Here is a 59,612-nt window from a genome sequence, read left to right as displayed (position 1 = left end):
CCCGTCCCCCAAAAAAAAAAAAAAAAAAAAAAAAAAAAAAAAAAGTCATTTCAAATTACTTTCTAATTTCTCTTTAGACTTGTTCTTTGACTTGTGAGTTATTTTGTTTCCAAATACTTGGGGATTTTCAAGGATCTTTCTGTTACTGATTTCTAATTTAATTCCATGTGGCCAAATAAATTATTTAGCTTTTGAGAATTCTTATTCTGCAGCTCATTGAAACATTTTAAAAAATGGTTCTTGATAGGTATTCCAGAAATTTAAGTAGTTTTCAGTTGGTCCTTAACAGCCATATTGCTGGGAGAAAAAAAATTCTTTCAACTTTTTTACTTTTATTTTTTGGCCACGCTGTGGCATGCGGGATCTTAGTTCCCCAACCAGGGATCGAACCCACGCCCCCCTGCGGTGGAAGCACGAGTTCTAACCACTATACCGCCAGGCAAGTCACTTTTTTCTTTTAATTGAAGTATAGTTGATTTATGATGTCATGTCAGTTTCAGGTGTACAGCACAGTGATTCGGTTTTGTTTTTTTTTAATTTATTTTAGGCTGTGTTGGGTCTTCGTTGCTGTGTGCGGGCTTTCTCCAGTTGTGGCGAGCGGGGGCTACTCTTTGTTGCAGTGCGCGGGCCTCTCATTGCAGTGGCTTCTCTCATTGCGGAGCACGGGCTCTAGGTGCGTGGGCTTCAGTAGTTGCGGCACACGAGCTCAGTAGTTGTGGCTCACGGGCTCTAGAGCACAGGGTCAGTAGTTGTGGCGCACGGGCTTAGTTGCTCCGTGGCATGTGGGATCTTCCCAGACCAGGGATCGAACCCATGTCCTCTGCATTGGCAGGCGGATTCTCAACCACCTGTGCCACCGGGGAAGCCCCAGTGATTCGGTTTTACATATATACACACACACACACACACATATATATGTTTTTCAGATTCTTTTCCCTTATAGGTTACTGCAAAATTCAACTTGTTCTTTATGAATATACAGTATCCAAATATCCCTCCTGACCCAGAAGCAGGAGAGTGAGCACACAGGAACCAGCTGATCTGAGATCAAGTCTTGAATCCACAAGCAGGTGACGTCAGTAGCTTATGTACACTCTGTTCCCTCACAGGACTGATGTGAGAATTAAATGAGGTAATTGATGAACAGCACTAATGCAGGAACTGGCTCTGGTAAGTACGTTAAGGATTTCTTGTTATTATGATGTGAGAAACTCACAATCACAGCACACATCTTGCCCAGTGGTCCCTGGCCATCGTGGCCCAAGTTACGACGCAGAAGCCCACACCCTGAGAAATCAACTATGAGCTTCCACCTGACGGCAAGCCTGTCACAGGATGGGCCCGAGTCCAGGGCAGATGCTAACACGCTGATCTGAGAAATGTCTTCATCACCCAAGTCTGAGTGAACGCACGGTCCTTATACTGCCGAGAAATACGGAAAACGAGCATAAACATAAACAAACATGACTTTAAACTCTGTGCTTGTCATGGTGGACAGTCATCATTTGCCCCAACAGCCAACTGAAGCCAGTAGTCCCGATTACTAAAAACCACGAAGTTGTATAAATGCTCTCCTCCTTTTCGAAAACCGTGTTCGTTTTCTCTCCAGGAAACAGGGCTGTCTGCAAAGCCTTGAACCGACAACGTCACCCACGGGGCCAACTTCGGTTCATCAAAGTAGCGACTGAAAAAGACAGACACTTATTTAACAAACAGGAAGAGTTAGGAACGGTCCCATTTATTTGTTTTTACTTATTCAGGACAAGCGGTATTTCTGATGCTCCCATGAAGCTTTGACCTGAGCTTTCATTTATAAAAATTAGGAGACAGAAATTAAATTCCTGGTGCTATATGTGAATTCAGCAAAGATTCACCAACATGCAGCGCACACAACAAACTTCAGCGGTTCCTACCCTTATCGTGGAAGAGCATATAAGATTTAAAGAACAAAAAATTCCCCACCAAGTGTGTAAGAATCCTTTCCCTCCCTTGAACAGTGCTGCTTTCGGAGACTCTGTAAACTGAAACACTGCAGAGTCATTTATCAATTTTTTAAAACTTCAACCTTCTTACTGAGGAAAATAAAAGTACAAAGCTAATAAATGTGAAAGAGGATGTTGGATTTAAAAAGGAAAACCCTCAACACTTAAATCTTAGACATTTTTCAAGTGAAGACTCAGAAGGCGTGATGCTCACTTTATATTCTTTTCAATACAGGATTTGAACCTCCTCACGTTTCATTTACAGAACACCTCCCAGAATGAAAATCCAGTACTACTTTATACAACCCGTGGCATGTTACCGGTGCCCAGTGATTCACGGATGTTAGAGCCAGGGCAGATTTTGGATATGATTTGGATTCAGAGGTGGTCAGCTCCTTTTCCCACCCATTTCAAAGTGAAGCATTTTGCAGAAATCCAGTATTTAAGACAGATCATAATGTGTTCCATAGAGTACTGCCGTTTTCTTAAGTGATACTGCAACTTCAACTGCACCGAAATGGTCTGGGGGAGCGGAACAAGAAAACGGGCAGTTTGTTCTCAAGCAGCACAGTAAAGCTCCACTCTCTTCTTTTCAAAGGACAAGGACCCGGCAATATCACCAGGGATAATTACATCATGTGAGATGATAACGTCACTGCATGTGAGCCCAAGCAAGGGAAAAGGGGGACACGCTGTGAGAGGACCCTGGAATCTGGGTCATTACTGCTGCCCCTAAAACGCTACAGAGGCGGAGACATGCAAGGCATAAATGGCAAAAAAGGCTGTTCTTTTTTCTCACCACAGCTGTTCCAACAGAAGATGTATCTTCTCTGGAAGGATGAAACCAGTGATCGTACACAAGTAAGCTTTCGCCACCACTGTGCTTGGCTGAGGACAGCAGTAGGTTGATATGAAATTATCAGGCTCGTTATTTCTGTAACCAAAAAAGAGAAAGAAAACGCATTTATATCCACCACACGATCACTTTCAAAGTACTAAACCCCTGTTGAAAATGAGAAGCCAGCCCAAGCCCTCCGGGACCCGGGAGCCCTCATACGCACAGCTCGGCGTTACTGAAGACGGCGCCCAGCCACTCGAAGAGCTCCTGGGCGCTGCAGGCCGCCTCCGGCTCGCCCCTGAGCTCGCCGCTCCGCAGCACGGGGCACGGCAGGTCTGTCACCGTGCTCAGCGCTATTTTTGGCTGACGCTCCTGAATCCGGTAATTGGAAAAGTATGACATCATCGTTGATCCTTCCGCACCTTCAAACACACCAAATAAGGCCACTTGAATAGTGTAAACAAGTTCAGTGAATCCCTGAATCCACCCCATTCCCACTTGAGGGTTTCAGGAAGCAGGCAGGATGAAGTAAGGCCAGAGGAGGTTGTACAAAGCTTTACTCAAATTAAAATCATTTAAGTTGCCTTCGCCTCCTTGTGCCAAAGTTCTGTCAACATTCATCTTCTGTCACACTTTTTCTGGAAAGTCATAAGGCTTTCAGTCAAGCCACACTAGTCTCAACATCTGCTCTACTAAGAAACTTTTGACTTAATCAAAGCATTACTTATGTTTAGATAAAATTAGTGAACTCTACAGAGAAAGCAGCATATTTGCACACTCTCGAAGAAGGAAACAGAAGAGGAGCTGAAGACAGAATCTCAGTCCAGCTTGTCTTTAAAGCCCAGTAAGATCCAGTGTATCCTGAAGGATTTTCCCTGGAAGACGGAAACAGTGGCCCTCTTGGAGCAGAGGGCAGGACTGCTTACTGCCCAGTGTATTAGAAATAATGTCTCCCTCCACCTCCTCCCTCCCTCCAGGGCAAGGGTCAGCAGGCTCACCACCCAATATAAAAGATCTGAATTCCTTAGGCTCCAGGCTCCCCTCCTGTAATGCAACCCCCTGCTTGCACCAGCATCACCTGCCCACCATGCATCACCCTGCAGGAACCAGGACTTGGTGAACTGGAGCAAACGCTGGTGCTCTGCCCACTGCTACTGCTGGGAATCATTAGGTTTTCTGTCTCTGACCCAGGGGTCTCGTGTCTCCTGCCAGAGCGCACGAGAATGTGCTGGCTAACTTCTTAGCTTGCTAAGCGGGTAAAAGCTCAGGTGCTTCACAGGTCTTGACAAGCCCTTAAAATACTTCGGAGTCTCCAGAACCCACTGCATAGGAGGCCCTCAGTAAAGACTTCCTACAACTGAGATGTCAGCCTCTCTGCCCTCTGTGTCTGCACCACACACAGAAGAAGCACCCAAGTATTACAGACCTAGGCCTCACCCAGGCAACCCTGTAGCACCCAGTGACCACGAACTTTCCAGGAGGAGCAGACAGATGGACCTATTTCCAAAACGGACCTAGGGGCTTCCCTCTTCTCCAAGAGAGAACTACACCATTGTAATTGTGAAGATTTGATTCATTTAATCTTGTTTTGGGCCAAAGATACACTTCTAAAAGGAGCGAGGTACATGGTAGTTGTAAGCCGATTAAAATGTTTGGTGAACATGAAACTCTGAACTAAATGTATTATTCTAATCAATTAAGAGGTACAACAAATTTAATGTGACATTTAATGATATGCTTGATTACTACCCTGCAATAACGAGTAAGCAGTTTGTGTCTAGCAGTATAACTGGTGTTATTTTAAAACACTCCAGCCAAGGCTGTTGGAGGGAAGCTGGAGGAGGGAAAGGGAGAAATGGACAAAGGTTAGTTGCCCGAGACCGCACCCTCAGGAGCTCCTGACCGACACACAACCCAAGGAGGTGGAGACAGACGGCTGCATGCCGAGATGACCCCGGACTATGGCTCTCAGGGATGCCAGAGGGGTCAAAGCAGTTTCCTTAACAACGTTTACAGGTTTCCCCCCAACCCAAAGTAGCGTTCCTACAAAACCTTTCATTAAGTCGAAATGGCATAAAGCGAAGAAGCAATTACCTTAAGACACATCTTGCTAACAGATGCATGAAATAAACGCTCAAAGACACAGTTCAAACCTCTGCCGGCCGGAGGCTAAGACACTGAGTGCAGTTCTGGGGGAGGGAGCTGGGGGTGCCACTCTCGCTGCTGGGGTGCACACTGCCTCTATAGCAGCTCACCGCAAAACACACGCTGAACACTGTTTTCACTTTTTGCTTTTGTAAAAAGTAAAGGAGCATAAAGTGAACTTTCGAAAAGTGGGGGACACCTGTATCCATCTACATGCACAACATCCCTGACCACTGGGGTGAATCACCATTCGCTCCTCACTACTCCCCTTTAATTAACCGTTAGATTTCAAAACCACTCCATCGCCACACATTTTATTTTTCATACCTGTTTGATGCCACGCCAAAAGAAAATCAAATTTCAATGGCTTCTTTTCTTTGAAAGCCCAAGATACTCTTTTATACTTCTTAGAGTCCAGTTTAGAGGACAAATCCATCAAATCAATGGAAACAACTTAAAAAAATGGAGAGGAATAAACAGTTCATTCACATACACACAGAATGCACTGTGCAAAACATGCTAGATTAAAACATCAGGAGTTTTAGAAGTTTTATGGATAAAAAAAGTTATTTTGTATTTCTTGCCCTCCCTTTGGGTTCCCAAACCAAAACTCTGCCTCTGATGGACATTTCTGGCATTGAGAGATAATTACAACAGGTGTTTTATTTATTTTTAAAATTTATTTATTTTTATTTACATTTTATTTTTCATACCTGTTTGATGCCACGCCAAAAGAAAATCAAATTTCAATGGCTTCTTTTCTTTGAAAGCCCAAGATACTCTTTTATACTTCTTAGAGTCCAGTTTAGAGGACAAATCCATCAAATCAATGGAAACAACTTAAAAAAATGGAGAGGAATAAACAGTTCATTCACATACACACAGAATGCACTGTGCAAAACATGCTAGATTAAAACATCAGGAGTTTTAGAAGTTTTATGGATAAAAAAAGTTATTTTGTATTTCTTGCCCTCCCTTTGGGTTCCCAAACCAAAACTCTGCCTCTGATGGACATTTCTGGCATTGAGAGATAATTACAACAGGTGTTTTATTTATTTAAAAATTTTTTTTATTTTTATTTTTATCTATTTTTGGCTGCGTTGGGTCCTGGTTGCTGCGCGTGGGCTTTCTCTAGTTGCGGTGAGCGGGGGCTACTCTTCGTTGTGGTGCACGGGCTTCTCATTGCGGTGGCTTCTCTTGTTGCAGAGCACGGGCTCTAGGCACGTGGGCTTCAGTAGTTGTGGCTCACGGGCTCTAGAGTGCAGGCTCAGTAGTCGTGGCACACGGGCTTAGTTGCTCTGCGGCATATGGGATCTTCCCGGACCAGGGCTCAAGCCTGTGTCCCCTGCACTGGCAGGCAGATTCTTAACCACTGGGCCACCAGGGGAGTCCCACAACAGGTGTTTTAAATTCACATTTTTCGTAGTCAAAGACCAAGGGCAGAGATCAACTCTAACCTAGCTGTGGAGGTGGCAGCCGTAACTACTGATGTTCAAGCCAGACCATCAACAGAACTACATCTCTTCACTCATGGGTGAATTTCTACTAGTCATCATAAAACTTGGGAAAATTAAAGGAAATTCTTTACTAAGAACAAGTTGGAACAGATGCAAACTGGTATATATAGGCTGGTTAAACAACAAGGTCCTACTGTATAGCACAAAGAACTATATTCAATACCCTGTGATAAACCATAATGGAAAAGAATATGGAAAAGAATGTACATATATGTATAACTGAATCATTTTGCTGTACAGCAGTAATTAACAGACTGTAAATCAACTATACTTCAATTAAAAAAAAAAAAGAACAAGTGGGTTCATCACTTTGAATCTGTGACCCAAAACATATGTATCTAATGGAACATGTCCAAGTCTGTGATCTTTTCAAGATGCAGCCGACAGCTGAAGACAAAGAGATGCACAGCAGTATCTATCTCATCCTATCTGATGCCCACCCGAGAGTCCCCGGAGTAAGGAGTCTTAAAGACAAGAAAAAGCCACACTTCTTCTGAACAAAGAGAACAGAGGCAATTCAAACATTTAAGTTCAAATTGTTACAGGAAGACTACTACTACCTTGTTAGAAACTGACGGAGTGAGCGTAATACTTACTAAACTTCATGGTCTTCCTGCCAGAATACTGAGATGGACGACCTTGAAGTCCCGTTTCTTCATACGTGTCTTTATCCAGTGATAAAATTAATTTCCCTATAAATCAAATAATAATTCCCATAAGAGATGTTAAAGATATAATGTGTTCTCTAAGAGAAAGCAAGACAAATTGGGCATTCCCATAAGAGATGTTAAAGATATAATGTGTTCTCTAAGAGAAAGCAAGACAAATTGGGCATTCCCATAAGAGATGTTAAAGATATAATGTGTTCTCTAAGAGAAAGCAAGACAAATTGGGCATTCCCATAAGAGATGTTAAAGATATAATGTGTTCTCTGACTAAGAGAAAGCAAGACAAATTGGGCAGTTAAATACCAGTGCACTCAAGGGCCTTATGTATAATACAAGGGTCTTATTTATAATTATTCGTACAAAGGCATCATTTATTAGAGTGGAACTAGAAACTATCGAAGTTTTTATTAAAGAAAGAGTCAACAAATTATGGTATACTCCTTCTTTGGAATATTTTCAAGACATTAAAAAGAGTAAATTAAAACTGTATGTACTAGGCTTCCCTGGTGGTGCAGTGGTTAAGAATCCACCTGCCAAAGCAGGGGACACAGGTTTGAGCCCTGATTCAAGAAGATCCCACATGCTGCAGAGCAACTGGGCCTGCATGCACCACAACTACTGAGCCTGCACTCTAGAGCCCGTGAGCCACAACTACTGAAGCCCGCGCGCCTAGAGTCCATGCTCTGCAACAAGAGAAGCCACTGCAATGAGAAGCCCGCACACCACAACGAAGAGTAGCCCCCGGCTCGCCGCAACTAGAGAAAGCCCGCGTGCAGCAACCAGGACCCAACACAGCCAAAAATAAATAAAATAAAAAAACAACACAAACCCCCAAAAAACTGTATGTACTAATAGGGGAAGATGTCTAGGATATACAGCCTGGGAAAAAAGCAAACTGAGAAACAATGGACTATGACATAATATATATATATTTTAAAAAAAGAACCTGTATGTGTTTATAAATTCATAGAAAATGTCTAGAAGAATGAACACCTACCTGCTAACAAGAGTGCCTGCTGAGAGGCTTCCCCGGTGGCGCAGGGGTTAAGAATCCACCGGCCAATGCAGGGGACACGGGTTCGAGCCCTGGTCCAGGAAGATCCCACGTGCTGCAGAGCAACTAAGCCCGTGTGCCACACCTACTGAGCCTGTGCTCTAGAGCCCGTTCACCACAACTACTGAGCCCGCAAGCCACAACTACTGAAGCCCGCATGCCTAGAGCCTGTGCTCCACAACAAGAGAAGCCACAGCAATGAGAAGCCCGCGCACCGCAATGAAGAGTAGCCCCCGCTCGCCGCAACTAGAGAAAACCGGCACGCAGCAACGAAGACCCAATGCAGCCAAAAATAAATAAATAAATAAAATTGATTCTTTAAAAAACAAAAAAGAACGCCTGCTGAGCTGAGAATGGCAGTGAGTTTGGAGGGACGGGGATGAAAGGGGGGACTTTCACTTTACACACATCCGAATGACTTGACTCTTTCTTTTTTACCGTCTGTTTCCTCCATAATTAAGAAAGAAGAAAAAACGAGTGTGGTTACCGTTTGGCAGCAGGGCCACAGTATTATCCTCGTCAATATTTGTGTTGTACGTTAGTGCATAGCACGCACCTGTAAGAGAAAACCCAGAGGAGGAATTAAGAAAAAAATCACACCTGCAAGAAGTTAGTGAATTATTTTCACAGGATAACAAATCTTCCGGGTCACTGCTCCAGCTCACTCAGCCAAGCTGGAGGACACGCAAGGCCAAGCACAGCTAGTTCACGCCCCTGCCTAGGGCCTATCTGTGCAAGCTGGCTACCAACGAGCAGAAGATGGACTCAGGATGGAGCACATACCTCCGGGGATGCTGGTAGAGGGGCACAAAGTGGAAAAGCGGGTGAGCGTACACACCTGGAAGGCAGAGTTCCAGATGAAGACTCAACATGTGCCACAAACTTGTGTGAAGTCAAGAAAGCTACTCCATCTCCCTGAGCCTCATTTTTCTCACCTGTACAATGGGCGCTGCAGGCTTATTTCATAGGATTGTTGCCAGGGTTAAGTTGGGTCAGCTTTGTAAAAGTCCCTGCCATGGCCAGTGTCCACACTGTTACCAAAATAGCCTCAGACTTTTTTTTTTTTTTTTTTTTTTTTTGACCACACCACACAGCTTGTGGGATCCTAGCTGCCCTGCTGAGCAGGGATCGAACCCGGGTCCTCAGCAGTGAAAGCAAGGAATCCTAACCACTGGACCGCCAGGGAATCCCCCAGCATCAAGCTTCAGAACCGAAGAAAGGAATCATGTCCGTGTGACCAAAGACAAGACGTCAGTGGCCCTTGTGCAGTGATGTATATAGTGAGGGTGGATCCCTAAAGACACGCTGAAACAGTTTCAAACAAGTGGCTCCTAGGATATAACTGGAACAAGCCAATCCACCCCGCTGACACAGATGGGAATGAGGTGCGCAGGCGGGGCTGAGAGCCACAACGTCTAAGCGGAAGACGCTGAACCCCCATCAGCACCTGACTCTGGGGCCAGCAGCTGTGGCTGCATCAGGAGACCACTCTCTCCAGACAGCTGTCACAGGGACTGCGGGGAGAACAGCGGTCTGTCTCTGCAGCCACACACCCAATGGCAGCGCATCTGAACACAGCGGTCGAAGATTTTCCTTTCCATTAACCCTCATACGACACACTCCCACACAACACCTGTGGACCAGCGCAATCAGAAACCACCACCTAATGAGGGCACACAGAGTCGGCTGAGCTACTGCGGGACGGAGGGAGGGATGCACACACCTGACCACACAGGCGATCTCCAGCAGTCCTGTTCAGAACAAGAGAAGGACCCTGGTATTGCTATGCGATCTCCCTGGACTTCCTCACCTCACCGCGTTCATAGACACTACACGGCTTTCCTTACCTTTCTTGACAAAAGTACTGATGAATTCGTGTGCGATTAACTCATGAAGAGGTAAATCCTTCACCAAGTAATAGGGTCCAGAGTCCATGACCAGGTCCTTCAGTTCTTTTGATAGTATCCCACATTCAGGAATCAGAAATGAAACCTATTGGAATGTGCCATATAAACAAGTCTTATTAATTGAAGCATTGCTGACTTACAATATTACATTAGTTTCATGCATACAGCATAGTGATTCAGTATTTTTGCAAATTATACTCCATTATAAGTTTAATCAAGTCTTATTTTCATGTAGATCAACACCCAGGTTTTTAGGGATGATACATCATGAAGGCTGCTAACCATTCCTCCACAGCTTTCAAAAAAACTCTGAAATTAACTTACCAATCTCAGGGTGGGAGATGGGGATCGACATATATACACTATTGATACTATGTATAAAATAGATGACTAATGAGAACCTACTGCATAGCACAGGGAACTCTGCTCTGCTCTGTGGTGACCTAAATGGGAAGGAAATCCAAAAAAGAGGGGCTATATGTATACGTATAGCTGACTCACTTTGCTGTACAGTAGAAACTAACACGATATTGTAAAGCAACTATGCTCCAATAAAAATTTTAAAAATAAAAATAGAAAAAACAAAACAAAAAAAACTTACTAATCTCAGGAAAAGAGAAATTTGACAACTCAAGTTTTCCATTTCTGTATTCAAGCTTACAGTACAGGAAAGGTGAATGAGCAAAACAATTTTTTTTTCCCCCCGGTACGCGGGCCTCTCACTGCTGTGGCCTCTCCCCCTGCGGAGCACAGGCTCCGGACGCGCAGGCTCAGCGGCCATGGCTCAAGGGCCCAGCCGCTCCGTGGCATGTGGGATCCTCCCGGACTGGGGCACGAACCCGTGTCCCCTGCATCGGCAGGCGGACTCTCAACCACTGCGCCACCAGGGAAGCCCGAGCAAAACAATTTTAATGGGAAGCTCTTGCTTGTGGTTTTTTTAAAATAGTTTTTTAAAATTAATTTTATTTATTTTTGGCTGCATTGGGTCTTCCTTGCTGCATGCGTGCTTTCCCTAGTTGCGGTAAGCGGGGGCTACTCTTTGTTGCCGTGTGTGGCTTCTCATGCAGTGACTTCTCTTGTTGCAAAGCACGGGCTCTAGGCGTGCAGGCTTCAGTAGTTGTAGCACATGGGCTCAGTAGTTGTGGCTCGCGGGCTCTAGAGCGCAGACTCAGTAGCTGTGGCGCACGGGCTTAGCTGCTCCGCGGCACGTGGGATCTTCCCGGACCAGGGCTTGAACCTGTGTCCCCTGCACTGGCAGGTGGATTCTTAACCACTGTGCCACCAGGGAAGCCCTTGCTTGTGTTTCATCTTTTACAAATAGCAATATATTTTATGTCCCGTTCCTATCACTACATTAATTAATTTTTAGGAAAATATAGTACAATTGAATATCCCTAGATCTGTGTATCCTAGTACCAGGCTGGAATCAAAGGAACTGTTCCTTAGGGCATAAGGAATTTAGGGACACCAATTATTAAGAGGTTACATGGAAGCAGAAGTCTGCTGGATGTTTACACTTTACAGAAAGAAAAACTCTACAGATGGGACGGGAGAGATAAGGTACACATCCCCGACTGCTGTCTGTGATGAGCTTTCCATCCAAAGCAGAGATAATCAACCTGACAGGTTTCAAACGTCGCCCAGGTGCTCCACACCTTGAAAAACCACTCTCCCAAAGCTGGGACACCAGTTTGTCCCTGAAGGACCAGGGTCACCAGTTGCGTCTGAGAAACTAGCCAGTCAGGCCTGAGTTGAGATTAGGCTGGTCTATTTAAAGTGGAAAAGGCTTAAAGCATTTTCATTGTAAGGTTTATTCTGAAGCCCTCTCCACTTAAATGGGTTGGTGAAACCCGCCCAGCATACACTACCTGGGAATTAGGAATGTTCTCTTCTACTCTCAGCAGATCCTGGATAAACTGATAATTAACCTCACCGATGCTTCAACCATCACATTCGCGAAAAAGGCGCCCGAGAGGAGCAACAGCGAAAATCGCTCTGAAGTTGCTCATGCGAGCAGGGAAGCGTCGGCGAATTTCTGCAAGAGCTGCCGAAATGGTGCACTCTGGCTGGACAACGCAGAAGGCAGCAGGCAAAGGGGGAGATTTCTCAGGTATCAAACTAGCGCCCATAAGCGGTTCAGAAGGGCAAGCAGCTTCCCGGACTCCGCACGAGGCTCTGCAAAGACCCTCCGGCGCGCGGCGGGGGAAGAAAGCCGGGATGGGGAAGGGGCGGGCCCGTCCCGGGCTGCGGGGCACACCCGCCAGAGCCTGGTCCCGGCCTCGCCCCTCCCCGGGACGCACCCCACCCGCAGCGGGGCGGGGAAGGAGTAAGTGGCCAGAGGCGCGGCGAACTCTGTCAGGCGCACGCCAACCTGCTTCTCCTTCCGAAGGCGGAACACCGCCCCGCGCCGGTGCATCTTCGGACTTGTAGTCCTGAGGAGGGGCAAACCACAGGCCTGGAGCGGCTAGAGACTACAGTTCCCAGCATGCCTGGCGAGGGCCCCCCGCCCCCTCCGCGCGCCGAGGGCGGGGGAGCAGAGCGCGGCTTTCGCCAAGCCTCCACCACCGGCGGGATGGTGTGCGGTCCGCGGGCCCGGGATGTGGACTCACCCTGTAGTTGTGATAGTGCGTCTCCACGAGGTGCCGGTGGCGCGACTTCTCGTGGCCGAAGTTGGACTTTTCGCAGACCAGCAAGTGCCGGGGCACCTCTCGCAGCCGGCACAGCATGGCCATGGTCTTCCGCACGCAGGTCCTGCCAGCGTTCGGCTCGCCCCGCCCCTTCCCCGCGGGCATGCGCAGTGCAGGCACGCCGCACGTGTTGAGGCGGTCCCGGGTAGGGGCGGGGCTCGTGCTGGGAGCGGGCCTAGGCTTCTGGGGGGCCTAGCAGAAGCTCGCTGATGGTTACCTGCAAGGTACCCTACCTGAAATTAGTTCTCTTGCCAGAATCCTTCCTCTAGGCCCCAGGTTGCTCCTTCCCAAATTGTTAAGGAAGTTTGTGTCTAAAGGTAATACATAATACCTTTAATAGGACTCCTTAAGACTCCTTCAGAACCACTTTCAAGATGCTTTTAAAAATATCTTTTGGAACCGATTTTAAGAATTTCTTGCTATTGGAGGTTATAGTGATAATGCGTTTTTCTATCTAAGTTTTCTGATCAACTCCAAGTGCTGTACTACTACGTGCTTCTCAAACTGGTGTTTGCACAGCCCCAATTCTATGCAGAGAGGACACAAAACAGCAGAATATTTGTAGTACAACCTTATGGAGCATCAGTTTTACTATAAGATTTGGAAGAATAGAACTTAAGTAGTTTGGAAGGTACTTACAAATCTAAAACTAAGACTGGAAAGTCCTCTGCCATTAATGTCAGTATCCTGTACCTTACATGTCAGATTATCTCTGTGAACACTCTAAGGAAAACCTGTTTCCATTATTTTAAAGAAAAATGATAAGGACTAGCAAGTGAATCGAAAAACTACCGATTTCCTAAATCACAATATGGCACCTAGATATACCTTATAAATATTGTATTAGAATGCAGAATGCTTAAAGCATTGCTTCTTTTTTTTTTTCTTTTGCGGTACGCGGGGCTCTCACTGTTGTGGCCTCTCCCGTTGCGGAGCAGAGGCTCCAGATGCGCAGGTTCTGCGGCCATGGCTCACCAGCCCAGCCGCTCTGCGGCATGTGGGATCTTCCCGGACCGGGGCACGAACCCGCGTCCCCTGCATCGGCAGGCGGACTCTCAACCACTGCGCCACCAGGGAAGCCCAAAGCATTGCTTCTTGGTCACCACACAATTCAACAGCAGTGGCCTCTCAGACCAGCAACATCAAATATGTACATCTCCTTGGTTGGTACTCCAAAGCTTTGCAAAGTGACTAGCGTGATTCTGACCGTCTACCAATTATGTGTGAAAGCAACATGAAGCTTTTCTAGCATGCCGTTTAGGTTAAAATATTGTATTAAGTTTTGTGGCCTCTCCCTTTGTGGCGCACAGCCTCCAGACGCGCAGTCTCAGTGGCCATGGCTCACGGGCCCAGCCGCTCCGCGGCATGTGGGATCTTCCCGGACCTGGGCACGAACCCGTGTCCCCTGCATCAGCAGGCGGACTGTCAACCACTGCGCCACCAGGGAAGCCCAAAATATTGTATTAAGTTTTGAAGGCTTGGTGTAAATTCTATACGTATGAACTTCAGCTGGAAAATGTATGGCGAGATAAGTAGCTGCTGTGCATTTTGAGTGTTGAGAACTCAGAGGTGTTCTTACAGGGAAGCGTGACGAGGATATGATCTGCGGGGTGTCCTGTGTTATGAAATAGAAGGCCAAAATCCTATTTATTTCAAAGGTGAAAGCTCAACTTCAAGTCAGTTTGGGGCTGAGGAGTCCTTTCTGCCTCCCTCCCCAGAGTTCTGCGTGGGTAATGTCCCTTGCCGATCACATTCCTCCCTCCCTCCCTCCCCACTGGGTGGTTTCTGTCAGCGGACAAACATGCCTTCGTGTCGTGCATTAAACAAGCAGGCCTCCTTTGACCACAGGTCGCTCTGCGTTGCCACTGTTTCTCTGCTCCATTAGGGCTGCTTCTCCTCACATTCTCTACGGAACCCATTTCATTCCAGCTTTTCTCCACAATGCTTCACTGAAATGGCTCTGCAGCCCCTCCCCACTGTCTCCACCCTACAACCACTGCCGGTAACCTTCCTCTCTTTCTAGTCCACCGCCAGTCACAGCCTCCCAGCTGTCTCATCCTCCTACAGTCCATCCTCCACTCAGCATCCAGACTGATCTCTGGAAAATGTCAACAACATGATATATGCAAACCCCGCCCCCACTTAAACCCTGTCACTGGCTTCTCCTTGCAGTTGAATAAAAGTTTAGTTAACCTGGCCCCTGCCAACCTCTGCGGCCTCACCTGCCCTTGCTTGTTCATACCATTGTGTCAGCTTTTCTGGTTTCTAGTGCTGAAAGCACTACCAACATCTCTCCTCAGACCCAGGGTGGGGAGAGACGGTGTCAAGTCCAGGGAGGGAGCAGAGGGGTGCAAGCAGAAAGCTTCCGAAGCTCAACCACTGCATCCCAGCTGCTTCTTGGTGTGGGCCCATTCCCCCTTTCCAGAGATCAGACAGCAAAGGAAGGAAGATGGGGCCCCCAGAGGGTGGAGCCCAATGTCTTCAAATCTGTCCACAACCTTGACCTCCAGAGTTTAGATTTGGAGGGAACAGATTAAAGACAAACTTCTTATTTTGCAATCTGGCCTTGGGCCCTAGTGGTCAGACTCTGGTTGCCTCTTTCCTCCTGTCAGGTGGGGCACTGAGTGCATTTAAGAACCAATCACAAGCATACATGATGACAAGAATTTCTGTATAACTCAGGAGATCCAACTTTAAACAAGGGGAAAGGGAAACCAGCCCCTATTGGGTGCCTACTGTTTGCCAAGTCACTTGTGATGAACATATCATTGAATCCTGGCATCCTGTCTGCAGTGGGCGTATGTGTTAGTTAGCTACTGCTGCATAACAAGCCACCCCAATACTCACCTAGCTCAGGCTGGGCTCAGCTAGACAATTCTTCTGGTCTCAGCTGGGCTCCTTCATGCATGTGTGGTCAGCTGCAGGTTGATTAGGGGGCTCTGCTGCTGGTGAGGAGCTGGCTGTTGACTGGGCACCTTGGTTCTACTCCCTGAAGTATCTCATCCTCCAACAGGCTAACATGGGCTTGTTGTCATGGAGACGGCAGGGTTCTGAAAGAAAAAGCAGAAGCATCTAAGACCTTTTAAGCCGAGGTCCCAAGCTGGCCCACTGGCATGCCCACTGCGTTCTACTGGCCAGCCCTGATGCAAAGTTTGGAGGAACAGATTCTACCTCTCAGTGGGAGCAGCTGTAAAATCACATTTCAAAGGGCTTGGATACAGGGAGGGATGAAGAATCACTGCCGTTTGTGCACTCAGTATAAGGATGCCTTTTCTCGAAAACGAGGTTTATATAGCTGTTCCAAGCCTAGTAACTTGTCCAAAGCCTCACAGCTACTGAGTGGCTGGGCTGAGACTGGGAATCAAGTCCACCTGTCTTCAGAGCCCACCCACTGCCACTGAACCCACTACTGATGCAGCCTCCCTAGTCATTCGAGGTTCTGTAGGTGGACACTTCTGCAGTAGGAACAGACTGTGCAGAGATTTCAGTGTCTAGTACTCTTCACCTTTGGGAATAATCCCCTTGAGAGAGTGGTGAAGTGTCTTGGAAAGACTTGGAATAACTTGGGGAAATGGCCAAGGGCTGAGTTGAGGAAATCAGGCCCCAGCAATATCGTTTTCATTACTAATCACAGGAGAAATTTGAAAAATACATAATGCACTCCACATGTTGGCAAATTCTTCTCATCTTTTTTTGGTACTTGTAGGCTATTTATGATTTTCAACACAGACTAAATCAAACTACCGTGTCTAAAACCACCTCTGACTCTGAAAGCAAGTGACACAGGAATAGATCTGCTAAGAAGACATTTCCTCCTGCTGCTGAGTAAGAAGTAGTCCTTTGCTTTTAACAGGGCAAAGCTGTTTCCGGAGACCCCGAAGCACACGCGGAAATCACGTGCAGCTAACGCATCGACAGCCCTGAGTCAGTGGTTCTCACCCCTGGCTGCACAGGACCATCACCTGGGAGGCTTTTAAAATTCCTTAAACCCGAGTGCAACAGACCAATTAAATCAGAATCCCTGGAGTGAGTCCTGGGCATTGGTATTTTTTATGGCTCTCCAGGTGATTACGGGGCCTGGTCAAGGCTGAAGACCGTCGCTTTAAACCCACATCTTTGGGTGAACTTGTTCCAAATGGTTCATCAAGTAAAAGCATTCACTGCTGGGTCGTGGTCTTTCAGCCTCACCTGCACAGCCTACTTACCACCCTCAGCATCCCTTCCACTAGTTTTATTCCTGATTCAACCCATTTCTGCAGGTTCTCAGTGCCCACTGTGCACGGGGTGCTGTGCTAAGAGTCGCGGTCCTGGTGAGCTGCTCTGGAAAAAGTATCGCATCATAAAAAAATAAAAATCACGCCACCTACCAAATGGAGGCAAAAACCGGAAGACTCTAAGGGGTCATCTGAGGGTTAGGACATGAATACTTTGGAATATTAAAATCCATCTGATGAGACCATCAGTGAACGTGTCCCGCTTCAAAACAAGACAAAACCCTGCTGTTATTCTGAGATACTGAGTTAGGATTTTTGTGTAAATATGCGGCATTTAAATTTTATTGGCATGTAACACGCATACAGAGATGTATGCAGGAAGCATTCACGGGCACCTCGATGGGTCATTACAGAGTGGACACGCTTGTGTGGCCAAAAGCAACATTAGTTTTGCTCCGGCCTCCCCGACACACCCCGCCATCACTTCTCCCTCCCTCCTCCACGAAGAAACCAACGCCTCACCGGCTAACACCGCAGACCAATTTCCGTTTTTGATAAAAGCAGTTTGTTACAGAAAATTGTAAGCATTTACAGAATAGCAAGATGCTGTAAGAGACCTGTCACCCAGCTTCAGTGACTCCTAATTATGTGCCATTTCTCTTTCATCAATACCTCAAGCTACTACCCACCCTTCACTTTTTTTTCAATTGTTTTTCTTTTTCATGAGGTAAGAGGTACATACATTGAAAGGCACAGACATTAACTGTGAGAAATAAATGCACCCATGTATACGTCACCCCTTTCAAGAACAGAATATTTTCATCACCTCCAGAAAATTCCCTCAAGTTCCTTCCCAGGCAATTTTTTTCTCCCCCCCACAAGCAAACGCTCTCGTGATTTTTTTTCACCATGGGTTCATTTTGCCTGTCATCCTACAATAATGTGTCACGGCCAGCTTGTCTCACTCAGCAGTGTGTTTATGAGATTCAGCCACAGTGTGTGCCCCTGTAGTTTGCTCCTTTAAGTTCTGAGTTGTATTCTCCTGTGTAAACATATCACAGTTTGTTGATACATTTTTCTATGTATGGATATTTGGGTTACTTGCTGGTTTGGGCTACTATGGCCCAAGGGTCTATGAGCATGCTTGTACAAATACTTTTTGTATTCCATTTAATTCCTTTACTAGCATTAAAGCGACACCTCTTTGCATTTAGTGGTCGTTCCAGGGTTTACAATATGCATCTTTCACATATTACAATCCACTTAGAACTAATAGTGTACTATTTTCATACGTGGACATTATAAAAACCTCTCCGCAGAGCAGTTCCATTTACCTCTCTGTATCCTTTGTGCTACTGTTGACATACATCTTACATCTGCACGTCATAAACCCCACGATACAATGTTATAATTTTTGCTTTGAATACTCATAGGTCTTTTAAAGAAAATAAGATAAAAATTTACTAATAAACATTTGGAGGAAATATCTGAGGCCAATATACCGTGTCTCCTTTAAGTTTCCCTTGGAATGTTTGCATTCAGGACCAAATCTCGCCTATGGTCATTATTGTATCTGGGTAGTAATCCAATGCTGGCTCACATTGTTCCAGTTTGAGCCATTGGGAGCTCTTCCAGGTCAGCTTTTTTTTTGACATTTCCATACTTTTTAAAAAAAAAGCAGTTTCTTAGTTTCTGGCATTATTAAGATGCTCCAGGCTCATCTTGTATCTTCCACCTCAGTGCCAGAATTAGCCTTTTCTCCAAGAAACCCTGACTCTTTTTATTGGAAAATGGTACAGTAGTCCCTCCCACCCTTAGCTGTGGTTTCGCTTTCAGCAGTTTCAGTTACCCATGGCCAACCACGGTCCAAAAATATTAAGTGAAAAATTCCAGGAATAAAAAATTCATGTTTTAAACTGGGCACCATTCTGGGTAATGTGATGAAATCTCTCCTGTCCGGCTCTGTTCCGCCTGGGTTCCCCCGCCATGGACATCGTCTGCTCCTGGCACCCAACCGTCCACATCATCACGGCTGAGAATCCAGGATCACTGGAAGCAGATGATCCTCCCCTGACATATGGTCAGAAGGTCAGTAGTAGCCTAATGCTATGTCACAATGCCTATGCCATTCACCTCACTTCATCTCGTCACCCAGACACAAGAAGGGTGAGTATAGTACGATAAGATACATTGAGAGAGAGACCACATCCACATAACATTTCTACAGTATACTGTTATATTGTTCTATTTTATTATTGGTTATTGCTGTTAATCTCTTACCATGCCTAACTTATACATTAAACTTTATCATAGGTGTGTAGGTATAGGAAAAAAATCATAACATATATATAGGGTTTGGCAGTATCTGTGGTTTCAGGTCAGCGAAGAGCTGCGATGCAGTGGTGCAGACTGTGTACTGCAAGCCCTACAGGCAGGCTTCACAATCCACGTGATCTTTCCTGTGTGTTCTCTTCTCCAACCAACTGCACAAACGGTGCAGATTTCACATTAAGTAATAGAAAGAAATGGGAAATAACCGCAGCACTAGGACGGTGCCTACCAGATGAAAGACAGGAAAGAAATGGTAGTTTCTTTTCCTTGTTTTCCTGCAGTGGGTTAGAAAGGCACAGTTTCCCTAGAGAATGTTGACTGAGACGTCGCTCCAGCACAAGGAACCAGGGCTAAGGAGCAGCTACTGGCAGCTGTATTTATGAGCTGCCTGAGCTGATTTATTATTTTATTTAAAGTTATTTATTTATTTTTGGGTGTGTTGGGTCTTCATTGCCGTCTGCAGGCTTCTCATTGCGGTGGCTTCTCTTGTTGCAGAGCACGGGCTCTAGGCACCCGGGCTTCAGTAGCTGTGGCACTCGGGCTCGGTAGTTGTGGCTCGCGGGCTCTAGAGCGCAGGCTCAGTAGTTGTGGCGCACGGGCTTAGTTGCTCCGCGGCATGTGGGGTCTTCCCGGACCAGGACTCGAACCCGTGTCCCCTGAGGCGGATTCTTAACCACAGCGCCACCAGGGAAGCCCTAATTTATTATTATCACGATTACGTTTTGACACATCTACTCGGTACTTCATGGGTGTGAAGCCCTTAATAGCAGATCTGGCTACAACAGTGGTTAGCTGCACAATATAGCTGAATTCGTAGACAAGTATTTGGAGTGACTTGTCAGGGGCTGGTAAGTAAATCAGTGCCAAGTGTATGTAAGTAGGTCTCCAGGCCCAAATTCTGCCTCGTGACCACACAGTCCACACCACAATAACCACACTCCCTGAGCGTCTGAGGGCACTTGCGTATAGAGACATTCACACCAGCAGAGCAAACAGCGTTCTTGGTGGGGCGGGACACACTCGGGGTGTCCATGTGGCCCAGGTTCCAAAACGGAGTGGGGTGACAAGGCTGCTGTCCCTGGAACTCAAAGCTTTAACAAAGGTGGTAAAGAAGTGAGAAAAGGAGGAACCTGCTGTTTCCTCACAGCCTCAGGCCCAGCCGATCTCTAGTCCAGACAGGGTGGAGAAACAGGATTTGCCCTAGATAAGGATCTGCAGGAAGATTTCAAAGCAGCCGTTTGAGCCCCGGAGAGGGAGCCACGTGGGTGAGGCTTCATCTGCAGAGTTGCCAGGACGGCCCTGTGCAGATGTTCGTGATCTGATGGAAGGAAGTGAAAAGTGTTCCTTCTGACAACATGTCAGGGCCCCTGCTCTAGAATCTGTGATCGTTCTGTCCAGAATAAACGTCCTTTCGGTCACCAGCACAGCAACTTGGGCTTCCCCTGGGGCTAAGTGTAAGCCCTGCATCCAGTGAGTTACAGCTCAGAGGGACCAGGCCCAGTAAGCTCCCCACTGATGGTCACGTGACATAAATAATGCCGTACTTAGCAATCCTGGACGAAGGTAACCGTCATGTTGAAAAAGCATGTGCATCTTCTAAGTTGTCATAATATTTTGGAAAGCAGCCTTACAGAAACCTATCTGTGGGTAATTCCCACTGATGGTAAGAAGTCACGTTTCCAGTTCCTTCCTGATGCTGAGAATTGTGAGTTTTTTGATCTCTGCCAATCTGATCCTTTAATATGTATGCTTTTATATTTATTTCTTATTAGTGATGTTTAAAATCTTTTCCTATTTTAATTAGAGTTTTAAATTTCTTTTTGAAAACTGCCTGTTCTTGATATTTTTGTATTAGAGTATTAATTGTTCCATTACTAATTTGTCCATCACATACATTGCTTATATCGGAAATATTTGGTCATGGTGCTTGACAACTAATAATCATTAAACAATTTTTATCACAAAGCATAAATCGTGGCATTTTCTTAAACAAGCGGACATTTTTTTTTCATGGTTAACCTGAAAATGTGTGCAAAATTGTTCTACCTGATACTTGTTTTTTAGAACCTGCTCCTTAAGCTGTAGGAAGATCACTGCACCTTACAGTAAACCACCAGAAATGCTTGTGGTTCCTATTTTTCAGCAACAGAGTGAGTCTTGGGCTCCTGAAGCTTGGAGGGAGGACAGAGCGGAACGCAGCCCCTTCCCAGGGAGGCAGGCAGAGCAGCTGGGGTCACACGAGTCCCCGTGAGTCCCCGCCTGCCGCTGGATGGCAAAGGGGCAACACTCAGCAGACCTGTCACGTGCACTTAGCATCAAGGAGCAAAATTAAGAATGCATCACTCTGGTAATTTCATTAGCCGTAATATTCAATCTGGAAACATATTTGCTTTAAGTACTCTAGAAAGCAGTACGTCAACAATTCCTGTCCCCTTTGATGGAGGGAAAAAAAAAAAACCCAGATTTTGAGACACCCACCAGAGAGGGTGGCCCAGGTGGCTGAGCAGGAAGACCTTGAACTCACCTCCTCCCACAGACACATCAAAATTACAACTACTTACAGAGCAACTATCTATGAGAATGAGATGAAGACCAGTAGAAAACATTTCCCACAACTAAAGACATAAAGAAAGAACCACGGTGAGATGGATAAGAGGAGATGCAATATAGTCAGACACATGCCCCAGTTTTCAGAATTGCAGAGGTTCTCCCACAAGGGAGAATGGGAAGATTTTCAGAATTGAATGGGAAGATTTTCAGAACTGCAGAGGTTCTCCCCAAGGAGAAAGGGGTCCAAGCTCCATATCAGGCTTCCCAGCCTGGGGTTCCTGCTTGGGGAAGATGAGCCCCCAGAACATCTGATTTTGATAACCAGTGGGGCTTATGTTCAGGAGAGCCAAAGGGCTGTAGCAAACAGAGACTCCCCTCTTAAAGGGCGTGTGCAAAATCCCACACACTCCAAGTCCCAGCGCAGAGGCAGTAATCTGAAAGGAGCCTGGGTCAGACCCACTTACTGATCTTGGAGAGCCTCCCCGAGAGGCAGGGGCCAACTGGGACTCCCCTGGGGACTGAAATGTAGGGTGGTTAGAGTGTGTTTGAACTGCAAAAACACAAACGTGTGTTGTCTAAACATGCTACTAAACGAGTGGGTCACTGAAGAAGTCAAGAAATACCCAGAGACAAATGAAAACGGAAATACAATGACCCAAAATGTATGGGATGCAGCAAAAGCAGTTCTAAGAAGGAAGTTTACGTCATTACAAGCCTACCTCTAGAAACAAGAAAAATGTGCTATAACCAACTTTCCCGTGCAGAGGCGATCATGCATTTGTTTTTGTAAAATAGAGATTACACTCTATGCTTTTATACACCCCTTTTTAAATAACCAGTGCTACTGCAATCACTTCAGAATTCTTTGAAACAATTTCAGTGGCTATATAATATTAAATCCAAAGAACATGTCATATCATAGGAAACAAACTTATGGTTACCAAAGGGGAGAAGGAGAAGGGAGGGGCAAATTAGGAGCATGGGATTCACAGTAACACACCGCTATGCATAAAATAAACAAGGACCTACTGTAGAGCACAGGGAACCATACCCAATATCTTGTAATGACCTATAACGGAATATAATCGGCAAAAAAAAATCACTCTGCTGTACACCTGAAACTAACACAATATCGTAGATCGACTGTATTTCAAGAAAAAAATATAAAAACATGTTATACTTTACTTCCCCATATTCACTGGGCATTTAGGTCACTTTCCAACTAAATTGATATTTATTTACGCAATTATTCGATGAACATTTGTCTGACTCACCAGACTGCAAACTCTTGTGTTTGTTTCGTCACTATTACATTCTTACCCTGTGGCAGTACCTGGACTATACCAGGGAGACCACAGAATCCGGTGAACGAATGTGCCTATGCTTCGATTCTTGGCTCAAATCACCCTCAACCACAAAACATTCCTGATCTACCTCAATTGTACATTGTGGTCTCTCTTCTGAAATTTCCTTGTGGTTCTTTTTCTGGAACTCCCTTGCAGGAAAAAGAGAGAAATGCTGTTTCATGAGCACTGTTATGTGCTGGGTATCGTGCTGGTCCTATTCAAGGAGAAAGTCCATGCCCCCAAAGGGTAGCACCTCAGCCTAGAGGGCATGCTGAAAAACCCACCACGAGGGGCTTCCCTGGTGGCGCAGTGGTTAAGAATCTGCCTGCCAATGCAGGAGACAACGGGTTCGAGCCCCGGTCCGGGAAGATCCCACATGCTGCGGAGTAACTAAACCTGTGTGCCACAACTACTGAGCCTGCACTCTAGGGCCCGTAAGCCACAACTACTGAGCGCTCACGCCACAACTACTGAGCCCTTGTGCCACAACTACTGAAGTCCGTGCGCCTAGAGCCTGTGCTCTGCAACACTAGAAGCCACGACGATGAGAAGCCCATGCACTGCAATGAAGAATAGCCCCCGCTCGCTGCAACTAGAGGAAGCCCGCGCACAGCAACGAAGACCCAACGCAGCCAAAAATAAAAACAAATAAATTAATTAAGAAAACCAAACAAAACCCACCACAAAATCTTCAATCAAGGGACCTTCCAGAACTCTCTGGTGGCCTCACCAAGCAGTCTGACTCTGGACAAAGCTCAGGTCCACCCCGCCTGAGATCTGTCCCCTGTGCCTGGGGACGGTCTGAGAGGACAGAGGCCAAGCACACGGGGCTCAGGGGATTGGCTGTGGTGACTGAGCCCTGGGCAGGGAGATGTGAGCTGGCATCTCAGGAGTGGATGCCAACAGTCTGACTTTACCGAAGGGGAGGTTAGAAGAACTTTGTGACAGCATCTGCAAAGAGAGGGAAAATGTGAAGGAGGAATGCACGAATGATAAGTCATTAGCTCATCTGGAGAAAGTGAGAAGAAAGCGGGATTCTGAGACCTTCTTGCTTATTCCCAGAGAGACCTGCCCAGAATAAAAACATCACTCCCCAGCCCTCAAACCACAAGCCAGGAAGAGAGGTGTGAATCATCGCACACCCAGATCAACACAGGCCTTCATTTCCTTCCCCCTTAAATGACATTTTTTTTTTTTTTTGGCTGTGCCATGTGGCTTGTGGGATCTTAGTTCCCCGACCAGGGATCCAACCTGGACCCACGGCAGTGCAAGCACCGAGTCCTAACCACGGGACTGCCAGGGAATTCCCAAATGACACTTTTAAAACTAGTGAATTTCTCAGATTTTTAACCTCACACATGGGAGACACAATGTTTCAACACTAAGAGTTAATCGAAAATAATGCAAGGTTTTACTTCCCTTCACATCGTAAATTTTGAGTAGCTCTATTTTTTTGGTGCAATAATGCACATCTTTAGGCAGCTGAGCAAGTATTTAATTACATTTTATTAATGATTTTAGGAAAATGATATAGCACTTCTTAAGGACGAGTGTGTGAAAGACTTAGGTGGGAGAGGAAAGATGGTGGCTGGAGGTTGCAACATCCAACCAGATTTGATTTTAGAGATAGGATAACTTTCAAAATTTAAGCAATTTACACGACAGACTTCCATATGGATGAAGAATGATTCTGGAGTATACACGAAACGCAGAAGACATCTACCTAATGGAGATGAAGTAGATACAACAAAGGTTAGTACAAAATCTGCTCTCTATACATTTCCCTTTCTGAATGCTGTCACCCACCACCCCTGCACCGTCCTAACCTTGGCTCCTTCAAGGCACCGAGGCCGGATCAAGTGTGACAAGAGGGAACGATAAATAAACACAAGAACTCCACCCCAAACACACCCCACACTCCCACCTCCATTTGCTCACACGGTTACCTCCCTTCTGCTCAAGTCCAAGTCCTCCCCATCCTGAGAGACGTCCCTTAAAGGCGACGTCTACAAACTCAGCAAGAACACATGAAGACTAATGCACACTCCTATGTGATCTGTAAGAACCTTTCTTCATACAGGATCTTAAAGTACATTAGCATCATGAAAACTGCAGATCACGTGACACTGAAATTAATACTGACGTCAGAAGAGTAACTGGGGCAGCGATGATTTTGTACAGGTGACCCAAGAACAGATGCTCTATGAAATCAGAAGAAACCTGTTCCTTTTCCTCCCTTTGAAGCCCAAGCGTGGGTCAGATTCTCCAGGAAAGACCTACACTTGCTGATAACCCTGACATTTATAATATGGATGAGAAATGACCCTTAAGTAGCTTTCACTAAAAAATTTAGCTAGTTTTCCTCTGAAAACCACCATTCTTAGAAAGCACAAATTTCTCAAGTGTCGAGGGACCAAAAGATGTACAATTACTTGCCAGTCAGTGTTTCCTATTTCAATCAAGAAGTCCTTTCTCCCAACCAACGTTCCACCTGTAAAAATAGTTGTTGACTTTAATAGCCATGCCAGTCTCTGCAGTGCCTTAAGAGGTCAGAAGAATGCAAAGAAACGAGAGAAGAAAGGGCAGATGCTTTCCAGCCATCAGGTAGAGCTGGCACTCTGAGAGCTGAAGGGCTTTCAACACCCAGCACACAACAGAGGAGCTGTGGGTAACACTGAAGTTGTCAACTGGTCACCTTCTTTCACTCTCCATTTGTGGGTCTTCTCATTAGTGCTTTGCAGCTACCTCCCTCCAGCCTGCCTCTAGCTGTGTAGATCTTGGGGAGCAGTGCATCTTCAGGGAGAATCAGAACTACGAGACCTGCCAGGCAGCATCCCTGCCACTTGGGTGCCGACCGGCCATCCCCAGCGTATACTCTGAGCACTTGTTTCTCAAGACACTCAGGTGAAAATCTCCCCAGACCACCTGGAAAATTGAAGGCTTTACCCTCTCTAAAGATTCACAGTGGATATTTGCATCTTCTGAACCAGTTTGACCCTAGGACCTATTTATCACGTGGCACTTATTAATATCCAAGCACCTTGTGTCCTACAGAACATCTATGGAAAGCACTGAGTTCATGCAACTGAAATCTTCTCAGTTAATGTCTATGTTCCGGGCAACACAGGAAGGCACGTGGACCTGCTGTGTGCCTCTGCTAGACCCCAGCAGCCCAGAACTTACCTCGTCCACCCTACCTTTCCAGATGAACAGAATATTGTTTTCACTACGCACACAGCTCACTGCTAAATGCACTCCTGACATGTACATTCTGCTCTGTCAGGGCCGGGTCTCCGAAGGTCCCTGCTATCCCGTCCTTCCTCAGCCAGCTCACTTCCACCCACCCACGCACTCAATCCTCACTTCCTTTAGGAAGCCTCACCTTCCCTCCACTCCCCGCAACCTCCCAAACCCCCAGGCCGGGTTCAGGGCCCAGCCTCTTCACTTATCTGCACCATGCACCAAAGTAAAGAGACGCTTCTTTATTACTTGCTGGGTGCTGGGCACGTAATAAATACTTGCGAATGAATCTCCAACTAATTACTGCTCCTGGAGGACAAGCAGTATATCTTATCAGCTTTCTAGCTCTAGCACCATCCAAGCACATAGTAGCTGCCCAATAAATACATTTGTTTAACATCCATATTTACGTACCCAGCTCCTAATATTCCCTCAGGAGTCAAAATATTAACGGCTTGGATAAATTAACTTGTACAAAATAGGAAAGGACTGGCCAGGGGAAAGGGGCTCTTCCACTTTAACAAGTGACTTTTAAACAGACAGCTCAGGCCGAAGGCATCACTCCATGTCTGCTCTCCAGCTGGTACTCGGAGAGGAGCAGGGAGGCTGCCCTGAGCCACCGCCCTCCTGTTAGATCTGGATCAGGCTCCCCCTAATGCTGTGACTCCTGGGGCGCTAGAGCACCCCAGGCCTGCAGGGCACTGTCCCCTGAGCTGAACAGGGCTCCGTCACGCTCAGCGATTCCAGCACTCTGGACAGCTCCATTTCTCTTTCAGGTTTTCAGGTAGAATTTGTGCTTGGGGCCCTGTCCTGCTTGTGCAGAGAAGGACTCAGGGGACTGCAGACAAGTTAATTCACAAGGAACTCTGAAAAGTGCTGCCCACCGTGGCTGGTTGTCTCATCTCTCCCACGACTGAACTGGCCACTCGAGAGACACAGTGTCACCAACCAGAGGCCACAGCCCTGAGCCCGGGAGGCTGTGGAGCCCGAGGTTTAGGGCACAAGCTCACAGGCCGGGGAAGGACTGCAGCTGTGGTTGGGTCGGCTGAGGGCGGGGCTTCATGGGGACGGTGCAGCCCTCCAGCTGGGGTGTCCTGTAGCCCAGGAGCAGACAGGTGGTCATCACTTCGTCACGCTCAAGCCCATCAGTGCGTCCTGGACCGATTCCCACGTGTAGCCCAGGCACAGCACTGACTCAGTCTGCCGGGTCCTCCAGTAGTTGGGGGGTGTCTCCCTCAATGTTGTGTGTCCGAGAATGTCTATTTCCCCTTTACTTTTTTTTTTTGCGGTACGCGGGCCTCTCACTGTTGTGGCCTCTCCCGTTGCGGAGCACAGGCTCCGGACGCGCAGGCTCAGCGGCCATGGCTCACGGGCCCAGCCGCTCCACGGCATGTGGGATCTTCCCGGACCGGGGCACGAACCCATGTCCCCTGCATCGGCAGGCGGACTCGCAACCACTGCGCCACCAGGGAAGCCCCTCCCCTGTACTTCTGAAGGACAATTTCACTGGATACAGAATTCTAAGTTGGTGAGTTTTTTCTATTTTGCTTGCATGATTCGTGAGACAGATGGAATTTTACCTTGTCCCACTAGAGGTAAGGTCTTTATTTCCCTGCACAGTGTTCTCTGAGTTTCCTGAATCTGTGGTTTGGTGTCCATCATTAATTTGGGGACATTCTCAGCCATTATTACTTCAAATATTTCCTCTGTTCCTTTCTCTCTTCTCCTTCTGGTATTCCCATTATGTGTATGTTACACCTTTTGTAATTCTCCCACAGTTCATGGATATTCTGTTCTGTCTCTTTCATGCTTTTTGTAATAGGGAAGAACAAATCTGACTCCATAGTAGACCTGTTTCTTTTACTTTATCCTTTGTGGTTCTATTGCTTTCGCTACAAGTTAATTACTAAAGGGCTGTTGCCTATTACTTAAGGTATACAGAATGGCCCATTTCCTGGAACCTGGCCTCCCAAGCCTGACTGTTAAGCCAAAACACCTTTGTTTAGCTCACAGGAAACATCCTGACAAGGCCCACCTGTGAATGCCTGCAAGAAAGAAGAAATTCCCCGTCTGCTGGCTTTCCAAATAAAGCCACTATTCCTTGTCCCAACACCTCGTCTCTCGATCGATTGGCCTTTCGAGCGGTGAGCAGTGCAAGCTTGGACTCGGTGACATTTTTTTCTCTTTGATTTTCAGTTTGGGACTTTTCTATTGATGTATCTTCAGGCTCACTGATTCTTTCCTCTGCCATGTCTAGGTTATAATGAACCCATCAAAGGCATTCTTCATTTCTGTTACATTGTTCTTGATTTCTAGCATTTTCTTTTGATTCTTTCTTAGAGTTTCCATCTCTCTGCTTACGTTACCCACCTGTTCTCACAAGTGTCCACTATCTCCATTAGAACCCTTAGCTTATTAATCATAGTTATTTTAATTCCTGGTCCAATAACGCCAAATTTTCCACCATATCTGAGTCTGGTTCTGACGCTTGCTCTGTCTCTTTAAGCTGCGTTTTTTGCCGTATAGTACACTTTGCAACTTTTTGTTGAAAGATAGACATGATGTCCCGGGTAAAGGTAAATACGCTTTTAGTGAGAAGCTTTGTTTGTATGGCTAGAAGTTAAGCTGTGTTTGCTCTTTGCTGTAGTTGTAGGTGTTAGGGGCTAAAATTTCCTCTGTGTCCTTGTTTTTGTCTCCCCTATCATCTCTGGGGTTTCCTAGAGTCTTTTTCTTAAATACGGTTTGCAGTTCTTTCTACTATAATCTCCTGTGATTCTACAGGAGCCCTTGGATATGGTGGTGAGGTGTCTATCAGACCTCACCATGCAGTGAGCCTGTGCCTAGGGCTGTGACCTGCAAGAGTGCTTCTCAGCCGACCACTCCACTCCCCTGTCCCCACTCAGGGGACACAGGAGGGTAGAGGAGGCTGCAGTTGGGCATTTCCCGTCCCCCAGGACTCTGAGGCTCTGGTAATTCCCAAGGTGGTTGGGCTCTGGTGAAAGTTTCCTTGAGGAAGGGCTTATGATATGGCTTATATTAAAAAAAAAAAAAGGTACAAGTGAACTTATTTACAAAACACGAGTCACAGATGTAGAAAACAAACTTATGGTTACTGGGGGGGAAGTGGGGGTGGGGAGGGATAAATTGGGAGACTGGGATTGACACATGCACACCACTGTATATAAAAATAGATAACTAGGGGCTTCCCCTGCCCGTGCACAGCAATGAAGACCCAACGCAGCCAAAAATAAATAAATAATTTTAAAAAATAAAATAAAAGATAATAAGGACCTACTGTATAGCACAGGGAACTCTTCTCAATATTCTGTAATGATTTATATGGGAAAAGAATTAATAAAGAGTGGATAGGGACTTGCCTGGTGGTCCAGTGGTTAAGACTCCTCGCTTCCACTGCAGGGGTCACAGGTTCGATCCCTGGTCGGGGAAATAAGATCCCGCATGCCACGCGGCACGGCCAAGAAAATGAATAAATTAATTAATTAAAAAAAAGAGTGGATATATGTATATGTATTACTGATACACTTGGCAGTAGAGCAGAAACTAAGGCAACATTGTAAATCAACAATACTCCAATAAAAATTAAAAAAAAAAAAGAACAGAATGCTCTGGGCTTACTTCCAAAGGGCTACCCCTCCCCTCCCCTGTGGAAACGTGGAAAGCAAGAGAGAGTTTTTCTCTAATGCTCAGCCTAACAGCCAGTGGGGATCCTGGAGGTGGGCTCACAAAAGTGTGGGGCGCCTTATGTAAGACTGGCCTCTCTTAATTTTTAATTTTCAAGCTTGTGTGCACTGAGCCTCCAGCAACTTGCCAATTAACATTTTCCTTCTCCAGTACTGGCTCTGGTGCTAGCTTCTGCGCTGAGCTACGATTCCTGGTAGTCCCCTGTCCCCAGTTTTGGAGGTAGCGGTTTGCCCTGGACTTCAGTTCTCTGAGGAATCCAAGAAAAGCTATTGATTTTCAGTTTGTTCTACTTTTTTCCTGCTGTGAGGACAAGAGGGACAGGTCAGGCTGGAAACCAGGAGTCTCATTTAGTTTTTTCCCAAGTTTTTTTTTTTTCTATGACAAATGCTGCTGCATCCTTACATATGTCTTTTGAGGCACATGGGCCTGCAGTTCTGTTACACCAGGAGTGAAATACCTGCTCCTAGGATATGCTGATTTTCAGATCTACCACACAGTGCCAAACACAGTAGACTCCCCCAGCTGTCACTGAGACCCCACTGCTCCCCAGGCTCCCCAACACTTGCTGCTGCCAGTCTTTCTAATCTCAGCTGTTCTAGAGGGTGTGTATAAAATCTCACTGTGATTTTAGTTTGAATTACATGATTTTGTAGAAGTTGAAGACCATTTGGATAGCTTCTTTGGTAAATTACATGGTCAGGTCTTCTACCCATTTTTCTATTAAATTGTGCCTTCTACTTATTGATTTATAGGAGTTCATTACATATTGTGGACATGAGCCCTTTGTCAGTTTTGTGTTGCCTCTATCTACTCCCACTTGGTGATTGTCTCTTCACTCTCTTAATGATATCTTTTAATAAACAAATTCTTAATTTGAGCGTAGTCCAAATTATCAGTCTAGGGGACTTCCCTGGTGGTCTAGTGGGTAAGACTCCGTGCTCCCAATGCAGGGGGCCTGGGTTCCATCCCTGGTTGGGGAACTAGATCCTGCATGCATGCCACAATTAAGAGTCCGCATGCTGCAACAAAGATCCTGCATGCCTCAATGAAGACCCAGTGCAGCCAAAATAAATAAAATAAATGTTAAAAAAACAAAACAAAACAAACAAAAAAACAAATTATCAACCTCTTCCCATATAGCTGCTGGGTTTTTTTGTGTGTGTGTGATCTGTTTAAGAATTCTTTCCCTACCTCTAGATCATAAAAGAAATTGATCTTAAGAAAGTTTATTTTTTAGCATTCACATTTAAAGCTACATTCTTTCCAGGGACTTCCCTGGCGGTCCAGTGGTTAAGATGCCATACTTCCAATGCAGGGGGCGCAGGTTCGATCCCTGCTTGGGGAACTAAGATCCCACAAGCTGCATGTTGTGGCCAAAAAAACCCCCCAACAAACAGCTACAAGCTGCATGTTGCGGCCCAAAACACCCCCCAACAAACAGCTACATTTTCTGAAATTAATTTTTGTGGATGATATAAGATCGATTTCAAGACTTGCCTTTTTACATGTGGCTATCCAAATGACCCAGCACCTTTATTTTGTTTTAATGTCTTTTTATCACTAATCTACAGTACTTCCTTTGTCATATATCATATAGCCACATGTGTGGGTTGGTTTGGGGGCTCTGGTCTTTTCCACAGGTCTATTTTTTATTCTTGTTTCATTATTACTGCCCTAATTGCTGTAGTTTTGTATTGCATTTTGCATCTATGGAGTAGTTTCTCTTATTTAGTTGTTCTTCTTTAACAATGTCTTGGCTTTTTTTGGCCCTTTGCAGCTCATAGAGATTTTAGAATCAGACTGTCAACTTTTGTTTTTAAAACATTGCTGGGATTTTCATTTATTTCGTGTTAATTTTAAACTAGATTTTATTTTCAGAATGGTCTTTTTCTGTTTCTGATTTTTTAAATTATAATTATATTATTATGATGTTTTACGGTGATGACGCAGGATTGGTAACTATCAGAAAGCAGGGACAGTATTTTGTATAATCTTTTAAGTGTTAAACGTGTCCTACAAGAAGAAAGTCCTTTCAGATAACGTTTATAACTGGTCATTACAATAGATTTGTTAGGCTAACCATCCAATCAAGATTGGTGGGTCAATCTGGCATTTTACAGGAATCTCCAAACCCTGGGAGGGAGAGATGGAGCTCTTGATTATTTCCACTGAAATAATGATAGCAGGATTCTCAAACTCCCAGAGGCCTGTAGACATGTTCTCAATGAGCCCAGGTTCCTCAAAAATACCTTTAAATGTCTTATTTTAGATGATAATCTAAAAAAATTGAGATATATATATATTCTGGATCTTTTAGGTGACCTTTATTTTCATAACCAAGTCGTGTAATTTCTATGCCCAAAATTATAACAAGGAAATCCAGAAATCCATATGTAAAGGTTTTGATGTTTCCCTATCAAGAGTCACAGATTCACCAAAATCCTGTGAACCTCACTTCACCTGGCTGACCTGAGACAACTACTGGATGGGGCTTCAAGTCTCCCAGTGTTTTCTGTATCAGTGAGCTGCAGAACCACCTACCAGACTTTAATAGTGGTTGACATTATCATTATTTTAAATACGAGGGTAGATTACCGCAATATAAGAGAAAATATGGCTTCCAGTCTCACAAATGTACAAGCATGACAAATATTTTAATTTCTACATAATAAATGTGTTTCCTGAGACCGCCACAACCGTCCTACCAGAGCAGGCGTGAAGCTGCCCACACACTGCACTCGGCCTGTGAGCCCATCAGGGTCCAAGGTTGAGCTGGACATAGGAATGGCCTCCTGGAGACTCTGCCTGCTGGTTCACTTCCAGGGGGACAGGGGGTCAGACGCCTCTTCTCCCCATGGAGCTGCCCTGTGGCCCAATAGCCGGGTGCCCACCCTCACTGTGGGGATCACGACCCGTCTACACTGGGAGCAGTTGGGGTGGGAGTGGGGAGGGGCTGTATCTCCTAATTACACGGAGATGCGTCAGGGGCCAAGGATGGGGGAGACTGGATGAGGAAGCAGAGTAAACAAACTGGGTCACATACAGAAGCAGAGTCGGCGACAGCTCCGAGGTGTGAATCTGCCCACTTTAAACGAAGTGATACCGATGAGTGGAATGTCCGGGAACAGCCCGAGGTTTATAAGCTCTCTCTCTGTTTTTAAAATTAATTATTTATTTTTGGCTGCGTTGTTGGATTCTTAACCACTGCGCCACCAGGGAAGTCCCTCACATATATATATTTTAAAGCAGCAACTCATTTATTTAGATTAAGGAAAACAAATGAAAATAAGCAGAATGTTGCAGACCCACTTATTCAGTGTTCAGTGATATCAGACGTCCTTAATGTTCATCCATAAGTAATTCTGATAAAGGACCCACTGGCGGTGCATTTAGAGGTTGCATATATGAGATCTGTCTGTTAATCCCTGAAGGCTACACCCAAACATTTAGAGCAGCTCAAAATAAACAAGCCAAGTAGGCAAGTCTCAAAACTGGAGAGGTGATGTGCTCCAGAGACCTGGACCACAGGGGCTTTGAAAGGACGCTCCTTGGAACGATCCACCTAACCTTCCAGGTGTCAGTGCTGCCTCTGTGGCCTGAGAGAGGAGCGTCGCATGTCCACAGGCCTTCTGAGGAAGCAGCCGTGCCTTTCCACCACTCTGGCTCACAGGGGAGGTGCTGGGCCCACGGGCAGCTAACTTACAGGATGACCTCCGTCTTAGGAGGTGGACTGGGGCGAGGTGTCTGCCTGGCAGGAAGGAGAGAAACTATCTGAAAGCAATCGCCTCCCTTCTTTGTGGGGACCTGAATGTGAGACCTACAAGGACCCTCAGCCCTTGCCAGTCTGCAGGAGCATGAAGGAGGCAAGGAGAAGAGGGGCAGCAGTGACAGGTCAGGACGGCCCACGACCAAGCAGAGGCTGCAGGAGCCAAGTCCCCACGACAGCAGCTCCCGGAGCAGCAGACGCCCGCTCACGGGGAGACAGCCAGTCGCTGAGTCCCGGAGGCGCTGTCCAAGGCCAGAGCCGGCTGTGCACAGACAGCCTTCCTTCCTGGCCCCGACGGCCTGATGAGGCTGTTTCTGTTCCTCCCCTTCCAGCTTCCTTAGCTCACCTGGAAGAGCCTAATTAACACAGGTGTACGTTGAGCCCTCTCTGGCTTCAATATTCGAGATTTATGTTGAGCACAGTAAAAACTCGCTAACTCAGACTGACCGCTCCAAACTCCTACTTATTCCATTTGGATTGAGCTGAAGTTTATTTTCTCAGCAAAATTTTATTACAGAGAGCTCAAATTGAAAACAGAGGGCAGAGCAATTATTTTAGATATTTCAGAGAACAAGCCATTAATTTAATATGTTAATTTCAAACTATTTTATCTGTTTATTAAAAATTTATGACCCGGGAACTTCAATTAGGTAGAATGAATAGATATTGTTAACCTTTATGCTTTTCTTTTCAGTGAATATGTACTGATCCTCTCTATGGGCCAGGCTCTGTGCTAAGAACCAGCGCACAGAAGCATGGAGTCAATCAAGTATGGCATGGTAGTATGTGTTACTTTTAAAAATAAAGTAAAAGTACACCATAAGAAATATCTTTGATTGTTGGTTTTGGCCACCCATCTCTCTCTCTTTCTCTCTCACACACACTCTCACACACACACACACACACACAGAGGTATATAAAGGGCCTCGCCCTGCAGCAGCTTACACACTGGTGGGGGAGACAGTCAAACACGTGCATGAGCATCCTGCTGAGATGCTGCTGAGACAGAGGTGGACACGGTGTGTTAACAAGCCCAGGGGAGGAGCATCTCCAGGGTGGGATCCAGAGAGGGCCCCTGGGGATGACTGGAGCTGAGCCTCCAGGGTGAGTCTAGGTGGCCTGGTGGAGAGGAGGAGAGGGCACCAGGCAACCACAAAGAGTTCAGCGGGCCTGGAGCCCACGTGGCAGGAACAGTGAGAAGCACGGTCGACTCTCTGTACCGCAGTCGTGTTCCGTGAACTTGCTGCCAACCCTGGAGGGTGAAGGCTGGACTGCTGCTCCTGGGAAGTGTGGAGTCTGGTTCCTGGGAGCCTCTGGTCACATTTTGTCAACCAAACCTGGTTTGTGTTCTCCAGGCTCGTGCGCCAGGTCTTCAAACAACAAGGCCGGGGCGGCGTGGACCAACTGCTCCTTCGCCTGGATGACACTCAGCGGGTGTTTCCATCCGCAGGTGTAACGTTTCTGCCAGGTCACCTGGAAACATGAGTCAGCCACCACAGCTCCGAAGGCTGTGGTACGAAGACGCCCACAGCCGTGTCCCTGTGGCCGTGACCGTCTTCGGCTTTCCTCACGATGAATTGTTTTAATCAGTTGTCACCTCACGAATCCACAGATTTAGCCACCTTTCCATCTTTTCCGTCACTTCATCATGCACTGCCTTTAGTGCTTTCTGGACGAGCGTCATTACAGGAAGCCCCTCTTCCTCTCTGTGGGTGTGCTGTGCTGTTGACTCACCGGCCTGACCTCACAGCCTCACAGCACTGCAGCTCACGCTGAACGAAGCTCACCTTACACACCCATTTTATAAGGCAGGTCACAGCCTTCCTGCTCTTAGGGACACTGGACAGGACTTCAGCCCTAGGCCTGGGGGCCATTTAAACAGCAAAATCACCCACAAAAAGCACAAAAATACAAAACACACGGCGCTGGCTAGACAGTAGAAAGGACAGCTGTTCACAGCATGAGCTGTGAGGTCTGAGGAGCTGCCCGAGGGCCATTCTGGTCCGCAGGCCCTGGCGTGGGGCTGGGCATGGGGGGGTGAGGGAGGGATTGGGGGTTGAGGACCACCCCCAGGCTCCTGTGCTGGGCAAGAGAGCACGTAGGGCAGGGGTCGAGAGTTCTGGCCTTGGAGCGGAGACGTTGAGCGCACGTCCGACGCACCACTCACTTGCCTTAGATCTCTCCCTAACTTCTCTGCACGTCACTGTTTTCACCTCTCGTGTATAGCTTCTGTGCGACGGGACAATAGTACCGCTCGGAGCTGCTCTGAGGTTGAAATGAGCGCTGGTGCTTTTCACTTAAATAAGGAAAGTAGGCAAAGGGGCCGCATTTGGGGTGGGGGGGGACTCCCGCTGGACACGGTAGCTGGACGTGCCTGTGGGCATCTGTGCGCCACACCCGGTTGGCCGGTGACATGACCCTGAAGCAGAGATGGCAGCGGGCAGGGGTTAGCAGGTAGGTAGCTGCTACCGCCATGAAGACTGGGTAGCTCCAGCATCACAGGTCCAAGCTGACATTTAAGAGGAGCGCCCGACAGAGCCGGAGAAAGAGCAGCAGAAGAGCCAGGGGAGGCTGGGCAACGGGAGGCAGGAGGGAAGAGCTCCAGGAAGAAGGGTGCTGAGTCAGGGCTCCGCGCAGCACAGCGCTTTCGAGCCAGGAGGGACCCACGAGTTCTTGCAGTTGAATCCCCTAATCTATCCTGATGAAGAAATCGAGATCCAGAGAGGTGAAGTGAGTTGCCTGAGGTCACACTGTGATTTTGTAGCAGGAGAGCCTAATTCCTAAGGAATAATAAAATACTTTTCTTTAACAAATATTCTCAATTCAAAATTGTTCCTGTCGGGCTTCCCTGGTGGCGCAGTGGTTAAGCATCCGCCTGCCAATGCAGGGGACATGGGTTCGAGCCCTGGTCTGGGAAGACCCCCAGGCTGCGGAGCAGCTAAGCCCGTGTGTCACAACTACTGAGCCTGCGCTCTAGAGCCTGCGAGCCACAACTACTGAGCCTGCACTCTAGAGCTCATGAGCCACAACTACTGAGTCCGTGTGCCACAACTACTGAAGCCCGTGCTCCTAGAGCCCGTGCTCTGCAACAAGAGAAGCCACCGCAATGAGAGGCCCGTGCACCACAATGAAGAGTAGCCCCCGCTCGCCACAACTAGAGAAAGCACGCGCGCAGCAACAAAGACCCAACACAGCCAAAAAAAAAAAAATTGTTCCTGTTAAGTCACGCTGTACTTCTTCCCAATTTGACAAAATTAGTGAGATGTTATTGACGTGAGAACAGCTATTGACCTCTCCATGTACTAAGGAGCTGTATAGTCAACCAAACTGTGCCTCTTAGATCTATTTACAGTGTACATTTAACAAATCATGCTCTAAAACGTTTAAAAACTTTTAGAGCCTGTGCTCCGCAACGGGAGAGGCCACAGCAGTGAGAGGCCCGCGTACAAAAAAAAAAAAAAAAAAAAAAAAAATTTAAAGTCATAACTCATGTTAAAAATCAGACAACAGATCCAAAATGGAGTTACTTATGCCAAGCCCCACGTCACCAAACAGAGACTTAATCACAATTTCCCCCTCTCCCAGAAATGGAATTTCGACCAATCAGAAATCACCTGGCCAGCACCACTTAGGTCATCTGCCTGACAGACCCCCGCCATCCCCTAAAGGAAAGTAACCTTACAATAAGCAACCGCACTTTTGGCCTGGTATAATTTCCTTGTTCCCGCTCCCTTCTGCCTTTAAAATCTCATTTTGTGCAGCTCTTCAGAGTTCCTTTTTATCTGCTGGACTGGATGATGCCCAATCCATGAATCATGGAATAAAGCCAATAAAAATTTTAAAGATTTTATTCAGTTGAATTCTGTTTTTAACACTCAAACTGTGTATTTTAATATATGTAAATTATACCTCAATAAAACACAGTTTTAAGACAGAGCAAATGAAAAGTTTAGCTGTTTAAACAAAAAAGTAATTATTTTCTAAGGTGTTTTGTATACAGAGACCCAAGGGATTGAAATACTGAATATCTGGAACTCGATCCTTCTTGCAGCTTTGAGGAAACCACTTATGCCGCATTCTGGCTTTTGCTTTCCCTCACCGTGAAGCAGGAATCTCATCTTCCTCATGGTTTATAACACACAAGAAATTCCTGAATAAAAGCATTAAATACTGATTATTGTCTGGTGAATATTATCTAACCACATTTATAAATAACAGTCAAGTTGGAATAACAAATTATAGCCCATTTGAAAGTATATACAAATTTATGCATGTATCAATATATACCAGTAGGGAGAAAAAGCCACAATTATCAATGAACAAAGAGAGAAAATCTCTTTCATAGAGAATTACTGCGATCGATCAAAATAATAAAAAAATTTTGCAACTGATCTTTTTTCACTTAATTGTTTAATGTCATTTGGGCTCTGCCTAACTCATATAAAATTGAACGTGATGTAAATAGTAGGAAACTATAACAACGGCTGGCTTTTGTCTACAGAATAAGGAGAACCAAATGATGAAATGGTCCTGAAGATAAGACATGTCATTTATTCAAAAGTCACTCTGCTTCAGGAATCCAGGAGTTGCCGTGACAGAGCTTTGCATTTCTAGAGTCCACACAGCTACGAGTCAGGGTTCCTCAGTCTCAGCACTACTGAGACTTGGGGCATCTGGATCATTCTTTGCTGTGGGGCCGTCCTGTGCATTGTACGATGTTTGCAGCACCCCTGGCCTCTACTCGCTAGAAGCCAGTGGCACTCCCTACCCCAACCGGTGACAACCAAAAGCATCTCTAGACATTGCCAAATGGCCCCTGGCGAGGACCACTCCCACGACAGCGTTTCTGGGCTAGGGGGGACCCACTTCTACATGTACTGGGGACACAGGTCCATAGACAGCAGAGAGTCTGTGCCCAAACTGGCACTTCCCAATAGGTGGGCACATGCAGCAGCCTCCTCAGTGCTTGGACCCCCCTCCCCTTCCCCAGGCAGAAGCAGAGGCACAGGTGGGGCTGTTTGCATGGCACCTGGCAGCAGCTGGGGTCATGGGCAAGTCTGGTCTGTTCAAGGCACTGTCCCTCCTCCCAGGACCCTTGACTCACCTCCCTATGCCCTGCAGCTGGAACTGGAGCTGTTTGTCCCTCAGCTCCTCAAACTAATTACATAAAAAGTTTTCTCTATGATTAGTTAATATTATAAACATGTTGACATTTTGCTAAACAAACAAAAACCTGATAAAAGATAGCCTGTCTTTGAGTTTTCTATTTTCATATGTACAGAACTTGAAAATTAGACTGAATGCACAGAGAAACAAAGAAAGTGGTATCACCAAGCCGGAAGGGGTCTTAGGGCTGAGCTTCCAACACAATCACACACATTTCAGTCTCGGTGGCTGCCCTTGAGGCGATTGGTGCCATACTGGAAGCGCAGACGTGGAGAATCTCTGTCACCACAGCAAGCTGTCAGATGCACTGTCTCAGAGAATACCTAGGTCACGGGCGTTATTTTAGTTTATAGCTGAGCCACTAGGTCCTAGAGGATGTATAAAATAATCTACCTAAAGAGAAGCCGTGAGCTCAGGGCAGAACCAACACTGGCGACCAGACCAGTGAAGTTCACTCCTGGGCCCTCTCCCGCGGGCCGTCTCACATTCCTCACGGGAATGCCTCATGAGGTTTTGGTCTTGTGGCTTAAAAACTGGGGTCAGTGGGAAAACAATCGCAAAGAGTTAAGAGGGTGGACCAACGCTAAAGTTTTACTCCAGTTCAATAACCACATGCCAGTCTGCCTGCCATGTACTAGGAACCCTGTCCCAGTGGGGGACACAGACTGAAAACCACTCAGCATCAGTACCAAGCAGTCAGAACATAGCTAAAGGTAAGCACAGGGCCCTGCCTGGGATGGGAGGGGCGGGGAAGAGTGGTTAGGATGGAGGTGGCATCAGAGCAGAGAAGGCGGGAAGGTGCTCAGGATGGAGGGAGCTGCGTGCCTAAGACACGGAGGACCAGACAGCATGGTGGTCTGGGCTGTTTCCGTGACAGCGCCCAAATCTACATCTCAGGACAGACTGCTGCCTCTGTCCGCTGGCCACACCCCCCCGTGGAAGTCCCACCTCAAGGCAGCCCTCCCTGCACAGACGCCCCCTCTCATCCCATGGCTCCCACTCAATCTGCTTCTCATCTTCTGTACTCGCCCTGCTCAGCGGCACTCCTGTCCACGCAGGCTAACACTTCTGGAGCCTAAGAACCAGACTCCTCTCTCTCTCATGCCTGAGATCCAACCTGTCACTAAATTCTATTCCTTTTCTTTGAAAGCTCTAGAATCAAAAGGGTTTCCCCCCCCCCACCCCACACACACACACACACACACAGGGAAGTTGCTGGCTATAATGCCCTATGGGTCAATGGTGGCCTCTGTGTTTTGGGATAAACACCCCAAGGGCATTCCCTTCCTTTTCATATACAGAAAGGAAAGAGGGAATCTGATAAATGTGATTAGAGCCTATGTAGTCCTATTCTTCCCATAAAATTAGGTCAGGGTCATTATTCTTTAGTAAAACATACAGAGGTTTGGCCATAAAAGAGAAATTTGGAATCCAATTAGAGCAATAACCAACTAGCCCAAGAAAACCTCACAGTTGGCACTTAGTTTTGGGTTTTGGGAAACTTAGGACATTATGAAGTCTATCCGGACCTTGGTTTAGCCCTTGTTCTGATATCAGATGCCCTAAATATGGAATCTGGTTTCGGGCAAACTGCAGTTTTCCTTGTCGATGTTATGTCCCTTTAAGGCTAAAAGCTTTAGCAAGTGGCTGTAGTCATCCTGTGAGGAGGCTTGAGGAAAGCGAAGAAGCAAATCATTCCACATACTGCAACAAAGCAGAACCTCTGGGGAACTCTGTATCATTCAGATCAACCTTTAGGATTTGCAAAAAATACGAAGGGCTCTCAGTAAGATCCTGAGGGATTACTGTCCAGGTGAGTTGTTTTTCTTCCCAAGTGAAGGCCAAAAAGTGTTGGCTAGCTTCCTCAGCTGGGATACTAAAGAATGCACTGCATAAACCAATTACAGTAAAGAATGCCTTCCGGTGGGAATGGATGTTAGTAATGTGTGCGGGTTAGGGACCACAGGGTGTCGAAGGATAACAATGTTGTTTATTGTTCTGAGGGCCTTGACTAGCCTCCACCCTCAGCCCTTAGGTTTTCTCAGCAGTAAAATGGGAAAGTTTCAGGGATGAGTAGAGGGGACACTGAGCCTTGTAGTCTTCCATTATGGGCTGTATGACTTGAAGGGCTTCTTTACTTACAGGTATTGAGTAATTCCAGGAAGAAGTTTTGAGGGATCTATTTGAATCTTGATGGGAGGTGCGCTGTGAATTTTGCCAGTATCAGTTTGAGATTTTGCCCACAAGGAGGGTGGTAGCTGATTCAAAGGGGACAAATGATCAGTGTTTCCAGAATCAGCTCTAGCACCAACAGAGATGGAGCAAATAAAAGATGTCAAAGGGTCATTTAATTCACCTGGTTGGCTGCTTTGATGACTGCCGTCAAGTTCTAGAGTTATTTCCCCCTTTTGGAGAAAGAAATTCCGCCATGATACTTCTCTAAGGAATCTCAGGCTCATAAATGGATAGGGGCAGAGGAACTAAGCAGAAGGCGTGTCTATCTCTCAAAGGGCCTAAACAAAAGGGAATAGGTTCAGAGACAGGAGCCTTTTGAGGTGCATTACAGATCCCCACTACTGGAACGGTTTTAGCACTCTGAGACAGGGGCTGTTTTGTAGTAGTGAGGTTGAGCACTCTGGCTCTAGTGTCAGTTAGGACTGGAAGAGATTCAACCCCAATCCGGAGAACTGTTTCTCCAAGCCAATTAAGAGGGAAGATTGGGAAGAGCCTCTGTAGTTCCTTGAGTCATTCACAATCAGGAGGATGTTGGAAAGGCACGTTAGAAGGCTGAAGGTGCCTGAAGCACTTAAATTTGTAAAAATCTCTTTCCCAATGTCCTGGCTCTTTGTAATAACAGCAGAAACTAGGAGGGTTTTGTTTTTGTTTAGGGGCCTTTGTTTGCTTCAGTTGAAGATTAAGACTTTTGGCAGCCTTCCTTTGAGGAGACGCATCCAGCATGAGAGAGCTGGTTGGCCAGATTTACTAAATCTGCAGTGGCGGGTTTCCCACTCCATTCTGGTGCTTTTTACTAGAAGGGAAAGGTCCTGTTTCAGCCCATTAAGAAACAGAGTTAAAAGCTACCCAGGTGGAATCAACATCTAAAGAAGACCAGAATTTTCTTTTAAAATAATCTGAAGTTGATGGTAATAGTCATGAACAGATTCATCAGATCTTTGTGTGCAAGCCTGAATTTTGCTCCCATCAACAGTCTTTGGAAAAGTCCTAGGAATGGCCTGATAAAGTCACTGAGTGATTGCCTGAGTCTGATCATATAAGTACATGGCCAGGTCTCCCAGTTGTAATTCTAGAGATCTTTCAGGACTCTGCCAATTAGCGGCAAACTGAATGCTGGGCCTGGCTTCCCTGACAAGCATATGAACTAGTTGAGATAAGCCGGAGAATCCAGGTTGATAGGTTTGAATGACTGTGTGAAATCCCTCAGCAAATGTGTGAGGATCTTTGGTTACTTTAGGAATATCTTTGACTGTGGCTTTAGTCCAGGGAGGATTAAGAAATTAAGGGTTTCAAAGAAATAAACACTTGTTGCACCAGGCAGTGACTCCCATCGAGTATCTCTCAAGATAGGAGACAACTACAGAAACGCCACCTGCGTTCAATAAAAACTCAACCTATACCATTTGCTGGGAATGCCCAGACATGGTAACTCTTTCTGTAATTCATTACCGTTTAGTGTACGCGCATTCACGCTCATGCAGTAACTCCGAAGACTTCCTGTTATTTGAGTATGGGCAAACAAACCTTTAATATTCTCTGTGCCTAAGTTTCTTCACCAGTAAAATGAGTATTAAAAATCCTGCTTTATTGCGAGAAAAAAAAAAGAAATGAAAGGTTTAGCCTCTGAATTCTCAAAAGGCTGAATTTTAAAGGGACAGGTTCTGACCAGTTTAGAGGAAAAGGGAGTGGAAAGAATTTCAGAGAAAAAGGGAAGTTGGGCAAGAGAATTAGTCTGGGGGGAGCAGAGGGTGTAGAGGAGGGGCAGGCGGCAGAGAAGGGCAGAAGGAAGACGGTGCTGGGGGGCCGCGCCTGAGGCAAAGAAGCCGAGGAAGAGCCTGAGCTTCAGGAACCACTTTATCTTTAATTGTCTGTTGGCCTCAGTTCATCTTAACATCTTATTTTGCAGAGAGGCAACTTTAGGCTCCTAATAACATCTGGAAGCCTCAAAATGCCAACAGAGGTAGGTGTTCCATTCGGTTCTGGAAATTTGAAAACTGTGGTTGTCCAATTCAGTTTTAAGAAAAGAAAGTTCGGGGATTTCAAAAGTTCCGCATAATGGCTGCTGAGATTCTAAGTTGCCTTTGGTCGGGTGAGTCCATTTAGTTAGAAAAGTGAATGAGGAAGGACCGCGATTTTGAAACGTAACATCAGACAGATATCAGGAGGCTGTTCGTAGCGCCGAGGAGCACCCTCAAAATATTTGAATAACTGGGATCCCGTTTCTCAGAGGTAATTTTTTGTTTGTTTGGCAGGAGTGACTTTTTTTTTTTGTCCGCGTGGCTCGCGGGATCTCAGTTCCCCGACCAGGGGTTGAACCCGGGCTCTCGGCAGTGAGAGCGCCAAATCCTAACCCCTAGACCACCAGGGAACTCCCAAGACTAATTTTCAAACAGCCAAAACAGCTCAAACAGCCCACAGGCCTAACACCAGCCAGTGCTAAGGGGACAGTCTGGTCCCAGAGGAGCCTGGGCAAAGGCTCCTCAGCCTGGCTCCCTAGAACAGACCGCGTTCCATGGATCCACCCAAAAGGCAAGCCTAAGCCAGTTGGAACAGTAAGTGTCAAATGAGTACTTGCATACAGAACAAGGCCTTGACCAGAAAGGACCAGCTTTAGCATCCATCCCGAATAAAACCTGGAGAGCTTCCGAACGCAAAGAAGCTGGGACCCAGGAGAAAGATGTACCTTCAAAATCCAGGGTCGGTGAGAAAAGCAGTGACAATGAGCTCAAGGTGGGCGCCGCACCTGTTTGCTCAGCAGCCCAGGAGCTGTCGGGGGTCTTCTCTGGTTCCTGGATGGGTCACCGAAATGTTGACCTAAAGTGAAAAGACCGCCAGCAAAGACGGGTTTATTCGGGATCAGCAGAGTTGCAACTCGAGGTTTCAACCCTGGCGGCCACGTACGAACCCCTGTGAGGCGAGGGAAGGAGCCGCCTTTATAGAGGGTGGAGGATGGTGGGCGGGCTTAGTAAACAGAGCCCCTGTTTCTTATTGGCTGAGTCTTGGCCAGAAAGAAGGGGAATCTTTCTTCTTTCCCCCTTGGGCTCTGCTGTCCACGCAGGGGTGAGACCTCCCCCTGATGGTCTCCCGACTCTATTTAACTGAGGTTTCCATTCATTAATTTTTACCGTATGGATACCCCATATTTTGTTTATCCATTGGGCAGCTGGTGGCCATTAGGGTTGTTTCCACTTTTTGGCTACTATGAATAGTGCTGCTTGAACATTGCCGTGCAGGCTTTTGTGTAGACATGAGGTTCCCTCCTCCTGGGTATCCTGTCATCTCTCAGTAAGACTAATGAGTAAACGAAGACGTTTGCAGTCTCTCCTGCTATCAGGCTTATCCTCGCAATCCACTTTCCAACCTAATACTAGAGTTTTTTAAGCATGTAAATCTTTTAAGTGTGTAAATCAGATCTTGCTGAGCCTGTATTTAAAACCTTTCAACAACTTTCCACTGTACTGAAAAAGAAGTGCAAAAGCCTCCACATGGCCTACCTCTTCAACCGCCCAGGGTGGGCCAGGGTGCTTGCAAATGCCCATCCGTTTCCCCAACTCGATTTTAGGTAAAGTGAGGCTAGAGGCTGTGGTGCCACTAGCACGAGAAGTTGTCATCGGGGCTTTCTTGTCCCCGAGCACTTAGATGGGAGGGGCCAGGCTGCCCCACTGCAGACCCCTCTCCTCTCCTGGGGTCCCGCCTGAAAACTCCAGCCCCAAGATCCCAGCCTGTTAGAGCTGAAAGGAGCCTTGGGGAGAGTCCAGTCTGGTGATCTCCGAGCTGTGCTCTGCGGAGCCCCAGGGGAGAGGGGTCAGCCGGGGACAGAGGGCGTGAAGCTGAGTGGACAGGGCTCTGCAGGATGTGTTTCCTGCTAGTTTTTGTTTGAATAAAACCGCTGAAAGAAAAAAGGAATTTGAGAACAAATTGATTGAACCCAACCCTCTTCATTGACAGATGAGGAAACCAAGGCAAAAGAAAACTCAGCTCTCCTCCCAGCCAGAGTGGGGAACCTGCTCTCACCCTTGGGGGTCCGGTGTGTTCCAGTGTCCCTGCTTCCCGAGAAGGACGCCTGGAGCCCTGCCGGACAGTCAGCACACTTCGGAACTCAGAGGCAGCAAAGGGAGCAGTTAAGGACAGACGGACAAATGCTCGAGAGAAAATAAGACGCAAGTTTTCCATCCGAGGTACGAGCAGACGAGGGCTGCCTGGGGCCAGAGGGACAGAAGAGGAACCTCTCACTAAGGACTTACCAGCCCCGCAGCACAGGCAGGAAGGGCTGCCTCCAGCAACGTCGGCGCAGAGGATGAGCGGAGGCCTGGTCACGTGACCAGGCTCGGAGAGAGCGTTGGGGGAGGGGCGCCAGAAATGAACAACGCGGAGAAGGAACGGAAAGGCGGTGCGTGAGCGTAAAGCCGAGGCGGGGCTCTGCAGGCTGCAGCGGAGCTGGCGTCCTCCTCCCTCCCCCGCCGCAGCCAGAGAGCAGCAGCTGTTGCGATCCAGCTGCCATTTTTCAAACCAATTAAGGAGCCCTGTTACTGCTCCCGGGAGGGAGTGTGTCTGTGTCTTCTGAGTCAGCAGCTCGGACCGGGGCCTCTGGGGACAAGCTCGCAAGGCCCTAATCGTCCCCTCAGAGTTAAAAATAACCAGTAGCAAGCCACTACTCTTGACTTTACACTGCCGCAGGGGGCGGAGGTTGGCGGCGTCTCTTGCCACAGAGGTTTTCCGTGCGAGGCGCCAGAGAGCGGCAGCCCGCCGGCAGCACGTTTTCCTTCCCATTCGCGCTCTCCTGCTTCAGGTCCCCGTCCTGAAGTCATCCATCAGCTGTCCCACTTGCCAGAAGTAAGTGACACTGGGCGTGACATTACTGCTTTCCAAAACAAAGAAGCCCAGATCTCTCTGGCTGAGAAAAGTTGCAGAGCCCTGGTTCCCCTGCTTAAACCTGAAACAGTCACTCGGATAAGACCGTTGAGGGGAGGGAAAACTGTGAAATAAAGCATAGACCGTGAGCCGAACCACCCCTTCTGACTGGTCTGCAGTCCGGAGACCAAACCGCTGTCTGTTAACTGTTTACTTTTCCTCCAGTTTGTTTGGCATTGCGTAGACGCTCCCTCAGAAAACAGACCCACTTCACCTCCGAGGCTGAGATCAGAATAGGGCGCTTGGGAAGGGAGATGAAATCAGAGCATCTGTGGGCCTTAGGGGCCACACCCAGGCTTCTCTCTCCCCCAAAACATGAAAGCCAGGGATGCTTTTTCTGCTTTTCTATAAAAATCGGACAGCAGCAAAATCATCCCTGGATGTAGCTGATGAAAACACACATCTCAATTCAAGGTAACCCATATAAACGTGGGACCTCAACGTGGCCCAGTCCCGGCATGGTGTCACCTTCCAGGAAATAACAGCCTGACATAAAAGTAGGACTGAAAGCCGTGCAAATCTGGAGAGAAATTTAAAGAGGAAACATTCTTTTTTCTTAAAACCCAGGAAGACATCTATAAAAGATTATATTTCTTTTTTTTTTTCGGTCGTGCCTGCACACGGGATCTTAGTTCCCGGACCAGGGATGGAACCCGTGCCCCCTGCCGTGGGAGCACGGAGTCCTAACCACCGGACCGCCGGGAAGTCCTAGGAAGTTATATTTCTTCATCTCCCTCTTGCCCCTCAACCCCACAGCCTTCATCACAGCCCCCGGAGACCTTACCTCTGCTTTGCTGAACCACCTGATAGCCAGTCCACAGGGTCCGCCCGCCCCACCTCCTCTCCTCTCTGTCTGTTTACTCCATCAACTCAGCCTTTCTGGATTCTGTAAGTTTCTAACGTTCTTGTCTTAGCACCTGGATTCTGCGCAGAGTTGACCCTAGGGACCAGGAACTGATCTAACCAGGAGGTGGGAGGTGGCGGGAGCCGGAGGAAAGGTCCAGAGGTGAACACAGACGACTGTGCTTTTCCCTTGCCTCGTCTTTGTGGGCCTCTGCTGGGAAGGAAAGTGTACTACCGTGCTTCCCAGAGGTGCTGCCTCAGCCCTCAGCCCCCCTCGTCCTTCCCCGCTCCCGTGGATCAGGATACACTCCTCCCCAACCAGCCTGCTGAAGACACGCCCTGGGGATTCCCAGCATTTCTCTTTGCAAACCAGGAGCAATGACGCTGGTTTAAGGACTTAATTCCCCCCTCCTCTGGCTCACTGTGTCCAGCAAGAGGAAGGAAAGTTCACTCATTTTGTTATTTCTTTCACAGGGGCCTTTGGCCACGAAACAACCCAGGTGGCTACAACCAGAGCCAACATGGGGGCAGCTCCAAACCCTGAAGGTCTGAGGAGGCGGGAAGTGTCCCTGGCTTGTTGTCATGGAAACCACAATAGAGGCTTGCCTCCTGACCAACCCTGGTGCTTCCCCGTGTGCCCCACCCCCCCATGGCATGGCACGCGCCCTCCTCTCAGGAGCTGTGATTATAAAACATCTTTTCAATAGTCATCATCTCCTGATCTGTTGGCCTTAGTATAACCCAAATTTTCTATTAATACACTATTTATTTTTTTATTTTTGCTGTACGCGGGCTTCTCACTGTTGTGGCCTCTCCCGTTGTGGAGCACAGGCTCTGGACGCACAGGCTCAGCGGCCATGGCTCATGGGCCCAGCCGCTCCGTGGCATGTGGGATCTTCCCGGAACGGGGCACGAACCTGTGTCCCCTGCATCAGCAGGTGGACTCTCAACCACTGCGCCACCAGGGAAGCCCTAATACACTATTTTAAAAAACAGCTGGGGAACCTGTCATTCCCCACTACCAACGTCAAGAGCGTGAGGCTCACTTCCTCAGAGCAGGATCCCCAGGTGCACCCCGCTGCCTGGAGCTGACCTCCACTGGACTTGCTCCAGGAAGGTGGCCGTGGTTTCTTCCTTTCCTTTGTCAGCCTTGGTGAACTTTGACAGTGACAGTCCATCCCATCAGGTCTGTGATGAAATCCAAGGCTGAGGGAGTTCCAGGGTGGCCTAGTGGTTAGGATTCCAGGCTTTCACCGCCATGGCCCAAGTTCAATCCTTGGTCTGGGAACTGAGATCCCGCAAGCCGTGCAGCGCATCCCCTTGGCGCCCCCCCCCCCACACACAAAAAGAAGAGAGAAATCCAAGATTGATTTAATTCTTGGTTCTCAACTCTCCAGCACTGGCCTGACCAAATCACCTCTGATTTTCCAGACTTGGCTCTAGTATCGTCCTGGTGGAGGGGACATGTTAGCAGCCGGTCCAGCCTGAATACAGACAGAGTAGTCTCTCCTCCTTATTGACGACAGTCATGAATCCTTTTATAAACTGCTGCTGTTCGGTAACCTGCTTTATCCTCTCTACCGAACAGCCAGGGAAGTGAGAGTTTCCACCGCCTAAGTGGAGGTCCTGGTGGCACCAAGTCAGCAACCAGTCTCTAAAGCTGGACCCCATGCTCTGACACAGACAATGCGCTTCTCTGCTTCAGCAACCATCATCCTCCCACCATTTCAGCTGGTGAGGTCTAATCACAGCTCAACGTGCTGGTTGTCTATTGCTATGTGATGAAGCACCTCAGAATTCTGTAGCTTGGATCAAAAACAGGATCTCAGAGAGAGATCTGCACACCCATGTTCACAGCAGCGTTATTCACAGTAGGCAAAAGGTGGAAGCAGCCCTAGTGTCCATCAGTGGATGAATGGATATACAAACTTTGGCATAAACACACGATGGAATATTATTCAGCCTTTAAAAGGAAGGAAATTCTTTTCTTCTTTTAATTTATTTTATTTTTGGCCGCGTTGGGTCTTCATTGCCGCGTGCAGGCTTTTCTCTAGCTGCGGCGAGCGGGGGCTGCTCTTTGTTGCTGTGCGCGGGCTTCTCATTGCAGTGGCTTCTCTTGCACGCAGAACACGGGCTCTAGGCGCGCGGGCTTCAGTCGTTGCAGCACGCAGGCTCAGTAGTTGTGGCTCGCGGGCTCTAGAGCGCAGGTTCAGTAGTTGTGGCACACGGGCTTAGTTGCTGTACGGCATGTGGGATCTTCCCCGACCAGGGCTTCACCCCGTGTCCCCTGCATTAGCAGGCGGATTCTTAACCACTGCGCCACCAGGGAAGCCCAAGGAAGGAAATTCTGACATGAGTTACAGCAGGGATGAACCTTGAAGATATTATGCTGAGTGAAATAAGCCAGTCATAGTACGAGTCCACTCACAGGAAGTACATAGAGTCATCAGATTCACAGATGCAGAAAGGAGAATGGTGGTTGTCAGCGGCTGGGTTGCAGGGGGAGTGAGGAATTATTGTTTAGTGAGTGAAGAGTTTCAGTTTGGGAAGATGAAGAGTTCTAGTGGTGACGGTCGCACAACAGTGTGAATGTACTTAACGCCGCTGAAGCGCACGCTTTAAAAAGGTTAGGACGGTAAATTTAATGTGTTTTATTTTATCACAATTTTTTTAAACAAAGAAGTTTCGACACATCTATATAATGTTATAAACCATTGCTACCTCAATAAAAAATTCTTAAACAAAAAAATAGTAATAAAATTAAAAAGGAAAAAAACTGATGGTTGAAAACCACACTCTGTGACCACTTCTCATAGTTGTTAAGTTTGGTCAATTTCAGCTCTTATCACAGTAGCGCTCTGTATCCTCCAGCCCCCACCCCCCTAACCCGGCAAGCAGCTGAGCACCATTTCTGAGAACAGGTTGCATGCAGCTTGCCGGAGCTGGGGTAGGCAAGAAGGACCCTGTGCTCTAGTAACAGGGATCTGTGCTATGGTCACGGATTGCTGCTCTGATCACAGAGGTGCAGACACAGAGATGGGCAGCGTTGCTGCAGCCTTCACTGTTGTTGCTACAAACCCTGCAGCCTCCGGCTGAAACAACGTCCAGAGAATTTAAAGAACTGGTGCTTGCTTTTACGTTCTGTTTTTTTTCCCCTTTGGGAGTCAGACATTAAAGGACTAAAACGTTCGAAAGAAACCACATATACAGAGCAATCTAGAAAGTCCCAGCACCTACCTTAGGAAGGGTGCAGGCTCAGAAAAGCCCTGAGAAGACCTTAAGTTTATTCCTCTCGTTGATCTCCAGCACAGAGATGCCCTATAACGATAATTAAAAAAACATTTTTTCACCATTTTAAAAATTGAAGTATAGTTAATTTACAATGCTGTGTTAGTTTCAAGGTTACAACAAAGTGACTCATATATATATATATATATATATATATATATATCTCCATCCCCTTTTTCAGATTCTTTTCCAGTATAGGTTATTACAAGATATTGAATATAGTTCCCTGTGCTCTACATTAGACCCTTGTTGTTCATCTATTTTATATACAGTGGCCCACACACCATTCTGTAACATCATACATTGGCTGTTTGGAAAATACTGATTTACTGAGAAATGCAGATCTTCCAAACATCACCACCTTTCATCAGCCACTATCAAAAATCACATTTGTGGGCTTCACTGGTGGCGCAGTAGTTAAGAATCCGCCTGCCAATGCAGGGGACACGGGTTCAAGCCCTGGTCCAGGAAGATCCCACATGCCGCGGAGCAACTAAGCCCGTGCCCCACAACACCTGAGCCTGAGCCCTAGAGCCCGTGAGCCACAACTACTGAGCCCACATGCCAGAACTACTGAAGCCCGCGTGCCTAGAGCCTGTGCTCCACAACAAGAGAAGCTGCTGCTATAAGAAGCCCGTGCACCGCAATGAAGAGTAGCCCCCGCTCGCCGCAGCTAGAGAAAGCCCGTGTGCAGCAACGAAGACCCAATACAGCCAAAAATGAATAAATAAATTAAATAAATTTTAAAAAATCACATTTGTTTCACTGCTGATCTCATCAGAGAAGCCTGCAAGTGCTGGGAAGCTGTCAATCCCGTGCTAGATGCAAGTATTTCAAATTACAATTTTTCCTTCAAAGTTCACATTTCAGAATTGGCAACACATTCTTTCTGTTGTTTTCCTTGAAGTCAGAGACTCGCTTCAGTGATTTTTGAGTAAATGTCTTCTACGTGCCCAAATGTGAATGTCCGTGGTTTATCCGTCATTCTTTTAAGAAAACATGGTGTTTCATGAAAAAAAGCAGCTGGTTCAACTCACAACAATTTCCCAAGTGCTCTTCCTCTGGGCAGTCATCACATGTCAGTAGTAGAAGTGCTCTGTGCGTATTTCCCATTTCGTCAAATAGAATATTGAAAGTCAGGTACTAGTGTAGAGATTTAATAAAATTTATGATTTTTACTGGTTTATCTAGGATATTCTTAAAGGATGCTGGCATGGTCTTACCCACCACTGCTTTTGTGCAGTGCAGATGTCTGCAAAGTGCAAAAGGCAAGTAATGTCTTAATATTGCTACCAAAATATTTTGACATCACATGCCCTGCTCCGGATACGCAGTGACGCTGCTGCCCAGCCCGCCAGCAACTGAGAGCCTGGCACATGCTTGAACCTAAAGCGGGGGCTCAAGGCCTCCCCAGTCTCCCCACCACCTCCCCCGTCCACCCTCTGTCCCAACCTTGGGACCAAAGAGGTCCATGGGGGAGACCCAGGGGCTCTAGCTGTCGAGCTCCAAGTTCTCTCACTCTGGATGACACACCTACTTGTCTTCGTTCAGTGGTTTGGGGGACTCACCCCTCTACCTTGGGCTCCAGTGCAGTTACCTCTCCTTTATTATTGTTCCAATTCCCCAAGGTCCATTAGGACGGCTGAGGAATTTCAACCATCATAATAATGGAATCATAATTATTCAATATTAATATATAGTATGAAGGTTTAAAATGTATGTGACTATGTTAATGCTTGGTTATGGGCATATGGCAGGAACAATCTAACTTTCACACATTTAATCCAAGAACCCGACACTGTCACAGTGTAAGGATACACCCTAGGTTTTATATTTCCCTTCGAAAAGGATCCCAGGTCTCCGCACTCCGATCTGCTTTAGGCTTGGGCTCATACATTTTGACCCTGGGCCTTCGGTCTTCTGCTATTGACAAGCAGGTGTTTGCCCTGCAGTGGTGTTGTCTGTTGGCCCTGACACCGTGGGAGGTCCAAGCTGGGCTCCTGGACGCCAGGGTCAGGAGGGAGCAGAGGAAAGGTAAACACGTGGCGGTTCCTGCAGCAGAAACACGAGGCCAGGCGACACCCCTGGAGACAGGCACACAGGGTCATACACTGTCCAGCCAGCGCCTCCCGACCTCTCCCCCTGCACGGGGCGCAGTCCGCTGTTTACTGTCCTGACTTCACAGAACAGTGACCATCGATCGCCGAGGAGTGCAAACTTAGGAGTGCAACAGTGTGATCACCCAGAGGAAAATGCACGTCAAGACACCTGCTGGCGTCTCCCGATGGCACAGGTACGGATGTCGTGTGACCTCTGGGCTTCGTTCTTGGGTGCTGCAGCCCTTTCCAGGCATACGCCCAGGGCCACGTCTGCAACTGTCCGTCTCGAGAGTTTAGGCCCCACGTTATGTAACCACATTGGAAACGGGATCTCAGGACCAAGAGAAGATGTGGGACGGGAGGGTAGGGAAAAGAAATCAACTCAACCAACACGTCTAATGAGTAACGACTACATGCAAAGATTTATATTGTATGGCGGGTATCATTATCAGGGATGATGTATATTTCACGTACTTGTGTGTTGTTTGTCTCCGATCCCAACATGAAAATGTGATGGGACTTGCCTGGTGGTGCAGTGGTTAAGAATCCGCCTGCCAATGCAGGGAACACGGGTTCGAGCCCTGGTCCGGGGAGATCCCACATGCCACGGAGCAGCTAAGTCCACGCGCCACAACTACTGAGCCTGTGCTCTAGAGCCCGCGAGCCACAACTACCAAGCCCACGCGCCACAACTACTGAAGCCTGCGTGCCTAGAGACCATGCTCCACAACAAGAGAAGCCACCGCAATGAGAAGCCCGCGCACCGCAACAAAGAGTAGTTCCAGCTCGCAGCAACTAGAGAAAAGCCCGCGTGCACCAACAATGACCCGGCGCAGCCAAAAATAAATAAATAAAATACATAAATTTATAAAATGTGAGCTCACGGGAGGCAGAGCCTCGCATTTTGTTGACTGTTGTGTCCCCGGACCGAGAGGTGTGTGGCACAGAGCAGGCATGCAATAAATACATGGTGAATTGATGAACGAAGACGTTGTGCCAGCAGGTAATAACGGAAAACCACCACTGTGCATCAGCATGGTGGGCTCTGTGCAAAGCATTCTGCAAGGCTTTTTCCTCTTTCCTCTGCACGGGCAGTCACCTGGTCCCATTTGACAGATGAGGAGACCGCAGCTCAGAGAGGTCACATAACTCGCAGAAATGATGGTGCTGAGGTTTGAACTCAGCTATTCTGTCTCTTGGGTCTTTAGGTCCGACCAAGCCTCCCATTCTACACTCCGGAAAGTAACAAAGACCAGTTAGACACAGTCCCTGTTCTGCAAGCAAAGATGTGCTAATTGGAGATGAAATCTGGAAACAAGTCAGAACCAGCCAAAGCAGTAAGTGGTAAGAAGCATCCCAGCGAAGCAGGCAATGATGCTATGGGTTTGCAGAAGCAAACGGGGCAGATAGGAAAAGATATTAACTAACAGGATTATTGTTGAGTGATGGGATTACGAATGGTTATGCTTTCTGTTTCCTACTTTATCTGTATTGCCTAATTTTCCCATAGTGAATAAGTACTGCTTTTGTAATAAGAAAAAAAATATTTATCTTAAGAAATTTTTCCCTTAAAAATTAAAAAATACACGTTCTAAGGCAAGTCTCCAAAGCAAGCTTCCTCCCTGTCATGTCCTTTGCCCTCCCACAAAGCACGCTGTATTACTGTTTTTAAAATAACTTTTCAGAGCTTCCCTGGTGGTGCAGTGGTTGAGAATCTGCCTACCAATGCAGGGGACACGGGTTCGAGCCCTGGTCCAGGAAGATCCCACATGCCGCGGAGCAACTAAGCCCGTGCGCTGCAACTACTGAGCCTGTGCTCTAGAGCCCGTGTGCCACAATTACTGAGCCTGCACTCTAGAGTCCGCAAGCCACAACAGCTGAAGCCCCTGCGCCTAGAGCCCGCGCTCTGCAACAAGAGAAGCCACCGCAATGAGAGGCCCGCGCAGAGCAACGAAGAGTAGCCCCCGCTCGCCGCAACTTGAGAAAGCCTGTGCGCAGCAACGAAGACACAACAGCCAAAAATAAATAAATAAATTAATTAAAATAACTTTTCAAATATACTCTGTGCATGTACAGGCATATGCTATATATACTTAAAAAAATTTTTTTTCAGGACCACATTAAATTAAACCTTAAGCCGGGAGTTCCCTGGTGGTCTAATGGTTAGGATTCAGTGCTATCACTGCTGTGGCCCAGGTTCAATCCCTCCTCGGGGAACTGAGATCCTGCAAGCCACGCAGTGTGGCCAAAACAAAACTAAAACCTTAACCCAAGGAGTCAGGATGGGCTGCTGAGGAAGAAAACATATCTCAGCTTTTGCTTCACCTACCTCCAAGAAACAGGGCCAGGACTCAGGTGAGGCAAGATGGGCACCTGCTTTGGGCACAAAATTTAAGGGGCACCAAAACCTCAGCAATCAAGATAAATAATATTTTAATTCAATATTTAAAAAATCCAAATTAGTGCAAAAAAATCCATGAGAAACAAAACATCTAAATTGTATTTTTGTTTTCTTGGCTGCGCCACGTGTCTTGTGGAATCTTAGTTCCCTGCCCAGGGATTGAACCCCGGGCCCTCGGCAGTGAGAGTGTGGAGTTCTAACCACTGGACCGCCAGGGAAGTCCCTGAAATTTTAAATAAAAACAGAACTAGGAAAAAAAAAAAAAAAAGGGCAGATCCCGGTTATATGGAGGCTGGAACATATAATTGTGGACAGGGGAGAAGGGAGGCTTCTTTAAGAAAAAGATTACAAAATCACAAGTAAAAATTAGGTAAGTATGAATATTTAGAATGAGGAAATAAGTAACAACGAAGTATAAATTATTAAAAACCTAACCTATACCACAAACATCACAAAATCCAGAAAACATAATTTTTTAACTGCCTAAAATGCTTCTATCATATGTTTTCCCCCTATATTTTCGTGGGAACATTTTGGAAAATCCCCTTCAAGTTTCCTTCATATGTCAGCTGTAAAAGCTGTATTATAGGTTTGTGCCCCCAAACACAGGACTCTGATCAACTTTTTAATTTTTTTTAGATGTTTTTTTGGATGTGGACCATTTTTAAAGTTTTTATTGAATTTGTTACAATATTGCTTCTGTTTTGCTTTTGTTTTTGTTTTTTTCTTTTGCGGTACGCGGGCCTCTCACTGCTGTGGCCTCTCCCGTTGCGGAGCACAGGCTCCGGACGCGCAGGCTCAGCGGCCATGGCTCACGGGCCCAGCCGCTCCGCGGTATGTGGGATCTTCCCGGACCGGGGCACGAACCCGCGTCCCCTGCATCGGCAGGCGGACTCCCAACCACTGCGCCACCAGGGAAGCCCCTATTGTTTCTGTTCTATGTTTTAGTTTTATGGCTGCGAGGCGTCTGGGATCTTAGCTCCCCGACCAGGGATTGAACCCACACCCCCTGCATTAGAAGTCGAAGTCTCAACCACTGGACCGCCAGGGAAGTCCCCAGGGCTCTGATCAATTCTATTTCACATGATAACCATCAAAAAATGTTCCTTTCCCCACGAGCCTCCCCAGAGCATCTCACAACACGGCAGCTGGCTTCTTCAGTGCCAGCAAGAGACCTAATCACAGAAGTGACACCCCATCACTGTTGAGTAGGAAGGCATCTCTAGGCCCTGCCCATGCTAAAGGACAAGGTATCACACCGAACACTGGAGGGCATCAGAACAGGTCACCGCTTTGGCATAAGGATTATTTTGAGCTGAAGAAAATCAAGACACAACATTGAGAAAATCAAGAAAAAACCCCCTCTCTGCCCTCCCCGAATCTGGCTAAAAGCTGGACGTAATTTCCATTTGCGAAGCTGTCTCCCTCCCTCATACCAGGAGGAAGAGAACTCATAGACTCATTGATTCCAGGCTCTTATCAGCCCAGAGACAGCACCAGATGAATCTACACAGCAAACCTTACTAGACAACCCTTATCCTCCATGAGTTTCTCTCATATATTTATCTTCCTGGGTTTGCCACTCCTAAAACTATAAACCCCCTTTCCTTGTCTTGTCTCTTCTCTACATATATGGTTGTTTGTTAAGATGGTATTGTCCATGAAAAAAACTATGTTGAGGAAAAAAACGGTTAGTTGATCTAATAAAGAAATGGAAAATTTTATTCAAGCCAACCTGACGATTTTAACTGGGGAGACAGTCTTTCAGAAAGCTCTGAGGACTGTCAAAGCACAGTCCTATAAGTTTTTGAGACAAACGGTTACACGTCAAATGATGTATTATTTACAGTTTATACAATCCCGATCTGCATATACAAAGCAAGTAGTGGGTCATCCTGACTCTGTAAGATTAAGAGGCATGGTATCGCCTAAGGAGGTCTGGTTACCGCAGGGGCGAAATACACTCTAAGGGGTAGCGAGGAGGCCCACATGAGCAGAGAAAAAAATGCATGTTTAAACTTTTCTTATCTTGCCATAAAATATGTATTTTATTTCATTGCATGACTACGTGAACACATCAGAAGGGGCCCGAGAACACTTAAGCTTCCGTAGTTTCATCATAAATCTGCCTCTGAGCAGAAGTCATCATTACTAACTGGGCTGCTCCAGAAAAACGTCTCAAAGGAGGCAAACATTTGGAAATTGCCTTAAAGACCAGGCAAGTTCAATAAGTGGAGGTGGGGGGCAGGACACTCCAGGCAACGAGGAGAGCACCCGTACTTTCAAGGGAAGAGCGTCCTCTAGAGTGCTGGTTTTAATATGATGGTGAGGATGGTGATGGTGACATTGTGGTTCTGCTGTGGAATGCTTTGCTCAAACCAAAGCTTGGCAAAGCCCAGTGTGTAAACCAGGTAGAATTGCCCTGTCTCAGGCAGGCCTGGGGCCCTGCTGCCTCGGCTCACATCAGCCCAGGGGGTTCCTAGGGGAGCTGTGCAGAAAATGTCATCTGAAGGGGACTAGACAGGAGGATGTGAAAGCAGATGGAGTCACATGATGTCGGGTGAGGGGTCCGGAGCATACGTAGCAGATGTGCACAGTGGTGTCACAGCAGGCTACGATTCCTCCATCAGGGCTGAGCACAAGACATCTGCACGAGACAAAGAATTCCATGAAAAGCGAGTTTCCCTCCCACCTCTCGCCCCCAGTCCCTTGGTACGGCTCCCCAGAGCCATTCCACTGTCGACAAGATCTTTCCAGAGATACGCCAGGCATACACAGAGATGTGTTCTGTATATATCAGTTTTTGTCCACATAAATATCCTTTGTTTTTTTGCTCGTTCATTCTTTTTTCCCCCAATCAAACAAATCAACCAGTTTTGTTCTTCTGGGGGAAGTTGGTGGGAAGGAGAAAACTCAGAACAGGAAAGTTCAAAGAAACTTCCACGTGGCTGGAGGGCAAGCAGACAGGGAGGAAACAGCCAAGTTCTGGCGTTACACCTGGAGCCAGATCCCGCTCTATCCCCTATGAGTTGAGAGCACATCCCTTGACCTCTGTGAGGCTCCATTTACTCTTTCTTTCAAAATTATGATAATAATGCCTTCCTGTTAGGACACTGGTCTGCAAGCAGCAGAAAGCCCAGTCATGCTGACTGAACCAGAAGGTTGTATTTATTTATTTATTTTTAAAACCTCACATGGTGGGAGGTCCAAAGACCAAGCTCCTTGGTTCTCAGTGACGGAGGGGCCGTGCCACCCCCCAAGCTGGCGTGTTTGCAAACAGGGGTACGGATTTCTCCGTTGTCGCGATTCCTGGGGCTGCTGGTGGCGTTCTGAGGGTAGGGCTCATGGATGTTTGGGCTCAGACTGTTTGCAGTGGACGGTCACAACAAAGAACTGTCCTGCTCACAATGCCAGTAGCGTTCACACTGAGAAACCCGAGCGCCTCAAGGACCCTGTGTTTCCCACGCTGAGGAATCGCATCACCTCTGACGGTTGGCAAGGTGGCCTCGACTGTCGTGGGCGCTATAGCACCGTCGCACCCCCTCTTGGCAAAAGGATGGAAGCTTCCCCTTGGACGTCCCCCCCTCCCCCCGTCTTACTGGCTGGGTCACTTGCTCATTCCTGAACCCCTCCTAGGGTCGGATGAGACAGGAGCTCTTCTGGAGGAGGGGGCCGGCCGCGTGGGGGAGGGGTGGGACACCTGCGAGCAAGGTGGGTACCAGCCCCAGGCCGGCTACAATAGTCAGAGGCTGCCTTAAGGATCTTGGAAGGAGGTGCCGCCTGCGGCCACTCTTGCGCATTCCCCTCTCCTTCCCCCAGGGCCTCTATAGGGCTGAAAGGTGCCCCCTGCAGCCTTGCTGCTGCCCCCAGTCTCCTCCCTCACAGAGGCTCCCTGGCCTCCCTGACCAGGTCCGATCCCACCTTCTTAGCATCTGCTGCAGGGGCTGACTCTCTCTGTACCCGTGTGGCTTTCTGGTTAACCTTGGTCTCCTCCGATAGATATATGGAGAGGGCCCCGAGGGTGGGACCTCCGACGTTCCCACCAAACAAGAGTGGGACAGGGCTGCGACCACGGCCCGAGGGCCCTGAGAGCGGGGCCTCCTTAAGTAAGTTCGGCTTCCTCCTGTCCCCGCCCTGGAGCAGCTCCAGCCGCAATGAGGTCGGAGCCCAAGAGGCTCACCACAACCTCACAGTCTCTGTGAAGTCCTATTTCATCCTTAAGATAGTTGGCAAATTTTGTACTTCACTCCATAATACGTCAATGTTTACGTTAATGTAAAAACAGTGATCTTCTTTCCCAAATCTTCCCCCCCCCCCCACTTCCCGGCTTACCTCCGCAGGGAGAGCGCGGAGCCCTAACCACTGGACCGCCAGGGAGTTGCCATCTTCTTCCCCAAATCTTGATGTTGTTCCAACAGGCAGACAAGCCAGGTGTATCTGGGGCCTCTTGTAAGTCCCCAAGTTGAGATGCCGTCACGGCATTCCACACCGGGCACGGGCGGGCCCGAAAGATCCCAGCAAGGGGACGTTCTTGCTAGAAATACTTGGGGCCCATCCCGGGCCTATTGACTCCGAAGCCCTAGGGTAGGGCCCAGCCGTGAGCTCGCACACCCCCGCCAGATGACGCTGACGCGCGCCAGAGCTTGAGAAGCCCCTACTTAGCGGCAGGTGGAGTCAGCCCTAGAAACGAAGCAAAGCAAAACCAACAGTGAGAAAACATTT

The 59,612-nt window shown here is 47.2% G+C and overlaps 1 protein-coding gene across 5 annotated transcripts; it reads right to left on the bottom strand.

Annotated features, from left to right (window-relative positions):
• Positions 1 to 914: 914 nt before the first annotated feature.
• RPP40 (ribonuclease P/MRP subunit p40) lies at positions 915 to 45,638 on the bottom strand. 5 transcript variants are annotated; one of them, XM_024738559.1, is made up of 11 exons: positions 45,593 to 45,638; positions 44,032 to 44,162; positions 15,646 to 15,848; positions 12,721 to 13,015; positions 10,052 to 10,196; positions 8,692 to 8,760; positions 7,079 to 7,174; positions 5,679 to 5,804; positions 3,044 to 3,242; positions 2,782 to 2,916; positions 915 to 1,684 (listed from the first exon to the last, which is right to left on the bottom strand). In XM_024738559.1, exons 4-11 carry the CDS (start codon positions 12,901 to 12,903, stop codon positions 1,486 to 1,488), a joined length of 1,152 nt encoding a protein of 383 aa, XP_024594327.1. In that variant the 5' UTR covers positions 12,904 to 13,015; positions 15,646 to 15,848; positions 44,032 to 44,162; positions 45,593 to 45,638; the 3' UTR covers positions 915 to 1,485. The 5 variants fall into 5 exon arrangements, with proteins under 5 accessions (XP_024594327.1, XP_024594335.1, XP_024594320.1 ...); XM_024738567.1 differs by lacking the exon at positions 45,593 to 45,638 and adding an exon at positions 45,363 to 45,495 and having other exon boundaries at positions 12,721 to 13,027; XM_024738552.1 differs by lacking the exon at positions 45,593 to 45,638 and adding an exon at positions 45,363 to 45,495.
• Between the last annotated feature and the right edge of the window lie 13,974 nt (positions 45,639 to 59,612).

The sequence above is a fragment of the Neophocaena asiaeorientalis genome, unplaced genomic scaffold (assembly GCF_003031525.2).
Source record: "Neophocaena asiaeorientalis asiaeorientalis breed wild unplaced genomic scaffold, Neophocaena_asiaeorientalis_V1.1 scaffold307, whole genome shotgun sequence".
In the NCBI taxonomy this organism is placed as follows: Eukaryota; Metazoa; Chordata; class Mammalia; order Artiodactyla; family Phocoenidae; genus Neophocaena; species Neophocaena asiaeorientalis.
Note: the sequence above shows the minus strand (reverse complement) of the source record. Positions and strands in the feature narration are given on the sequence as shown.

What these genes read in the sequence shown, in the direction of transcription:
- RPP40 (XM_024738559.1), bottom strand. Translation starts at nt 12,903, where the DNA reads ATGCCCGCGGGGAAGGGGCGGGGCGAGCCGAACGCTGGCAGGACCTGC. An exon ending in TGTGGCCCTGCTGCCAAACG is followed by an intron (nt 7,175 to 8,691) that starts GTAACCACACTC and finishes TTTGATTTATAG; the next exon opens with GGAAATTAATTTTATCACTG. An exon ending in TTTGGCGTGGCATCAAACAG is followed by an intron (nt 3,243 to 5,678) that starts GTATGAAAAATA and finishes GTGTGTTTGAAG; the next exon opens with GTGCGGAAGGATCAACGATG.